We start from the raw sequence: 72,089 nt of genomic DNA on the forward strand, positions 1-72,089 counted from the left end.
GTATTTGACCTTGTTCTAATCTCAATAAACGTATCAGAAGCCTAGAGTTCAGAGTGGTTGAAACAGGCAGTATAAATGGGGCCCAAGAGGGGTTGCCAAGGTGGGAAGGGGTTTTCACAAATTTATATTAGATTTTTTTTTCCAAACCTTGAAAGGCATTTCCATTAAAGCCTCAGAAGTGACAGACTGCCAGAAATGTTTTCTCTGTTGTGGAAGGGAGAGATGGAGAGGATCATCATTGCAATTACTTTAGGGTTCTACTGTTTTCCCTGGAAACGGTGAAGAGACTTCCTCATGTGCTGCAGCCGTAAGCTCTAGGAATTGCATTTGCAGCCAGTGTCCCTTCTCTAGGGACTCATAGAGGCGATGGGCCAATGTTGTGTTTTGGATGTCAAGTAGATTAAAGGTCTTCAGAGAGAAACTGGGAGAGACATGAGAGAGGGAAATTCTGGCAGGAGACTGTGTACAGCAGAAGTGACTGATCAGTTCTGATTTTCTTTGCAGCAGCAGTGGCTCCCGTTTCTCTTCCTACCCCTGGTCACTACCATGTCCTCTAGCGAGGGTGTGGAGAAACGCAGTTGGGCTGGAATGGGGAGACATACTGCCTGGTTGGTGGCTACCGGGCCTACGGGGAGGTTCCTTTGGCCACGCCAGCAAAAGTGGAAGCAGAGAAGCCAGTCCCCAGACGTGCTCCAATAGAAAGCACTCTCCGGAAAAGTCGGACGAAGGCTTGGGTTGCTTCACACCCAAAATCCAGCTATTGCAGCATGGTGCCTGGAGGTGGACCCCACAGAATCTTGCTGGCTGTGTCATTCTGAAAAGAGGGCAATGGTTTAACTGCCTAAGGCAGCGAATGCCTCTTCCTGCAGTGACCCACCCCGTCCCCCCACTGCCCACTGCCGCAGATTAGAACCTGCGTCCTTCTGTTTGAGCCTTCCTCAGCCAGGAGCCTCCTTCCACACTAAATGGCCATAAGCAAGGAGCCTCAGAAACAGGTTTGAAATGAGAGTCTGCCCTGAACATCCCAGGGCTGAAGCTGGCCTGGAAGAAAACGTGACTTTCCTCCGCTCAATCCTCAGGGGCCCCTTTGTGAGCTGAAGAAAGAAAAGTCTGCATTCTGCGAGCTGAGGAGGATGCAGGAGCAGAGACAGGGTGCAGAGAATCCTTAGCAGTCTACCACATGAGCTCCTGCCCTGAGCCATTGTCAGCGGCCACCACAACAAACCAAGGGGGAGCTGGGTTTTTTGAAACTGAAAGCAGCAATCTGTGGCTTCCCAAAGAGCCTCCTGCCTGGGGTCTCAGGAGGCAGGATAGAGAGACCCAGGAAGACCTGCTCCCTGAAGCAAGAACAGGATGGAGAGTCAAGCAGCACGCACCCTGCCCCGAGGTTCACATGCTCCTTTATTCCCAGCCCCCTTACTGCTCAATAAAATGTTTTTCTGTAACAGATTTCTAGGGTCACCAGTGCTCAGACTTAGGTCACTACCCCTGTGCTAGGCACTCCTGCTACCCAGGAAAGGTTCCAAAGGTGGAACAGCTCCAGGGGGTGCCAGGGATCAGAGCAAAAACTTGACAGGCTGGGGATGAGGGAGTTTGGGCACAGTCCCTAAAGCATCTCAGTGGTTGAGCTTCTGTGAGAAGGCACATCCCCTCTATGTGTGTGTGTGTGTGTGTGTGTGTGTGTGTGTGTGTGTGTGTGTGTGTTGGGGGGAGGGGGTCCCCAGAGAAGGCAGCTAGGGGGAGGGCCTGAGGCTGGAAATGGGGAATGGCGTGCGGCCTCTGAGCAAGCACAGGCACTTAGCCCTTGAGGTTTCTGGGAAAGCTAGAGCCACAAGGGCCACGAGATAAGGCAAGTGTAGCAGCAGAACCCAGGTGCCAGGTCTTTCCTCAGAACCTATACTTCTCCACGAGGCTGGGCCTTCCACGCTGAGGTAGGAGGGATCCTGGCCAGAAGGTCAGCCAGCAGCTCTGGGAGGAAGGTTGCTGCGATGGGGGCTCTGCTGCCATGGAAATGATTTCATTTCCTTCCACTCAAATAGCCTACTGACTGGGTTCCTGCTCTGTTGAGTAAAAGGGTCGTTGACTCTCCCCAGAAGGTTGTTCAGTTCACATCCCAAAAGTCCCTCTATTCAGGCCCTGGGGAGGTGTAGCAACTCCTGAGGGCGCTCTTTCCTGAGGCTGGCTGACAGAAGTGGGGGAGGTTCCTGATAGTTCCCAGGTGCTGGTTGAAGTCCCCAGAGAATGGTCATGCAGGTTGGGGAGTCAAGTAGGTGGAGAGAGAAGGTCGGGGGCAGAGAGCTCCTTCCTGAATCCAGAGCTCACAAGGTTACCCCCCCATTTCCAGAAACTCTCTCTTCCCCCACACCAGCCCACATGGTCCAGTACCGGGAAACCGGGAGCCCAGAGCACTTGTGGCCGCAGAGACACTCGCACGCAGCCCTCGGAGTGGGCGGGGCCGGCTGCAGGCAGATGGGGATGAGGTGTGCTCCCGGGAGGCCTCGGGCTGAAGGTGGCCCTCTGAGAGAAGCACTCCAGCTTGGACAGGAAGGTTAGAGGCAGGGGAGAGCAACCTAGGGCGCCCCCTCGGAGCAGTGGGAGTGGGAAGAGGGGCAGGGGCGGATGGAACCCGCGATGGGAGGCGAGTGGGCTCTCAGCAGAGGCCAGCTTAGCCCGCGGGAGCTGCCTCTGAGCAGGGGGCGGGAGGGCAGTGCCGCCCTGTGGCTGCCGGGCTTCGCGGATCGCTGCTCTCCACACACGGGTCACAGGGTCCTGTGACTCTGTATCCCCTCCCTCACCCCGCCCCCCTCGCGAGGCCGCGCCCCTCTCAGACCCGCCTCTGCCCACCTGCCTGGCCCTGCGCAGCTTGCGGCCCGGGGGCCTCGAAGGTCCCCGTGCACTCAGCCAGCGGCCTCTGCTGTGTCTGCTGCTGCGGCCGGTAACCCGCGTCCAGACCATGCCGGGCACCTCCAGCACCCCAAGTCTGCGGGAGCGCACGCGGGCCCTGATGCGGGACTTCCTGCTTGTGGACGGGTGGCTGCAGTGTGTGAGGGCTGGTGGGGGCCGGTGGGGGCCTAACCTGGCCCTGGGCAGGGGAGGAGGTCCAGAGCATGCAGAGCTAGTGGGGAGGCTCCCTCACACCACCCCTGGATGTCCTCTCCATCATCTATGGATGCCATTCCCCTTCTCTGTCATCCCCTCCCTGGTGGGAACCCCTCAGCCCAGGCCTCAGCTGCTCCTAGTATAGTCTGTGTGACACTGTGAGGTGGGGGACCCCCAGGCTGGCCCAGGCCAGGCAATGTGTCCTGCCTGATCCCAAGACCTAAGGAGCCCACCCTTTTGCTTTGACCTCCCTCCAGCCACAACGACATGCCCCTGGTCCTGAGGCAGTTTTACCACAATGGGCTACAGGATGTTAATCTGTGCAATTTCAGCCATGGCCAGACCAGCTTGGACAGGCTGAAAGACGGTCTCGTGGGTGCCCAGGTACCAAAGGGACACACAAGTTGCCACCATGGCTGCTGGGGAATGTGGGGCAGTTTGGGGGCCTCAGAGACCACAGGTTAGTCACATTGGAAGTAAGTTACCATAGTGACCTAGAAAGTGCCATGCCATGGATGCTGGGGGCTACAGGGGTCACAGTGAGCCAACCTGACGGGCATCCAAGTACCACAGAAAAAGCAATGCATTACATGTGACTTCTGGGCACAGTGAGTGCTGTGCCAGCTGAGGAGGCTATGAGAAGCCCAAGGAGTTCCAAAGCCCAAACTAAGCCCTGGCCTTCCCTCAGTTCTGGTCAGCCTACGTCCCATGCCAGACCCATGAACAGGATGCTGTGCGCCTCACCCTGGAGCAAATTGACCTCATCCGCCTCATGTGTGCCTCCTATTCTGAGCTGGAGCTTGTGACCTCAGTTAAAGGTAGATGGGGGGACTTCCCTGGTAGTCCAGAGGTTAAGACTCCACGCTTCCACTGCAGGGGGCTCGGGTTTGATCCCCGGTGGGGGAACTAAGAGCCCTCATGCTGCGCGGCACGGCCAAAAAAAAAAAAAAAGGTAAACAGACTGGTGGTGGTAGGTGTTAGGGACTTCAGTAAGCTACCCCTGCCTCTGAAAATGATCACCTGACCTACCTGCCCCCAGCTTTCAACAATATCCGGAAGTTGGCTTGCCTCATTGGTGTGGAGGGCGGCCACTCACTGGACAGTAGCCTCTCCATCTTGCGTACCTTCTATGCACTGGGTGTGCGCTACGTGACACTCACCCACACCTGCAACACGCCCTGGTGAGTGCAGTGCAGATGGTAAGGGCCCAGTGAGGCAGGGATCTGCCCAAGATCACGCTGGGGCCCAAAGCAAGTTTACCCCTGGGATCCGGCCCTGAACCTGGGGTGGGGAGGGGAATGGAGGTTTGCAGAACAAGACTGAATCCCCAGAAGGGCCCTCCTACTGCCAGGCACAGCCCAGTTTGGGTCCCTCCTCTTGCACCAGGGAGTTGCAGGTGTAGACGGTTCGACAGAATCTCTTTCTAGGCTCTTGTAGCCAAGTCAGGGCCACCAGTCAGACTGCCTCCTGGCCATCCTGCAGGGCACAGAGCTCAGCAAAGGGTATCCACCTCTTCTACAGCAATGTCAGTCGGCTGACCGGCTTTGGAGAGGTAAGGACCCGGGTTCCATACCCTGCCCCACATGAATGTACAACCCGGCCTGTTCCCTACAGATAAATGCACACAAGGTAAACGCAGCCCTGATGTCCTCTCCCCATCCTGTCCCTGCAGAAGGTGGTGGCAGAAATGAACCGCCTGGGCATGATGGTGGACTTGTCCCATGTCTCGATGCTGTGGCACAGTGAGCCCTAGAAGTGTCGCAGGCACCTGTCATCTTCTCCCACTCAGCTGCCCGGGGTGTGTGCAAGAACACTCGGAATGTTCCTGATGATATCCTGCAGCTTCTGGTGAGAGACTGCCCTGGCCCTCAAACCTAAAGCAAGAGGTTCAAACCAGGAGCCCTTGAACCTGAGCCTCTTCTCCCTCAATTTCCTCAAACCCCAGGTTAAATATCTTCTGCCCCCAAAACCCACGATCCACAGCCCTTGAACTCTTGAGCCCTAGGTGGGGGTCTAGGTGGTAAGATACTCCTCCAAACCCGGAAACCCAGGGCCAAGACACCACCCAGACCAGGGCTGCGGCTCCTCCATTCACACAAACCCAGAGAGGAGACGACTCTGACCTCAACACCTTCCTCACAGGGGCCGAGAGAGTGAACAGGCAGGTGGCTGTGCTGGGGGCCAAGCTGACTGTCCAGCAGTCCGCCCCTGCAGAAGAAGAACGGTGGCATCGTGATGGTGTCTTTGTCCGTGCGGGTGCTGCAGTGCAACCCGTTAGCCAACGTGCCTACTGGAGCAGGTGAGCCTCAACCTGAGCTCTCTGAAAACTCTGATTTGGAGCTGAAGCTGGGTCCAAATTTGGGGAGGACTTCAGAAGAGCCCCAGTGGTTTGACCCACCTGTTGTCAATAGGTACAGCTCCCAAAAACTCAATAATGGACGGTACACAGCACCTTGGTGTCATGTGGAACTGGAGCCATGGAATCAAAACTGCGATACTGATGGGTATCAGGGAGGCTGTCAGACACAGAGCCCGGGTGCTGCCCATCTGTGCCTCTGCAGGGGCTCCTAAAGCGCACTGCCCCTACCTCTGGCCAAGGGACTGGACAGCTCCTTAGGTCTCTGAGGTCTTCATCAGTTGTACTCTTGTTCCTCTCTCATCCTCCACACCCGGGGAAAGGAGCCCCCACAGGTTCTCAAGGAGACTGGGAGGCAGGGTGAATCTTGGGTGGGAAATGGCCCAAACAGGGGGCTCTGGGGTCCACTCCAAATCTGAAGTCCAGTCTAGAGCCAGCTGGGATCACTTCAGATCAAACCTCAGGGCCCTCTAGTTGGTACTCTCGGTGCCAGGCCGTGAAGGAACTGGCCTGTTTGGCCTACAGGCTGCAAAAAGGGGAATCAACAGAGGCCAGTCATCACCCCCACCCCTGCCCTGGAAGCCCCACACTGCTGACTTCCCATTCTTCAGATCACTTCGACCACATCAGGGCAGTCATTGGATGCAAGTTCATCGGGATTGGCGGAGATTATGACGGGGCTGGCCGGTGAGTGCTTCCTCGTGGCTTGTCTCGGGCTGGCTGGGCAGCAGTGGGGCTTTCACAGCCACCGTACCCACCACACTGTGGTCCTCATGGCCTTGACCATAGCCTCAGGTGTGCTGGCCCAACTGGTATCTCCCCTCTCCCAGGGTCTGCTTACTGGGCTCTCCTGTCTGTTTGGCCCTACTCTAGGTCATCATATTTGTCTAAAATACCACACAGAGCTCATCTGTCCAGCATCTGCGCCCATCCAGTGCCAGCAGACCCACGGCCTCTGAGCAGACTCTTAGCAAGGTCTGGGCTGGGCTGACCATCTTCTCTGCCTGCAGCTGGGTCTGTGCATGCAGGGGCATCAACCCAGTTCTTAAAAAGCTTTTCTTCTCTTTATAAATGGAGGCAAAAATTGCACTCAGTGAAAGGCATAGATCTTAACAGTACAATTCAATGACTTTTGATGAATAGTCGAGGCGCTTTTGGGGCCTTCCTCTGAAGGATGAAGAGCAGGAGTGAATCATTTACTCTCTCCAAGTCTCCATTTTCCATATCTGACCAGAACTGGGGTTCAGTGGACCCTGGACACATAGGGCTTTGGTTCTGACTCAGGACCAGGGAACAGGTCTGAGGCCCAATAGCTGGCTGGCTGGCAGCCACACAGGTTCCCACAGGGGCTGGAGGACGTGTCCATATACCCGGTACTGATAGAGGAGTTGCTGAGGCGTGGCTGGAGTGAGGAAGAGCTCTGGGGTGTGCTTCGAGGAAACGTGTGGCGGGTCTTCAGACAGGTGGAACAGATATACTGGGCTGGGCAAAAGAGTAGCTCTGAGCAGGTGGTCTGAGCAGGTGTACGTGGGGGTGCTGTGAGAGGTGCTGCCCGCTGACTGCCGCCTCCAGGTACGGGAGGAGAACGAGGGACAGAGTCCCTTGGAGGATGAGTTCCCAGATGAGCAGCTGGGCAGCTCTTGCTGCTCCGTCCTCCCATGTCTGCATCAGAGAGAGGATCTGGCTCCAGACCAGAAACTAACCAGAGCTGCGGTTCGTGGGAATCCCGTTTTGTCACCTAAGTGGTCATTCTCAAAATCTTGCCCCCACATGGGCCCAGGCCTCACAGTTATTGCTGCCTTCCCAGTCCTCATTGTTTGGCTCTGGTGATCCAGTTAATCCTGCCAGATGTCACTTTGGCAGCCACAGATACCCCACAAAGTTTCCTTGCATGCGAGCACAAACATTTCCTATGTATTATTCTTTTCTGATAATTCTTTCAATGTATCCCTTCTGGCTTTGTGCAAAGCGATTCTTTGTTTTGTACACGGGGACCACATCTGGGAAAACATCGCTGCACCCTCATAAGTTACAGGGGGAGACCCGAACTGGCCAAGCCATGACAGGAGTTCGCCGCTGCTGAGCTCTACAGATCCCGCTCCTTCCACACAGTTCGCCAATTCCGCGGCGAGCTCATCTTTTTTGAAGTTCTTCCCTTAGGAGACGAGTAAAATGCAGCAGGATTCTCAACCCGTTCCCCGTGGTCACTTGTGCTAGATGGAGCTTTGCAGTGTTCTGTGCCGGCTGTGGGCCACTGGTGGAACACTGTGTGACAACTGCCTGCACAGGACTTCGGGGATAATGAAATGTCTGTCTTCCCAGCCTGACGCTGCTGAAAACCACGCTTCCCAGAGAAGGAGAGAGATCCAGCTGGTCCACACCTGCATACACATTTGTTGACATGTGCAGATGACAGCAGGCTCTAGCAGGACCCACATCAGCCTAAATTCAAGAACTCGGGTGCCAGCCCTTGACAGCAGCTGAAGGGGGGTTTACAAGAGATGCAACCTCGAACCATACCCTAGGCTGAATCAGAGATGCTGTTGGAAGAAATAGGCCGTTGTGTCACTTTAACGAAGAGTTGCCACAAGAAAAGCCCCCCAGGGCCCAGCACTGTGGGAAAGGCCTCACCCACAGAGCAGGGCAAGTGTCCCAGGCAGGGTGCCCTGCGCCCGGCACCCCGCCAACCCAGCAGGAAGGTGCCCCCCCTATGCCCCAGACAATGGGAGCTCTCCCATCCTGAATAAGTGAGCTTCTCATCCAAAAGAGGTTCTCTTTTCACCCAAACATTAGAGCTTCTAAATATTTCAGGATCCCTGGGTTGTTGAGGGTCACTCGCCATGCCCTTTGGATAAATGAAGCCAACGTCAGCTGCTTCTGGGCTAGCCTTGAACAAAACCATCAAGATGGAAAATCTCTGCTCCTGCCCTTCCTCCCGTCACCCCCCATCAAGCCTTTCCTGCTGCATGCAATGACCCGGCTCTTTTGTGAGCAGGTGAAGAACACCCACTGTGCATGCAGTTCTGTGGTCCCTGCAGAGGTGAGGTGGGTGCGGGGGACCCTCAACCATGCTGGCCTCTGCTGCCATCCCCAGGGCCCTTGATACGGGCTTCAGCACAGCACAGCCAGCCTCAGGAGGCCTGTGGGACCACTGGGGCCCCGGCGGTGATCCCCTGGATGTTCCTGGGAACGCTCCCATGACTCCAAGGCGAGCCCTGCCAGCACCCAACTCCACCAAGCTGGCACTCCTTACCTTTTCCGGATTCCATTCACAGCCCCCTCCTCATACGCATTCTCAAAGTTTCCAAGGGGGGTGACCCCACTTCTCTGTTACAACTCCACCCTGAAGGCAGCCCCCGCCTGACAGCACCACCCGCCCCCGTGGCAGGGCAGCCCTGAGTAGCTGCCCCTCCACGTGGACTGTCCGTTCCCAGGTCCCACGCCAGCCCGCCGAGGGGTGGAGACTCCAGGAGAGCCACTGTCCGCTCACACTGCCCCAGCATCACCACCGCCACTTGCATCCACTCTACATTTTCCTCCTGTGTGCTTCCCGACCCCGGTCCCCTGCGTGGGTCCCCCGCTGCGTGTACACAAGCCTGTGCAGAGACAGAGCACAACCACCAAGTCTGAGCCTCACCGCTGACGTCTGTGCTTGGAGAGGCTGGAGGAAGCTGCTCCCCAGTCGGCTTCACCACAGGGTCTTGGTACCCAGTCTGCCTCCATCAGGGAGGTGATGGGACCCCACGGAAGGATACCCAGAAGCTCTCCCGGCCTGCGGGGTCTGGGGCTGTTAAGCTCTCTAATGCTGGGTCCTTCGGAGATAAAGTCTTCAGTCATCTGCCTGGGCACCCCATCCCCTCTGAAGATACAAACTAAACCTCCTCCAGGCTCTTGGCCTGGAGGGAGGAGCCGCCCAGGGTCAAAGCCCATCCCTCTCTCTTCCCACCTCTAGACCTGTGGGAAGGGCTCAGGCTAAACTCCCGGTGCCTCTTCTCTCAAACCCTCAAATGATAAGAGAAGAGGTATGTCTGTCCACCTTGCAGGGTCCTTACTCCACCTGCCAGTAGGTGACATGGTCCTGGAGTTTCTTCTTAAACTGCCAGTCTCACTGTCTTAGCTTCAGAGTTACACACGCCCAGGAAGGACCCTGGGTACACGGGCATCCCATTACCCCCAACTCTACTCCTGAGCTTCAGGGTTAACTGACAGCAGGGGACAACCCATTTCAGGGATTTCTCATTTCCAAGGGCTCTTGAATGCAGAAAGAGCCCTAAGAGTCAAAAGAATTTAGCTCCAGTGGTGAAGTTACAAGTCATCTGGCAAACACTTACAGCTGGAGGGCCAACTAAGCACCCCCTTAAATCTCACCACACAGACTGCTGATGCGGGCTGACCGGTGTGGTTCTCCTAAGGTTGCTTGTGATATTGATCATCTTGCTGTACCTCTCAGTTAAAGACACAACCTTAGGAAGATGGCTGGACCCAGACCATCAGGCAATCATATTTACCCATTAACCTACCCTCTTCCTCCCTCCTTCCTCCCTCACTTTGGAAGCTTTAGCGAAACATATTTCACTTCCCACTTTAAAATGAAATCATTAGCCTCTAAATAATTAACCTTGCATGGATAGGAGGGCAGGCAGTCTGCACACACACCTGTGCTGGTCGATCTGCCCAGTGAAAGGGAGCCCCAAGGGGCTTTCTCGGAGCTTCTGAGGCTGAAATTTGAGGGTTGACGGGGTGTACACGTTAGAAAGTGAAAGAGAGAGACTCCAGCTGCAGGAGAGGAGGGGAGAGACTCTCAGTGGTCTTCCTAGGTAGTGAGCTGTCGGAGCGAGTGGAATTCCTCCCCACCTCGCCCATGAAACAGTAAACACAGCACATGTCTCTGTGTCCTTTTCCTAACAATAAATTATTTTTTAAAATATTTTAACTTTGTGTGTTGTTGTACAGGAGGGTCACTGAGGGATATATTTGAGACTAGGACCCCTAACTCCATGAATAACAAAGTTAATATCTGATGCAGCCAGGACGTTGCAAAGCCTCTTGGGATCCCAAGTACCCAAGATCGCTGTGCATGGAAGAGCCAGTTGCCCATTCACTGCTCATCCACCTGCAGGCTCCCCTGTCAATTGCTTACGTAGCCTCCTGTCTGTATGTTCCCTGTTGCAGCTCACGGTGCTTGACTAACTGAGCCCGAAGCATTCAGAGCCTCTTCTGCTGGGTGCACAGAGCACTGATCTCAAGAGCTGCACCACCAAAATAGGATTCTAGGGTCGACAAAATGGGAAATCTTGCACAGTTTATCCTCTTTCTAAGGATCCACCATACTTTTTGTTGGTAAAGCCTCTTAGATAACCTTTAAGAAAGACACCTGGGTTTTTTTCCAAACTCACTAAACTTTTCCCATAATGAAATTTTTATTAATATCCTGCAGACTTGTGCTTCACAAAAACACTCAGGAAGTCTTTTCCAGAATCGTATAGGTCGTGTCTGCAACAGTAGTTCTTGTGCAAATGCAGCAGTGAACTTTGCATGACTGTTTCAAGGATGTTTAATTAAAGCCAAGGGCATGGTTCCTAAAATGCAATTCAGTGAAGATAATTATACAAGGAAATAAACTAATATGGTTCAAGTAATTGGCCTTCTGGTAGTCCAGTGAGAGGCATCTGCCTCAGAGTGCCTACAGGGGTGGATGGGGCGGGGGACCTTGGATGGTCACTCCTAAATGGCACTCCTCTCCCAGACTTTGTAAGTACTAAACAGCCAACAATTCGAGGTTAGACTCTCAGAGGGAAATCAAAAGCACTGTTATCTTGCTTTAATAATTGAGGATAGGATCTATATGCTTTGGAGACGAGAAAAGCAAATGGCAGAGATGCCATCCAACTAGGAAACTTGATGAGCTAATCAGTATTCTCCCCTGAATGGAAGTCTCTATCCTCCTCCAGGACTGAGGCAGGGACGGACTTGCCTGAGGTCATATAATGAGTTGGTAAGAGGAGAAAGTCACATCCAGTTCCCTGACTCTGTTCAGTGATTACTCACCCTACCAACAACCCAAGGACCTCAGCTCTTCTTGAATATTTTGAACTGAGTTGTGGGCTTGTAAGGTGCCCAGAAGTTTTTTATGGTTTTGTTTTATTTTTATTAAGTAGCTGGACGTCTGAGACCACGGTTGGTGCAGAACCAGAGGAAAGGGAAGGAAAAGAGGAAAAAGTAGATGAAGTGCGTCCTCCCAAACTCTTGCTATTTTGTTTTCAAACTTCACTTCTCCATACTCTAACCATGAAAATACCGATGGTCATGGTGATGGCAGTGGCTGTGATTTACTGAGCCCCCACTCTGTACTATGTCCCGTCTTAAGCAGGCTCTCTTGATTCTCACGCTGGTTCTGTCTCATTTTTCTGACTTTTAAACCTTGGAATGTCCCACCCACTTCTCTTCTCCGTCCTCTCTCACTCCCTTGATGATCTCATGCAGCCCCAAGATTTTTAATGAACTACACACTGATGATCGTATTCCAGCCCCGGCCTCTCCCGGGGCCCCAGATGCTCACACGCTTCTGTCTACCCATCACCTCCACTTGGGTATCCAACCGACAACTGCTGCTTAATGTGCCTGAAGCCAAATTCTTGGTTCCTGCACCCCACAACCACAGGGTTCTCCTTTCACCCAGTTCTCCGTTTCAATATGTGACAACTCCAGTTTACCCATCGTTCAGGACAAAATCTTTTTTTTTATTGCAAAAGTGTTGTTTCTTTTTTTAAAAATTTTTATTGGAGTAGAGTTGATTTACAATGTTGTGTTAGTTTCAGGCGTACAACAAAGTGAATCAGTTATACATATACATATATCCACTCTTTTTTAGATTCTTTTCCCGTACAGGCCATTACAGAGTATTGAGTAGAGTTCCCTGTGCTATACAGTAGGTCCTTATTAGTTACCTATTTTATACACAGTAGTGTGTATGTGTCAATCCCAATCTCAGGACAAAATCTCGAGGTCTCTCTTTGTGTCTCACTATTCACCCAACCAGCTCATCCTACAGGTTCTACCTACAGAATATTTCCAGATTCTGATGGTCACTTATCACCACGACCACTGCTGAAATCCAAGCTCTCTTCCTCTCTCACCTGGAGATGCAGTCACCTCCGACCTGGTCTTTTGGCTTCTCCACTTACAGTGTTGTGTTTTGTTTTTATTGGAGTATAATTGCTTTACAATGTTGTGTTAGTTTCTGCTGTACAATGAAGTGAATCAGCTATAGGTATACATATATCCCCTCCCTCTTGGACCTCCCTCCTCGCCCCCATCCCACCCTTCTAGGTGGTCACAGAGCACCGAGCTTACAGTCTTAAAATCTACTTTCCACTGAACAACCAGAGTGGTACTTCTAAAACATACATCAGGTCATTTCTCTTCTCCAGGCCACCAGTTGTTTCCCATCTCACTTAGAGTAACCCTGCAAGGCTGCATGATCCAAACAGCCCCTGCACGCACACACACACACACACACACACACACACACACACCCTCTCTGCCTCTTCTCCTTGACCCCCACTTTCCCACCCCTCCAGCCACACAGAGCTTCTTCATGCTCCTTGAACTTGCCAAGCACTCTCCCACTCCAGCATCTTTGACTTTCTCTTTGCCGTACCTGGACATCTATATGGCACCTCATTTTCTTCCAGGTTCTGTTTAAATATCGTCTTATCAAAGATGCCTTCCTTGACTTTTAAGAAAAGTCGTCCCCACATGCATACACTGTCTCCCTTACCCCTCACCCCGGCTTTATTTTTCTTCTAAGTATCATAACCACCTGACACAGATGTCATTGCCGAGTTTTTTGTCTTCCCATGTTAGACTATTAACATCCGAAGAGGAGAGACTGTTCTGTTTACTGCTTGATTTCCAGCACCTAGAATACGCCAGAGTATGAATTTATATGTTTATATTATTTGTTAAATCAATGAGTGCAGGTACCGTGATCCAGTTTTACAGATGAAGAAACAGAGACTCTTAGAAGCTGATAGTAAGCGGTAAGTTCAACCAGTAAGTTCATCAGACACTGGAGTCTTTGCCTTGGTGTCCAGTCCCCTGTGGTGCCTCCACGTCCATCACATTCACAACAATAAGGCATCTCCTTTTCCTGACCTCTCTTCTCCTGCTTCCGGGAAACAAACTGCTCTCAGGAGGTGTGGTGGGGAAATGCACAAACCAGAAGGTGCAACAGGCAAAGAGAAGTACAGGGTGTGTGTGGTTTTATTGGTGTCACACACCCGGCCTCTTCTGTCTCTTGTAATCTAGTTGCTGAAATGTGTACGGCTGGCCCAGATTCCAGGGCACCTACCCCAGAGGAAAAGCGGGGCTTCCAAAGGAGCCTGGAGATGCCCACAGCCACTTTGCTGAGCCTCATCACACGCACTGCTCAGGCTTCTGGATTAATCATGAGATGTGGAAAAGAGCAGGCAAGCTACCTCTGTAACTACAGCTCAGCTGGGTTCCTTAGGACATTTCCTAGCAGGGAGAGTGATCCCCGCTTTGCCAGTACTGCAGGCCCATCATTAAGCCCAAGATCCGCCATCCCCTCCTGGGAACAGAGTGCCTGACTTGCCCTCCCGCCAAGACCTGCCGGGGGAGCCAGTGGACGCCCTTGACCCAGAGCTGCCAACAGATGCCACCGCCCACCTGGCTGCCACAGGATGGGGCCAGGAGGGACAGGGCAGCTGGCCCCAGTCCGGCTTCCTGTTCCCCCTCCCCCTGCCCCTCCCCCCCCAGCGCTGACTCCCCCCAGCTCTCCCCCGGGAGCCGCAGCCCTCATGCTCTGCAGGCTCGGGAGCAGGTCTCTCGGCAGCTCCTGAATCTCAAGCTGTTCCCCTTGTACTCCGCCTCCCAGGTTTTTCCCTCAGGCCAAGGGAAGAAACCTCATCAGAAGAATATCAGTCTATTGATATGGGTCCCGACAGCCTTTCTGAACAGAATACCAACGCCTCAAGCCTGCTCCCTGTCTCCGCTACCTCACACCCTAACTGCAACCTCGGGCTCTCTTCCCGGTTCTGTGGGCCCTGGGCTGGGCTCTGAGGCTTCAGGGTCTTTCCTCAGCCTGAGCTGAGAGGTGCAGGGGGTGGTGGGCAGTGGGGACGGTGGGAGACAGGCAGAAATAAAAACAGAGAACTGGAGCCATGCGGGGACGAAGCCAGCAGCCCTGCTGCTGTTGCTACTTCAGAAACCTCACTTCTCCTCCGGCCTGTGACCCTTCCACATCCCAAGGACATGTCCCAAGGACATGTGGCCTGGGAGTCTTGCTTCGTTCCATTTCACAGATTGATCTGGGAGCCCGAAGACAGGTTGACAGGCTGAGTTCTGCCAACTCGCTGCCGCTTCTGCTGCTGATGATGATGGTGACGATGGTGATGCTGTTACAACATCTCTTCTGGCACCTCCCCTTTCCTCAATCAGCCACTTTCTACTTGTTGACCTACTCACGAGCCCATGAGTTCCACATGAGTCCTTGGGATATTAGAAGTCATCACGTGTGTGGAGAGGAGCAATGAAGGGGCCATGGGGAGTGCAATCACAAAGTAGGGAAAGCCGAGTTCAGGAAAGACAAACAGATTTCTTTATTGCGGGACTTCTCAGAGCCTTTAATTTATGTGTTTAGATTGGGAATCCCCAGGAGGAAAATCAAGTAACAGTATTCTCTAACTTATTTTTTAAGAGAATGCAATTTTCAAGGCACTCAACTTCAGACAAGGGCTTCAGAGACCTATTTTGTGAAACATCCCTGTTGGCATGAAACTTGGCCTGAGGCATGGGGAGGAACTGGGAAGAGCAGACGCTGAGGTGGGACAGAGAGTTCCCCTTTCAGAGAAGCAAGACGCCTCTGTCAGCACCGCTCAGCCCTGGGAGGACTTGCCAAGTGTTTGGAAAGGAAGGACAGGGGGGTGTGTATGAGGGGGGCACCCAGAGAGGATGGGGCGGGGAGACGAGAGAAGGGGAGTCTGGAGCCCTGGTGGAGATGGTCAGCTGCCTCCCGAGATGTGCCTGAGACCCCCGTGGTCTCCCTTCAGGCTTCAGCCTCTCAAGGAGAGGGGAGGGAGGAAATCCAAGGCTGGCTGAGGCTTTGCTCCCAAAGTTTAGGTTCTGTTTTTAATTCTGTAATGTGAGTCAATGGAACTGAAGCATTTCCATGCATTTCGGTTTATTTTAACCAGTATTTATTGAATGCCTAGGATGGGGCCGGCTAAGTCAGGGGCTGTGAGGAATGACAGTGTGAAACCCAGCTGCCACTTTCAAAGAGTTGGTAGCATTACTGGAGTGACAAGACCACACCAGCGAACGATTAGGGAATGAGAGGAGACAATGAAGACCAAAGGGAGAAGCGCCAGCATGGCCAGAAGGGTAGGGCTGTGCACAGGGAGACAGATGGCAGGGAGTCTGGGAGGGTTTCCATCTACAGAGACACGTGGACGGGGGGGCACTCCTGCATGAGGACACTCAGGGAGGCACCCTCAGCAACCCCCCTCCATCCAAAGCAAGATGGCCGGGAGCTTGAGACTCCCGTGGACATGAAAAGGCTGGAGGGATGCTGATGGCTAAGGCCACATCCCCTATTGGGTACCCTTAGGCCTTGTAGAAAGGCAGAGGGGTAGGGACAGTGAGGGCTACTGGCGGCGTATAGGGATGGTTAGAATGTCACCCATGTGATCTTCATCACCTTCCCAACTGCCAAGTGGGGATGTTATGGGCTGAATTGTGTCCTCCTGGCAAAAATTCATATGTTGAAGATCTAACCCCCAGAACCTCAGAATGTAACTATTTTTGGAGAGAGGTCCTATAAAGAGGTAATTAAGTTAAAATAAGGTAATGAGGGGCCCTAATCCAATCTGACTTGTGTTCTTATAAGAAGAGGAAATTTGGACACAGACAGGCACAGAGGGAAGACCACGTGAAGACACAGGGAGACGATGGCCATCTCTAAGCCAAGGAGAGAGGCCCCAGAAGAAATCAGCCCTGTCAACGCTTTGACCTAGGACCTTCAGCCTCCGGTACTGGGAGAAAATATATCTCTGTTAAGCCACTCAGTCTATGGTACTCTGTTATGGGAGCCCCAGCAAACTCATACAGGGACTAATGCCATCTTCCCGGTGTTCTCGGATGGAGCAGAGCCTGTCTTCCTATTTCCTCCATCACTTAGGCTCCCCTTTTCTCCACACTTTCATTGTCAAGATCAAATACCATAATACTGTATGGGAAGAAACTTTGAATGAACTTTCTATAAACATCTGTTAACAGTAATATGGCACCAAGTTGGGCAGTGGAGATTCAAGAATGGGCAATGCAGTGACCCCACTTTCCAGGAGCACCCAATGGCGTGTGGATGACAGTCACACACATGAGTGGCTGGAGTTCTTAACAGGTGGTAACACAGTGGAACCAGTGAAGCACAAAGGAAGATTGTCCAAAGAGTGGGCATTTGAGCTGGGCTTTGAGGGATGAATAGGAGTCTATCTGGGAAAAAGGGCAGAGTATTCTCAATAGAAAAAGGAGCATGTGCAAAATCCAGAGGCAGAGCGCATGATGCGTTCATAGAACAGTGAGTAGTTGGGGTGTCTGCATGGACCACGTGGGAAGGGGTGAGAAGGGGCTGGGAAGTCTGATGGGGGTTGTAGTCCAAGGACCCCTGGGAATGAAGCTGGCCTTTGTCACCAAATAGTGAAGAACCATAGAGGCTGCTAAGATGGACTCCAGTGCAGTGTGGACAGAGCCTGATAGAGTGAGTAGATTAGAAGTCTGCTTTTAGACCCTTTGGGAGCCTGTGGCCCATGCATCTGCCAGGCAGTGACCACATGGATGTAAAGCTTAAGAGAGGGATTGGAGATGCAGTGGAGGAGGTGGGAAGGTGGTGTGGACAGCAAAATGAGAAGGCAGTGGGGATTGGGAACCCACCTGGGCCAAACATTTAACCCTTCTGGCCTCAGTTTACTCATCTGTAAAATGTGGAGAAAAGAGTTCTCACTCCACAGGACCATCATAAGGATGAAATAAACCGAATAAAATAACGTAGAAACTCTCAGCATGGCCTGGCAGGTACACTTAGCGACGTGGGCCCTTGCTGCTGTCCCTGGTCCTGGAGGGACAGGGTGGGGAGCTGGTCACACAAAGTGGAGTCTCATCAAAACAAGGAAAGACATCAAAGCTCATCAACAGCCTGTTTGCCTTGGTGCCACATTTCTCCAACGTGGATTTGCCCTGATCCATTCATCCCTGACTCAGGATGAAACTGGTTCTGAAGCCGGAGGAGAATGTGAAGCAGTGTGGTGAGCCAGGTAAGCTAGGAGGATGGCAGGCTGCCGAGGGCATGTGTAGAGAAAGGGTGGAGGCTTGGGGAGCACAACGCTTGGGCATGGGGAAGAAAGGAGAAGACAAGGATGTCAAAGGAGTTGTCAGGAAAGGAGGGAAACTGAAAAACTCACTTTCATGGAAGCCAAGAGAGGAGACAGTTTCAGTAAGGAATAGGGTCTTCAAATCCTCCAGCGACAACAAAGTGATGGAGAAGCAAACCAAGAAAAGCTAAGGATGCTGCAAGGGGAGCCCCTTGGTGCCTGAGGATGTGGTTTCTGTGGGGTTGGGAGAGAAGAAGCAGCCTCACGGGCTTGGGCAGCCCCTGGCGTTGGAAAAGTGGAGGCTGGGGGCACAGACCACGATTTGAAGGAAGGTGTGTCAGGCTGGAAGCATTTGGGGGCAGCCGAACCAAAGAAGGAGTTACTTCAGGGGAGACTTGAGCTTTTATTTATGTTGGTGGGAGGGAGAAGAGCCAGTGGCTTGTGAGGAAGAGAAGCAAGATGGAAGGCAGGCAGGGTCCCCAGGGAGAAAGAGAGGCATGGAATCTAAGACCACCTCGGGGAGGAGCCCTTCTGTCTCTGCACACGGGAAAAGGGGTTGAGAGCAGAGGGCAAGGAAGGAAACCTGAGGGAGAAGGAAGGAAACAGAAGCAGCCTCCATCTCCCGGGTTCCATCAGACAGGCTGGTCATTGCCTCAGGAGGGCTGGGGTGAGGGCAGGTGGCTGAGACCTGAGGAGAAGGAGAAAGGTTGACAGGGCTGCTACAGGAAAGACAAACTGGATATGAGGAATGAAGTTCAAGTCTGACTTAATAAGGTTTCCCCAATGGCAGATCCTGGGATACTGATGTGGGGGCTAGTCGTGTATTTAGGAGATGACCCCAGGAAGTGTGGCGGGGAGTTGAGAATTGAGGCAATAGAAGGCACATTCATGGGTGAGTAGCTGCTCTAGGAACATGGGCTGCAATCTCTCAGGGTTGCCTTTTGAGACTGGGGAACTCACACCTCAGAATTGTCTCACCAAGGGACCTGGAAGCCAGGGTATTTATCCACCAGCCTTTCCTTCACTGGTTGAGGTTATCCCTTGCATTTAGTGTATCCCCAATGTTCCTGTGGCCAGAGAAATCCCTCAAGCAGAGAGACCCAGAGCTTGAGGTGGGAAATGGTGGTAGTCAGAATTCTAAGGTGGCCCCTAAGAATCCCTCTTCCTGGAGACACATCCTGTCTAATCTCATCTCCTTGCATGTGGTCTGGGCTGCGAATATGACAGGATATCACTCCTGTGATTTATGTTACATTATGTGGCAAAAGAGATGCTGCATATGTATTTAAGGTCCCTAATCCTTTGACTCTAAGCACCATCATTAAGTGATACTGAACTAATCAGGTGAGCCCTTGAAAAAGACAAGAAGCAGTAGTGCATGCTCTCCCCTCCCATTGGCTTGAAAAAGCAAAATACCATTTTGAGGTCCGGAGGGTAGTCTCCAGGAGTTGAGAGTGACCCCAGCCAACAACCAGCAAAAAAATGGGGACCTCAGCCCTATAACCACAACCACGAGGAACTGGATATTGCCAACAACCGGTAAGTTTAGAAGAGGATCCCAGCTTCAGATGAGATCACAATCCCAGCTGACACCTGGATAGCAGCTTGTAAGATGCCAAGCAGAGGACCCAGCTGAGCTGAGCCAACTCCTGACCCACGGGGACTGTGAGAGAAGAGATGTGTGTTGTCTTAAGCTGCTACCTCTGTGATGGTTCTCTGTGCAGCAATGGGAGACTGAGGCAGAAGCCATCAGCGCATGCAAGCCCTGTCTACCAAGCTGCAGGTGACCTTCAGGATGGGATGAGGGGAGATGGACCAAGCATCTTCAATCTCCTCCCTCATCCAGAGGCTCAAATCCAATGTCAAGCCCAGGAAGAGGTGGGGTGAGTCTCCCCCCTCCAGGCGCTGCAAGGATCAGCTGATCTGCTTGCAAATACTAACACGGGGTGCTGAGCTCCTGAGCTTTGTGGTCTGGAGGCTGGAGCAGGCACAGACTCAGAGCTGGTGGCCCCACCAGGCTTGTTGAAGGAGGTGTTCTGGGGCTGCCGTGGTTGCCGGGCACAGGCAGGTGATTTGCTTCTCTCTCTTTCCTTGAGTTTTGCCATCACTCTTTGGGCCTCGGGCACCGTGATAAGAAGCCCTGGGTTCCTTTTCCTCTTTGCACTGGAGGCACTGCGTTTCCCTCTGTTGGATGTCAGATGCTCTCTTTGTAAGTTTGGATACTTATCTCTCTCCTTCCCTGCTACTCAGCTGAGTGGAAATTAAAGCCAACAGAGGCAATTTTTACAAGGCAGACCAAGAAAAGGTACTTGAAATTACACACAACTCCACATTGAAAAGTCTGGGATCCCCTCCATGGCTAGACTCTGCGCTTAATCATTTTGAAGTGTGGCACTGAACGTATTACCGCAGAATTTCCTTGTCTAATTGAGGCTCTTGCATCTAATGCCAAAGTTTTATGAAAGATTGACACTCAGAAGGTTAACTGGGAACATGATTCTGTATTAGGCTGTGCTTTCTGTGTGTTTTTTTGTGGTAGGATTACCAAGGGTCATGGTGTGTCTGGGTCTCAATTTTACAGATTAATAAATTAGATTTTATTGGTTCATCTAAGGATGAACACGTATTTGGGAATGAATGCATAATCATCAAATTCACAAAGGGCTGATGGGTAATCCTCGTAATAGGAGCAGCAAGTCCTGTAGAATCATCCGTTCAGGTCATGGCCCGGGTTTAAATTTTGGTGGGTAGGATCACCCCCAAAATAAAATTTAAAATCTTACTCAACAAATATCTTCTGAGTCCTTCTTATGTGCCAGGCACCAAGCCAGACACGTGGTGGGTGCAGCAGTTAACTGTACTTCAGTCGTGCCCTCGAGAAGCTTCCTTACACATAAATGTGATACTGATGAGAAGGTGATACTATTTTTTAAAAAAGAAAATCTGCTAGGGGAATGCGGGGTGGGGGAGAACTCCTTCCAGCAGGGGATGGAGGGAGTGGGGAGGAAATCAGAACCAAGGGAGACAGCGTTCGGGCTGCGTCTTGAAGGAAGTGTGAAGGTTTGTACCCAAGGGGTTGGGGATGGCTATTCCAGGGAGAACAGTCGGTGAGCAAAGACACAGAGGATGGGAAATGAGTAATGTGTCTGATGTGGTAGAGGGGAGGTGCTAAAAAGACAAGGAGGTACCAGATTATGCCTCGTAGTCTCAGAATTCATGGGATGTGTCAATCAAGCAAGGAAAGCTTGATGAAGTCACATTTTCCGGGGTATGGAGCCTTCTGTTTACATAATCAGTATCGGCTGCTTGAAACTGCCTCTTCCCCCAATTGGGGGAGACCTGCTGACATGCTTCAATTGGCTCTGCTTAGGCCCCTAATTCTTCCTCAGTCATTAAGATCTTCTGCCATCGTGACATGACTCCCGACGGCATCTCACAGCTCACAAGACTGTAGCTTATTGTGCATTAGTTACTCTGTGCGCTGATGTCTTCCTGCCAGCCTTCTAGAACACGCCTGCGCTCTGTGGTGAGAGCTACTAACCTCTGCTCTCACCAGCCACGCGGAGACCCACTTCTCCAGAGGGCGCTTCCTTTCTCCATCTTTGGCAGAACTTAATCTGCTCCCGTGACAGAGGGAGACACTGCCTGACTTTGTCTCCATCTTCAGGGTCCACAAGCCTCCCTGACTGCCACAGGACTGGAGATGGAAATGACCTTGGGTGGGTTGAACATGGCAATCTGACCCTGGGGTGGCAGTTCGACAAGATCTTGTGAGTTTCTGCTGCAGAGAACCAGACGTAAGAATTGGCGGGGGATATGTCCATGTTACCTGACTGTCCAGAGCTCCAAAAAAGGCCTGGACCTTGCATTTGGTGAGATGTATTATGGCTGGGAAGGCAAGTTCTTGTCAAACAGAACCAGCTCTGCTACTTACCAACTGTATCACCTTGGGCACATTATTTAATCCAAGCCTCGGTTTCTGTGTGTAAAGTGGGGGTCAAAATCACGCTTACCTCCTAGGGTGGCTGTGAGACTGACCGAGATGAGGTCTACATTGCAGCTAGCACAGTGCTTGACCCGTAATGGAGCTGGGTAGGTGGTAGCTGTCATCAACAGACTCAGAGGGCTGGCAGGGATATCAGAAACCTTTCAACCAGTGGGAGGCACTGCCAACTACACCCCTGGTAGACAGGGAGAGCTGCACCAGTTGCCAGCCATCCCATCCCTCAGTCTCTGGGGCAACTGCAGGGATTCCTACCAGCCCCTCCCTCCTTCCTGCATCTGATTCTGATGCCATCAGCAGTCAGTGAGCCCAGAGGGATTCTCCAAAGCTCCCCTGAGTTTCCAGTTTCTAATTTCTACCATGATAACCTACCGTGGGTCCAGAGAAAGGCAAACTCTTGGCCACCTGAGGGACAGGGAGGCAAGATACCCAGTCTCGCTGTGGCTGATGGTAGAAAGTATGATGGCAACTCAGGTTTCTAAGCTTCCAAAGACAGTGGGACCAGGCATGTGCCTACCAGCTTGGGTGAGTCTATTGCTACATCTTGGGGAACTGTGTTAGCCGCCTGGCATCCTGTTGGTGACATGACCTGGGTCACAGTGAGAGTGTTAACACACAGAAATCAGCAGACGTTGCCAGTCAATGTGCCTCTCCTACCCCTAACCCCAAGAGCTGGTGAACGTTTATCAGCCCACCACCCAGCAAGACTGTTCTCGCTCCCCACCCCTGCCTTGGTTGCTTGTAACTATTCCCCTCACACTACACACCCATCTCAAGTGTTCCTGAAATAAACTGCCAGAGACAGGTGATGAGAAGTCACTGGGGATGTGGACAGGGTGGCTGATCCCCTGAGCTAGCATTAAGGCTCCACCTCTCTCCTTTTACTGTCTGTGCTCCTTCTCGGAAGAAAGTTCACCAGCAGGTATTTGGATACAAAGACTCATCACCAAGACATTTGCACCAGTGCTCCGAGGTGCATGTGGAGCAAAGAGGAAACCAGAAAAATGACTCAGAGCCCTGGAACTCTGAACTCTAGGGGACCACCTAGGGTCACAGAGACTTGTGGACTCCATCCAGACCCCATGGAGAGGCCTAATGAGGAAGAGCTTGTGGGGCTGGTGGAAAAGGAGGGCTATCCAGTGTCAGCCAGGATCAGCGAGCTCAGCAGAGACCTCAGCTTCTCTGGGGTCACATCTGCATCTCCCCTTGAGGAAGCTGAAAGGAATCCAGAGCAGCAGCCTTGAGGCTGAGGGAGATGGAGCATCTCTGCCCCCATGGCCTTCACCAAATGGACACTGGCCGTTCTGTTCCATCAGGGGCATCGCTGAGCAGCAGCAGCTTCTCCAAGGACCCGGGAACCCCAGATACTGGGAGTGGCACCACGGAACCCCCGATGGGCATCCCACTCCCTCCCCCTCTCTCCCACATGGAACCCTTTCCCTCCGCAGCAGTAGGTTTCTCCCTGAACTTTATCCTTAAGGGAATCTGGTGCATTCTCTCCTACAATATTTATGACCCACATCAATTTTTCATTCATCCCATCACTCAGCTTCTCAGGCGAGTTTGGAAACTTTCCCTCTGAGTTCTCCTTCTGCTGAGGGTGAGATGGGGACCAGAGTAAAGCCCCAGGGACCTGCTGCACCATCTGCCCTGCCATCCTCCTGCCTGGAGAGCCAGTGTCTGCCACGTTAACTGCCAGCCCCTCCGCCCCTCTTTCTAAGCTGCTCACAATCTGATTACACCTCAACGTCCAACCTTACACCCCACCTCTGCTGCCCCTGCCCCCCCCCTTCTCACTGTGATCTGCAAACACATAGCTTCCCCTCTCTCTCTGGGTGGGGGAAAGGGGTTCCTATTACTTCTGACCCTGTCCTTCCTTTGGTGCATCTGGCCCTGCCTCATCCTCCAAGCCCAGACCAATTCCACATCTTCCCCCAAGCCACATTTCCCCTCATCTAACCCCCATACCATCTCATTGCTCATCCCTGTTTTACTTCAGCCAGTAATTAATGACTCAGTATTTAGCTGTTCTTTAACTATTCTCTCTGGCTGAAACGTAAGCTCTCTAAAGACAGAGTCTGCACTTTCACATTTCTGTGGTCTGGTTCCCATGGGGCTTACAGTATAAAGCACCAGCTACGTAGTAGGTGCTTCATAAATAACTAGATACATAAATAAATAGCAAAGAATAAAATAACATACAAAAATGATAAATAATAAAATAATTATAAATAAACGATTTAATACGTAACGTGGTGGAAATCATTTGGACTTTTCTCTATAATAATTGGGTCTTGTTCTTATCTGGTCTAATCTCAGATGTAATGATGATAATACAGAGATGTTCTTATCTCTGAGAAATATGATAGTATGTTAATTATATTAATAATAATAACAATTGCTCCAATTTATTGAGCCCTTACTCTGTGCTGGAAGCAGCAAAGTGTTTTACAGGCACTATCTAGCTGACCTTTCAGGTAAGTGTTGTTATTACCCCCATTTCACAGGTGAAACACAGAGAGGATGTGACTTGTCCAAGGACACACAGCTAATATGAGTTAGAGCAAATGCTCAACTGCTGTAGCCCGGACCAGGGCTCATGCTTAAACGTCGCCTCGTTCCTGCCACAGCTAGTATCCCTGCATCCCTACATCCCTGCGCACAGTCTCCAGGAGGGCAGCCTGAGGTGTGGACAATGCAGTAGCCACCAACGGCTGGTGCAACCAGCCCAGCAAAAGAGGAGAACCTTCAGGTAAATATGGGGAATGAGCATAAACACTTATATCTGCTCCTGCCTGAAATACCAGAAATGTTATGTAAAGGAATAACAAAAGGGTCGCTCCCCAAAGACAGGGAGAGCAGGAGAAGCCACAGCATCAACACGATTCTGGAAGTCAGAGGGTGGGGAGAGGGTGGACCATTAGCGTGCAGGGCTGATGAAGGACCCGCAGTCTCAGGGTGGAGGCGTTGCGTTCTGGGGAAGATAGGCAAGGACAGAGGCTGAAAACAGAACTGTCTGGACACTTTCTACAGAATAATCAAGCCCCCAGGGACCCTTCTCGTACCCTGCACAGGCAAAGAACAACTCCTTTTCCTATTCAGCTCAGGCTGCTATCACAAAATACCCTAGACTGGTCGGCTTCAATGGCAAACATTTATCTCTCAGTTCTGGAGGCTGGGAAGCCCAAGATCAAGGTGTGGCCACTTCATGGTCCTGTTGCAGATGGCTACCTTCTTGCTCTATCCTCACATGCCAGGAGGGAGGGAGGCTTTCTGATCTTATAAGGTCACTAATCCCATCATGGGGGTCCACCCTCATCGCCTCATCTAATACTAATCAACTCCCAAAGGCCCCACCTCCAAATACCGTCACACTGGTATCAGGCTTCAGCCTATGAGTCTGGTGGGGACACAAACGTTCAGTCTGTAGCACCCCTCCCACCCTGCAGGATGGATTTCAGAAAAAGGCACTTGAGGTACATTGGCAGGCGTGGCTGAGCTATGAGGCTAAGGAAAGAAAATGAATGATGTCTGTCTACAGAGCAAAGAAAACTTCACCCCTCCTCACTCCCCATCACCCCCTTCCAGTCCCAGACTCCAAATGCCAACAACCAGATAGATATATATCCCAAGGCAGGAGGTCAGACAATATTCTCTCAAGAAACAAAATTCACTGTTAACAAGCAGATAGCCCAGAGTAAATGGAGAGTCTCCCCATGAAAAAGCCCATGACCACCCCCATCCTCTAATAGCACAGCCTGGGAGGCATTGCCCCGCCACAGTCAGAGAGCTTCACATCAGCTTAAGTCCTCTATTCTGAAATATTGACAGACAGCAAAGTATCAATAGGTTTTTAAAGAAAACATTCAATATAAAGATCAAAACAAAACAAAAAAATATTTTTTTAAAATCAGGAAATAGACAAAATATGGAGAACAGAAGAAAATTTCCAGAGACCATCAGTATCTTTAGAGACATAGAACGATACTATTCTCATGAAACAAGAACACAATGCTCTAATACCAAGATGGGGCAATTAGAGAATAAGAAAGCTCTTTAAGAAACAAAATTAAAATAATGAATGTTAAAATGTTAAAAAATTAGTGGAAGATTCAATTAAATCAAGTAAATATCCCAGAAAGTACTTGTAAAAAGCAACAGGAAGAGAAGAAACAAACAAATGAGCTATAGATAAGCTGATAGGTGAATTCAATGAGCAGTTCAGGGCGTCCAATGCTTAACTAGTAGAAGAATTTCCATAAAAAGAAAACAGGGAAAAAAATGGATGGGAAGATAATAACAAAGACATAAAGGAAATAGTATAGGAAAATTTCAATCTGGACAGATTAACAGGGCCCATTTAATAACCAATGCAATGTACAAAAAAAAGGCCCAAAGCAGGAAACCCTAATTATGAAATTTCACAATCAGGATAAAAATGATAGTTGAAAGAAAGGGAGAGAGAGAGAGAAAGAAAAAGAATGAGGAGGAAGAAGAGGAGGAAGGAGAGGGAGGGAGAAAGGAAGGTTATATATGATGAAATGAGGATACGAATGTCATTGGATTTCTCAAGAACAATACCAGATGTTCGAAGGCCTTGGAAGTTCTGGGGGAAAATATGATTTTCAATTGCCAATCAAAATTAAACACTTAACCATCAACCAAGTTTGAGACATTTTCAGGCATGAGAGTAAGTGTTCTATCTCCCATGCATTATTTCCTAGGAGGTACCAGAAGAGGAGTTTCAGGAATAAAGCATATGTGCACACATACACACATATAAATACACACACATGCATACATGCATACAAACACACACATGCATACATGCACACACACATGCATACATACACACACAAACACACATGCATACATGCGTACACACATGCACACACATATATACGTGCATACAAATACACACACATGCATACACACAAGCATACATGCATACACACAATATGTGCACACACGTGCATATGTGCATACACACATGAATAGTGCATACACACATGCATAGTGCATACACATGTGCATACATGCATACACACATACAAACACACACATACATGCATACATACACACACACACACACACACACACACACACACATACATATATACATAAAACAAACTCAGGGGAAGAGGGAGGCAGGGAGTAAACCAAGAAAGAAGACCAGATCCAGGAAACCAGTGAGACATCAGAGAAACTGAAAAAAAGCCCCAAGACAACAGTCAAGTGCCATGCGCAAAGAAGGGAGCAGAAAAACAGAAAGCTTCTGGAGAAAGAGATCCAGGAGTAAAAGTAGAACAACAACAAAAAAACTGTTACAGTTCAGGGAGTCCCCTGGTGGCCTAGTGGTTAGTATTCTGGGCCTTCACTGCCATGGTGAAAAAAACAAAAAACAAAACCGTTGGTTTGCTTTTCTGAGCAAATCCTGATCAATACTAAATAAAGTAAATGAAAAGAATTTCTAACTCTAGGAAAAACAAAACAAAAGGATGTATAAGAGCAAAAATATAACCAGAGTACAGCATGTGGCTTAGCAGTGAACAATATTTGCATGAACTTAATAAGGTAACCAACTACTAGTTTATCTAGAATGTGTGATGTAACACATTCTAGACAATTTAATATTGAGAAGATTGAAGGGGACGTGTACATGTGCAGGTGGGAGGGGTAGGAGAGCTAAATCCTCATCTAAGTTTATTCCTACCTCTGGGCTCTTGCACTGGCATTTCCCTCTGCCTAGAACACTGTTCCCCAAACAAAGCATGGCAGCCCACTCCCTTATTTTACTCAAGTCTCTGCTTAAATGTCACTTCTTTTGCCCAAGATATCTAAAATAATGCTCCCCCGACCTACAGCACCCTTATCATCTTACTCTGCTTTATTTGCCTTTATAACATTTCCTAATCACATATAATATAAACCTTACAGAATAGTGCGTGCCACACAGTAGATACCTAATTGATTGAATAAAACAATGAATGAATTACCATGTTGTGAAATCCATAGTCCATGTCTGACTCAGCTTGAGTTTCCCCAGAAGCAGACCCTCAGGTAAGAGTTAGTCCAAAAGCTTACTTGAAGTGGTTACCCGGGGTTTAGGGGGCAGGGGGTAATAAGGAGTTAGTGTTTAATGGGCACAGAATTTCAGTTTGGGATGATGAAAAATTCTGGAGATGGATAGTGGTGATGATTACACAGCAACATGAATATACTGAATGCTGCTGACTTGTACACTTAAAACTGGTTAAAGTGATAAGGTTTATGTTATGTATATTTTACCACAATAAAAATGGTATATATGTGTTTTTCTTTTTTTTTAAGAAAAAAAAACCTTACTTGGGAGAAACAGAAAACACCATAGAGAAATAAGTAGAACAATGAGGCCACTGATAAAGGTGTATGATCAGGGCTTCCCTGGTGGTCCAGTGGTTAACACTCCGCGCTTCCACTGCAGGGGGCACAGGTTCCATCCCTGGTCGGGGTGTGGACGGAAAAAAAAAAAACAAAAAAACAACGGTGTGTGATCAACCAGAGTCCACCAGAGCAACTAGATCTTTTTATTTTTTTAAATTTTTAAAAATTAATTAATTTATTAATTTATTTATTTATTTTTGGCTGTGTTGGGTCTTCGCTGCTGTGCACAGGCTTTCTCTAGTTGCAGCGAGTGGGGGCTACTCTTCCTTGCAGTGCGCGGGCTTCTCTTGCAGTGGCTTCTCTTGTTGCAGAGCACAGGGGCTAGGTGCACAGGCTTCAGTAGTTGTGGCGCACGGGCTTCGTTGCTCCGTGGCATGTGGGATCTTCCTGGACCAGTGCTCGAACCCATGTCCCCTGCATTGGCAGGCAGATTCTTAACCACTGCACCATCAGGGAAGTCCCAGAGCAATTAGATCTTAATCCCACAGAGAAGCTCTGGGGGTGGCTAGTGCATGCCCCAGAGTCAGGTCCACCAGCAGCGAGGGAGTGAGGGCATTTATACACCAAGTCCCATCAGGTTGGGGGCTACTTCTGGGGGATTCCTCAGCACTTCTGGCCTGTCCTATGCACAGGCAGGGTGGTCTTTGAAGCAAGTCTCCAGGCAAAGAGATGACACATCAGCAACTAGAAGCAGACCAGCTGCCCTGAAGGACTAAGGCCCAAGGGACATGGGTGAGGCACTGACAGGTATGTGACAATGTCTAAAATTGATAATACACGCGGGTACTTAGAATCATGGGGTTAAACACCTCAAGCCACAGCCAGAAGTGTTAAGAGAGGTTGCATCTGGGGAGCAGGACTGAGAAATGGGAAGGAGATTGCTCTTTTTGTCATAAATTCTGATTTTTAAAAGTATTATTTCACTTTTAAACTATGTCCATGTATAATTTTGAAAAGGAAAAAAAAAAGACGAATTTTAAATGAGTATGAATATCACCAGAAAGTCATCCCACACTGATTTGGTTCTAAGTTTTCACAAGAAAATGTCACAAAATGATTAACCAGCCCCATGGAAAAGGAACTCAGTGAATGTTAATTGAAGAGAACTGTAGCTGAACACACTAGAAACCGGTAATGAGTTGTAGGCAATTCCGAACACTTTTTGTTAAGCTCCTACTAGGTGCCAGAATCCATGCCTCATGTTAGCAAGATGAAGAGGTGAGACCCTAATCCTGGGGTGAAAGGTCTCCCTGAAAAATTCATGTCCACCCAGAACTTCAAAACATGTTCTTATTTGGCTGTAAGTTCTTTGCAGATATAATTAGTTGAGAGGAGGTCATACCAGATCAGGGTGTGCCCTAAATCCAATGACTGGTGTCTTTATAAGAAGGCATGTCAAGACAGAGACACGGGGACTTCCCTGGTGGTCCGGTGGTTAAGACTTTGCCTTCCAATGCAGGGGGTGTGGGTTCAATCCCTGGTTGGGGAGCTAAGATCCCACATGCCTTGCAGCCAAAAAAACCAAAACATAACACAGAAGCAATATTGTAACAAATTCAATAAGGACTTTAAAAATGGTCCACATCAAAAAAAATCTTAAAAAAAAAAAAAAGACACAGACACAGAGAGGAGAAGACCTTGTGAAGATGGAGGTGGAGAAGGGTGGGACGCATCTACAAGCCAAGGTCACAAAGGAGCGCTAGCAGCCACCAGAGGCCAGGAGAGGGCCACGGATCAGGTCCTTCCCTAGAGCCTTCAGAGGGAACGTGGACCTGTCCACACCTTGATTTCAGACTTCCAGCTTCCAGAACTGTGAGAGGATAAATTTCTGCTTTAAGTTTGTGGCCCTTTGTTACAGCAGCCCTGGGGAGCTAATACAGCCCTGTTCCCAGAAGTCTGTGCTCTGGGGAGGTGACCTTAGCCTACGGAGGTGTGTCCTTCACCCTCCTTTTCCTCCTCCCTGTGGTTGGAATGTAAGCCCAATGGGCTGAGCTGGAAGAGCCACGTGGGACCGTGAATGGAAGCTGAATATGTGAAGGGAGATGAGTCATCCAGGTAGAAGCCCCTGGCAGCCACGCCGGCCCGGGACTGCTGAGTCACGTGTGACTTGGAAATGAACACCTACATTGTTTATGCCACTGTCATTTGGGGGTTCCTATCTCTTCCTGCTCAACCTAACTCGAATTCATCCTGGGAGACAGATTTGCAAATGAAAAGATGCAATTCAGCATGGTAAATAAATATCTCAGAGACAAGCCATGGGAGGGGCACCAAGGAATGAGTGATTAACCACCCTGGAGAGATCAGGGAAGGCATCACACAAAAAGTAACGGCAGCTGGATTCGAGAACACGCGAAGGAGTTTGCCTGGCAGCCAGGACGTGGGGTGGCAGGTGGGCATTTCAGAGGGACATCCATGGTGGAGTAAAAGAACAGTTCCTTGGATGCACCTGAAGTTCTGCACGGATGAAGCAGGGGACAAGGCAGACAAGGACGAGACTGAAGGGGGCATAGAGGCAAGGTGACGAAACCCTTAGAAAGCCACTCTTGGTGCTTGTCACGAAGAAGAGCCATCCACGAAGGTGTAACAGTGGAGCAATATTATCAGATTAACACGGTAGAAAGACCACCCCACTAAGGTGTGGGTGGCTTGGAGGGAACAAGGGAGGAATCAGAGATACCTGGTTGAAGGTTCTTGCAGGGGCTGCTGAGGTTGATGATGACAGGCTTAACATGAGTGGAGAGACATTGGGGACAAAAAGGAAGGGACAACTTCAAAATACAATTTAAGAGGCTGAATTGATTGACTGTGGGACATGAGAGGACCCTGCTTGGCCGGTTTGGAGCATGAACAGGTGACCCTTACCTGAGACCAGGAGCTCAGGGGGAGGGGCAGGTGTGGAGGTGAATGATGGAATATTAATGACCCATTCAGCTCCGGATCATCCTTCTGAATTCTGGAGACCTGATTGCTCCATTTCCAGAGGATTCCCTGTTTTCCAGCCACAGGAGGAGGGAAGAGGCTCCCCTCGTGTCTGGCTGGCTTCCCACCAGGCTGCCCACCAAGGATGCTTTTCCACCCTCCAGAACCAGCCTGATGTGTCCCTTCAGAAATCCCAGCACCAGCCGATCAGCATCCCTCCTCAGAGCCTCTGAGATCTGTTACCCTGACCTCTTCCCGTCCTCACCTGCCTTTAGCGGTGGGAGCTGCTTCTAACCTTGGACCCTCTCTGCGTCTTGTCCTCTAAAGTTTCTTAACCAATTTCCTATGTTAAACTCACTCTAATAAATACTGCTTCCTGACTGATACAGCTATTGGTACCCAGGGTGGTCTCGGGGAATAGACCCCCAAAGACAAGACTCGGCTTGTTTGGGTGGCTTCCCTGGGTCTCCTGAGATGCACCAGGTGGAGTCACTGGGAAGCGGTGATTAGCCTGGAGTCAAGAAGGGCATCTTTGTGCATCCTCAGTGTTGTGATTCATCTTTTGGGGAGCAGAGAAGAGAAAGGGCTGAGGACGGAACCCCGAGGAGACCCAAAGTTTAAGAGGCAGAAGGAGAAACACTGGGGGTAGAGGCAGAGTTAGACACAGTGATCTGAAAATTAGGAGAAAAATTGGGAAAGGGCAATGTTTTCCTCCCAAGAGAGGAAGGTTCTGGGAGGGAAGTGGCCCTCATACAGTAGCTAAGACAGTGGCGAAAAGCAAATGGTGGCCTCGGGAGCAGCCACTCATGACCTTGCGGAGGGTCCCTCCAGTGGAGTGAGTGGGGCGCACAGAGGGCAGTGGCGAAGCTTGGGGAGCTGATGGAAGATGAGAAAAGGCAGACGGGATATTAGCTAGAGAGCCAGAGGAGAGCATTTCTATTTTTACCTGAGGCAGACTTGAGCTCCTTTAGAAGCCCTGGGAAGGTACCAACAGAGAGGAAGCAGGGGGAGAAGGAGAAGAACGAGGCAAGCTGGGAGACAAGCCCACAGCAGCCACTGCATCGTTTTCTCTGAGGCCATGCGTCCACCAGCAAAGGCTTCAGTGTCCAAGGTGGGTCAGGCACTGTTCTAGATGCTGGGGATGGCAGGAAATAAAAGAGAGAAAAATCAGAGGCTGGAAACAGGTGGCTAAAATGGGCTCAGAGTGCGTAGTCTAAAAGCAAATGCTTCCCAGGTCTCTGGGAGAGGGGGCAGCAGGTTTAGAAAGCTGACTCTGGCTCTATTCTCCCCTGAAGTCGTTGGGAGGTTATCATCTGAGGGTCTTAGGGAGACCACCCCTACCTCACGACTGATGGCTGCACTCCAAGTAAGGATGTTTAGTTCACCCTGGGGTCCCCTGTCTTAGAAAGAGAGGCACAGAGAGTAACTTGCCCCAAATCTCCTTGATACGACCTTGCGCTGCACAGCCCACGGGGATAGTTCTGACCATTCTTTTGACCTTAGATGCCCAGCAGGGCTGTTCCTCCCTAGATATTGTCACTGCGATCATAACGTGTTACTGTGATTACAAAGAAGGCTCCAGACTTGCCTTAAAGGCAGCAGCAACTAAAGCTTAAAGCATGGATCCAGAGCTGGGAGGGCTTCAGACCGTCTCAGGCAGCCCCGTGCTGCCCAGAGAGTGAGGCTGGATTGATAGGACAACCCCTCACTGTCTCCACGGTCCCATCCCCTCTCCCTTCCAATCCAGTTGCCAAATACGCCATTTCCCACTTACAACTCTTGGCGTCCGAAGACCTGAGCCTCACCCACCTGTAGCAGCCTTCCACATGGACACCCTCTGACCCTCTGATTCAGCTACATGGAATGCGCTGCCCTCCGCGAACCATGCTGCCTCGCCAGTGTGCTGACCTTTCTTTCTCACTGTTCTTTGGCCAACTTCTACTCCACCTTTCAACTAAACCCAAACGTCACCTGCCCTAGCACCCATCACTGACTGCTCCCCATGCTGGCTACCCTGCAGGCATTCTCTTTAATACGGACAATGACCTTGCAAGACAGATGTTGAAGCAGGACCCAATGAAATTTTATCCCTTGTCAACCCCTCAGGAAAAAATCCAGCAAATAAAACACATCACTTGAGGACTTATTAAAATGTAGATTCTTGGACCCCACACATATCGACAAATTCACTGATTAATTTGGGCATGGGCCCGCTATTATTTGTCAATTCAGGAGGTTAGGAAATTTAACTCAGGGCTAGAAGAGAAGTGAGTGATCTCAGCATTATAAAGCCAATATTATTTGTTCATAAGAAATAAAATCAGAGATATGATTTTAGCGATCATAAGTATCAATCCCCAAACTTGTGTGTAAGAAATACCCATTTCTTCATTCTCTTTAAATCTGATTTTAAACAGATGGCAAGAAAGTGCCTCACTATGACATCCAGCATCACTTCCGAGAGCTCAGCTTCACGGGATGCCCAGAAACTGTGCAAGGCCATCAGTTCTGACTCAGCCATGGTCAGTGCTGGCATTCACAGAGTCCACAGCTGCAGTGGACTCTTGGAGATCAGAGGTTTGCCTCTTGCATGCTGTCTTTGGGGCATGGGAATCTTTGTTGAGGTCGAGAAGTCCCCGGTCCTCTGAGATGACAGCCCCTCTCCAGCAAGCTGCCGCAGTTGGGGGTGCCTGTTTCCCACTGCTTGCCGGGTCCTGAGACCATGTGACCTTCCCCAGCCCTTGGAAATCTCTTCCTTCTCTCTCCCCTCCATCAAAAGCTCTCCTGTCTCTCTCCATGTCTGTAATTCATGACAACTAATAAATCTGTGCAGTGATCTCAAGCCTTGGAGAAAACAAAAGCCTGGAACAAAAATCATATGGGCAGCATGCCAGGTGCAGAGTTCACCCTGCCCTCCCCCGCTGGAGACCTGTCGGTCCCTGAGACCAGAGGCCACTGTAGTGCAGCAGCTGATAGGTACAGGGAAAATGTGGACTGCCTACAATACCAGCAGGCATAAGAAGCGACTGAAAACAAATAACCTCCTGAAATGTATAGTTTCTATCGTGAAGCGTGACAGATCCCAGGATAAAAGAAGAGGGGGAGAAAATTAAAGATAAATGGTTTTAGAAAGAGAAAAATGGAGGAATCCATATTATACAAAGAATGCCTACAGACCAAAAAGAGAGCGGGGTCGGTGGGGGGAGACAATCAAGAAAAAACTGGACAAAACACAAATACCTGATGGAAGAAGAAAGACAAATAGCCAATAAAGATAGGGAAAGATGCTGGACAGGGCATTGCAAATTAAAACCACAGTGAGGTTTGGTGCATAGCCACCCTATTAAAATGTGGTCATAACAACTGTGGTGAGAACACAGAGAAATGAGAATCCTCGGTAGGAGTGAAACTATTACAATCACTTTGGAAAACAACTTGACATTGCCTAGGAAATGTGAAGCTGTGAATACCCGTCTAACGCAGCCATTTCACTACCAAGTACGTACTGTAGAGCCCTGGCACTGAGCATATAGTCCCCAAACTCCCAAGGCTCCCCGAGACTCTTACAGGGGTCCTGCAAGGTCAAAAAAAGAAAATATCATTCTAATACTTAGAAGTAATTTGCTTTTTTCACTGTGTATGCTTTATTATCATGTACTTACAGTTAAAAAAAAAAAAAACTTTGCCTTCATTAAGAATGTCCTTAATGCAGTGAAAGGCATTAATTTTATTAAATCTCAACTTTTGACAAACATCTTTTTAATATTTTATGTGATGAAATGAGAAATACACCTGAAACATTTCAGCTGCATATTGAAGAGTGAAATTTGTCTTGAGGAAAAGTCCTGATGTGATTGTTAGAACTGTGAACTGAACTGACCATGTTTTCTGTGAAACACTGTTTTTATTTGAAACAAATACTAACAGACAAACCTGGTTGCTCAGACTTGAATATTTGAAAGATATTTTCACAAAAATGAATGAAGTGACCCTTTCACTCTCAGAAAAACTAATATTATTTGCTGCCAGTGGTAAAATTCCACCTTTCAGACTCCATATTGCAACTAATACTTAAGAAATAGTCACTTGGCAAGTTTTGGTATAAAATCAGGGAAGAATACTCATAATTACATGAAAAGGCCATTAAAATATTACCATCTTTTTCAAGTCCATATCTGAGCGAGGCCAAGTTTTCTCCACATACTTCAACCAAAACAACAACTACTAATAGGTTGTAGAAACAGACATGAATACCCAGCCATTAAAGAGTTTTTTAATGTAGAAAAATGCCTCTCTTCATTAATTTTTTTAAAGAAAATAGTCATTTTTCATAAAGATATGTTGTTTATATCAATATACAATCTTTTTTGGTAAGACTTCACTTGTAGAGCAGTTTTTAGTTCACAGCAAAATTGGGAGAAAGGTACAGAGATTTTCCCATATACCCCCTGACCCCAGACATGCACAGCCTCCCGCATTATCAACATCCCCACCAGCTGGTACATGCACTTGTTACAATTAGTGAACCTACACTGACACATCATAAACACCCAAAGTCCATAGTCTGCACTACAGTTCACTCTTGGTGTCCATTCTGTGGGTTTGGACAAACGTATAATGGTATGCATCTATCATTATGGTATCACCCAGAGCATTTTCACTGCCCTAATATTATTGTTATTTTAAATGAATTAATACACATCTTTAAACGGTCTAGATTTTAATTCCTAATACAATAAATATAAATAGATACATCCCGTATAATCAATAGCTCTTTAAAGTCCTCAAAAATGTTTAGAAGTGAAAACGGTCCTGAAGACATGCAGTTTAAGAAGTTCTATTGCAGAGAAGTACTCACTCATGAACAGAGGAGAAACATACAAGGGTGTTTATAGCAGCACTGGCAGTGTTACCTAAACATTGGAGACAACGCACTCAACATTAGAATGAATGATAAGTGAAATAGAGTATGTTCATACAATGCAACAGGAGTGAATATTACAGACAATTTCACACTCGTGAAAAATGCTCTAGAACAACAGAGATTAATTTCACTAATGTTAAGGAGAAAAAAGTAAGTGAAAGGAGAATACAGTCAGTATAATTCCATTGATGTATAATTAAGGAGTAATCCAAGCTAAAAACAAAGGATTGAAATCAAAACAATCCATATTTCATTATGCACACTACCAGGACGAGCAATGGAATGATAAACGCAGAATTCCAGAGAAAGCTTCCCTTGTAAGGTAGGTCCGCAGGAATGGATTGTGGAACAGTGTTTTGGAATGTTCACAGATAATGTTTCATTTTATCAACTAGGAGTAAGTACATTGCTGTTTGTTGTATTTTTATTCTTCATACAGTACACACACTTTATAAAGATTTTGTATCTATCCAGTTTTATCAAAACAATAAAAATTATATAGACAAAAAAAGAAACCTCACGTTAAGTTAAGTCAACTTTGAAAATGAAGAATAAAGTGGAAAGACCTGCTCTCTAAATACACTATCAATCCACAGTAATAGAAACAGGGCAGCACATGTGAGAACAAACACAGTTCATTGGAAGGAAAAAAAAAGCGAAGACAGAGCTCTGTGGATATTCGGGAATGGTACAGCCCCACAAATTAAACTGGAACAGACTATTAGTATAAGGTGTTGGGAAAGTTGGCTCACTAGATTAAGAAAAATAGAACTGGATCTTTATCTAACCCAACATTTCAAGATAGACTCCAGAAGGACTAAATATCTACAATCGACAGATAAAACTGTAATGTAAATAGATAATGACAGAAGCCAATAGGTGTATGATCTAGGGCTAGAAAGGAACTTCATAAACAAAATCTAAAAGGCATAGGGTAAAAAAAAATTAATGGATTTGAAAACGTCAAAATTAAGGATTTTTCTACAATGAAAGTTAAATAGTAAAATGAAAAGGGGTATTTACAGCGTTTAAAATTGACAAGAGACTAATATCGAAAAATCTTCAAGGAACTCCCACAAATCAAAAAATCAACAAGATAAAGTCAGAAACCCCCAAAGAAAATGATCGATAACCATGAACAGTCAACTCACAAAAGGGAAATCCTGGAGGCACAAGCACATGGAGAGAGGCTCACATGGATTAATAATTAGAGAAATGCAAATTAAGCAATAAGGCTCCATCACTTAACAACTACTAACTTAGCAAAAATTAGAAAACTGGATAAAGCCAGTGGGTTTTGAGGATGTGGAGATGTGGGAGACCCTGGATAGTGTTGGTGAGCAGTGTAGAGGGTGCAGCCATTCTGGGGACCATTCTCGAAGTGCTTAGATTAAGCACTCAAATACTCCATGGCCCAGCAAGTCTGCTCCTGGGTGTAGATCACAGAGAAACTCTCAAAGGTGCCCATGTGAGGCCAGTTATTGAGCACTGATTGTGTGGGGAGTGTCCATTTATGGGGAAAGGATGGAATAAATATGACGGACACACATGATGGAACACTCTGCAGCAGTTAGAAGCAACAGACCAGAAGTACACAGACCAACAGGAAGATACAAACACATTGCTGCATTTAAAAAAAAAAAAAAAAAAGAAGAAGAAGAAGAAGGAAACAACCCAATTCTATTTATATACATTAAAATACTTGCATACTATATGATACATAATCTGCTATAACACAAATCAAAATGAAAGAATATGTAACAAGTACATTAGAAAGATTTCTTAAGAGAGGGAAGGAAAAGGGAATGAGAATAAAAAGGAATAAATAATAGATCGTAGCAACAAGAGATGGGCTATTAGATAGATAGATAGATAGATAGATAGATAGATAGATAGATAGATAGATAGATAGATAGATAGATAGATAGATAGAAGATAGAATGGGGCAGGGTAGAGAGGTATTTCATCTGTATGTAGAGAGACAAAGAGATGCATTCCAGGAATTGGCTTATACTCTCGTTGGGGCTGGCAAAGTTTGAAATCCGTAGGGCAGGCCAGCAGGCTGCAAACTCTCAGGCAGGAGTTGAGGCTGCTGTTACGTCTTTCTCAGGTAAGCCTTGGTTTTGCCTTTAAGACCTTCCAACTGATTGCATGAGGCCTACCTACATTATCAAGAATAATCTCCTTTACTTAAAGTCAGCTGATTGTAGATATCAACGACATCTACAAAATCCCCTTACAACAACTCCTAAGCTAGTGTTGGATTGAATAACCAGACACTATAGACCAGCCAATTTAACACATAAAACTAATCATCACAGGTGGTAACCAGATCACATGAGAATAGCCTTTGGCAACAGATTCATTACAGACAATTGTGCATCCAGGGATATCTACTCACAAATACCATCCTGTTACCAAACTCAGATTTGCCTGCTCACTGCTCGAAAGCCAATAATCAAAGAGAAAGTGTCAATAGAAAGGAAGGGGAGAAGGTGGACTCATGTCCAGAGACCAACTCCAAAGATTCTTCTCAGTCATGACAATTTTTAAAGGGCAAAAGGGGAAATGATCTCAGTTGATCATTAAGGTAGGAGGTCAGATTCTTCACCATTTTTCCATTGTGTGCAGACTGCTGGCTTCTCTTGATCTTCCTTTGGATGCTGTCTTGCCTGTGTGGTCCACCTGCAAATTTGCTAAGGGGGAAACTCGGGGTAGAGAGTCAGCCATTCGTTAACTGCTTAATTCTTCATTCTTACTCCTTTTAATCCAGGGAAGGAATCCACAGGTTAAGCGAGGCATTGTGTACATTCAGTAAAGCAAAGATCAGGAGTGAGGTTAAATGTTACCTAGTGATCTCATTTTTAGGATTAAGGCTTAAGGGGAACAGAAATAGACAAACAGGAAAGGGGCAAAAGAGGGGCTTACAATCCAGGCAGAACAAGGATGGCACCTCCTCTCCCTTCCTTTCTGCATCTCCCCTCCTCACTCCCAGCACAGCTAGAGCTCTGCCCTAGCAAGAAGGTTGTAGTATCATCTTCATTTCACAAATGAGGAAGCATGCTCAGGGTGGTAATTGATGTAACTTGCTCTAGGCCACTTGCTAGAGCTGCTCTGTCATCTCAAGTCAGGCTGAGTCCTTCCACAACAGTAACACTGCTTTCAACATAGCACAGCGTCCTAAGCTTCTTCCTCTGGTCCTGTTAGCAGTCTCTCCCTTGAGCTCTCAGAATAGCCCATAAGAACCTCAGGTATAGCTCTTGCCTCTCCAAATTGTGTCTATTCAATCACCTGTCTTCCCCACCAAAATCCAAATTCCTGGCTCCCCCTGTGTTCCTGGCCTCATCTGATTCTGGCACATACCTGGTATAAGAAAAAAGAGTGCCCAGTGGTCGTCTTTTCCAGAAAAGACTGAGATACAAAGAGGTGGGGGACCTCAGTGTTCATGCTTCTGTGACGACCCTGCCTCTCTGGCAGGGTGTTCCCCAGACCGAAGCTGGGACAGTTTCCTCATCTCACGGATGTCTGAAACCCACACCAATAGAAGGCCCGGTAGTGACTATGAAGAGGGTCCTAGTAATGGCAGGATCCTAGTAAGATCCTGCTGCTGGGACATCCAAAGCTGCCTCCACCTCCTCCAGCCTTAGTTGTTCCACATCTCTCTCGATTCACAGTCCTGAATTCATGAGGGTCAAGGTGAAACGGCTAAAACGCAGAGCCCCAAACACAAGCGCTCCAGCCAAGCATAAGCTCATTCCTTGTAAAGGGACAGTACAGCTCACTGCCAGCCGCCCTGTCATCCTCAGCTCCACGAGTGTCCCAAAGTCACTGCAGTAAGGCTACTCCACCCAGAGAAGGAGGGAGAGATGTGAAGGATGTGCCTGCAAGGTCTTGGGGCGCAGCCTAGCGGCAGCACATGAAACCCCCACTCAAACTCTGGTCGCCCCAGCTGTAAGGCTGGGGCTGCGAATGTGGGCCCCGCTGGAGGGTCCCCTCCTGCTTTAACACCATTACTACGGAGGAGGAAAGAACAGCCTTGCTGGACACCGGCAATCTCCAGCTGATAGCTTCTGTTGACTCTTCCCTCCTTGCTCCCAGAGAAGTCAGAGTCTCTTTCTCTTGCTTAAAATCAAAAGAAACTGAGTGGAGCCAGTAGGTGCCCTAGGTGAGAGAAGGGTTCGTTGGTGGGTCCTTTAGAATATCCCCCGGGAGTGGGGTCCTGGGGGAGATGAGCACAGACTACACCTGATGCATCCAGGGTCAGAGGACAGAGGTCAGAGGTCTCATGCAATCAAAGCCTGGGCCTCAGGGCTTGGGGAGAGTCTGAACTACAAGGAGGGGCTGCTCTTGGGGACCCAGACCCAGAAGGGGATGCAGTGCCTTTGATAAGGATGGGGCCTTATCAAACCAGCCCAGTCCTGTGTATAAGGCGGGCAGAGTGAGGGACCAGGAGCTCGTGCCGAGGGTCCACTGCTTACACACAGACCCACAGAAGTGACCAGAGGTAGCTAAGGACTTGGTTTCCTGGCCATCACCTCAGAAGAGTCCAGAAGGGTTTGAGAGGGTGGCCCAGGGCCCAAACAACTGTGAACATGGCCCCTCCCCCAGGCCAGCCCTCCATCCTACAGAAACAGAGGTCCCCCAAAGGCTTTCAAAGTAGAGGTCTTCATGATCATTGGATGAGCTATTAGGCTGCTTCCATTTCCCAAATACAACTGAGCCCTCCCGGGTCCGGAAGGACCCAGAACTGAATGGATCAGATTCAAGGACAAAGCCACACACCCAGGAGGGCTGCGGCCACTGCGTCCCTCGGGAGCCTCCCCCTGCCCCTCGCCATCCCCCTCTTGGGGAAGCACCTGTTGACTCCTGTCTGTAACCAAGGGAGATACTCATCCCTCACATATTACCGGCAGGGGCGTTTCCTTAAGTCACACACAAGAAAATGAGAAGGAAAAGGTCCACATAGCTAAAGGGGGTGACCCTGTGCATAGGTGAAAGGACATTGCAAGCTGTTTTATAGGACTCTTACAGGTGTGCATTTCACTTACTCATTTATCTGTGCTTTTACATACATGATCTCATTGGATTCTCAAAGCAACCCATTGTCCGAATAAGAAAACCAAGGACTTCTTATATATATTTTTTGTATTTCTTATGTTGGTTTCTTACTTCTAAGTCTGGTGACCTTAGCTTCAGAAATAAGAATAATAACAGTTAACATCTGTGAGCACTTAGTACATACCAGGCATTCTACCATCATGTATACTATCTTATGTAAGTCCCAGAGCACATAAACAACGCGACGACAGAGGCACTTGTATTATTCTCATTTGACGTATGAGAAAGCAGGCTCAGAACTTGTGATATAAAATCTGAACTTCACAGCATCACAATATCTTAAGGCTGGGTGGTTTCTAGAGCTGACCTAATTCTTTCATCTTCCTCCATCCAGAAAATAAACAGTTGCAGAGATTCAAGGAGGTAATTTCACCACCTCCTCTGGCTACTTGCACAAGGCTCTAAATGTTAATTGCAGGAACCTTTCTTTTTGACGCAGACACAACTATTTTAAAAAAATTTATATTGGAGTATATTTGATTTAAAATGTTGTGTTAGTTTCAGGCGTACAGCAAGGTGATTTAGTTAGACATATACATATATCTATTCTTTTTCAGATTCTTTTCCCATATAGGTTATTACAGAGTACTGAGTAGAGTTCCCTGTGCCATACAGTAGGTCCTTGTTGATTATTTACTTTATATATAGTAGTGTGTATATGTTAATCCCAACCTACTAATTTATCCCTCCCCACCTTTTGCCTTTGGTAACCATAAGTTTGTTTTCTATGTCTGTGAGTCTATTTCTGTTTTGTAAATAAGTTCATTTGTATCATTTTTAAAGATTCCACATATAAGTGATGTCATATGATATTTGTCTTTCTCTGTCTGACTTACTTCACGTAGTATAATGATCTCTTAAGTCCATCCATGTTGCTACAAATGGCATTATTTCATTCTTTTTTATGGCTGAATAATATTCCATTACACATAGCTACCATATCTTCTTTATCCATTCCTCTGTTGGTGGACAATTAGGTTGCTTCCATGTCTTGGCTATTGTGAATAGTGCTGCAATAAACACTGGGGTGCATGTATTTTATCGAAGAATGGTTTTTCTCTGGGTATATGCCCAGTAGTGGGATTGCTGGGTCATATGGTAGCTCTATTTTTAGTTTTTTAAGGAGCTTCCATACTGTTCTCCATAGTGGCTGCACCAATTTACTTTCCCACCAACAGCAGACACAATTATTAAGGCATGGAAAATCCCCCCCAAATTAAGCTATAACAAGAGACTCCTGATTGGCCCTGAACCACCTTCTCCCCACTTTATACTCTGCAATTGAGAGGCACCGTGCACGTTTTACATTGCAAAGAATTCTGCAGCTCTAAAGTAACTTAAAGTAAGAAGAAGCTTGGAGTAATAACTTTCCTCCTGGGAGGCTCGCTCCTGTCTATAAGCGATCTTGCTAGGCCCTGCTTGTGCCTCAGCGATGGTGTGGTTGTCCAATTCCAGATGGATTTTCTGGGTTTCAGGCCGCATGTCCAGGACTCTAAAAGCTGTGGGTGAATTAAAGCAAACATCACTGTAACGCACATTCACTTTCACGTAAAAGGAATCCAAGTCCCAAAAGCAGACAATCCCTTAGGAGCATCTCTTTAAAAGAAATCCACAGTCTCAATGGACATTAGCCTAGGTGGGATCATTGTCAAGCACCCAAACCAGGAAAGCACTTTTGTTAGCAAACAAAACTTGGGTCTGCTCACGTGCGGGCAGTAAAACCAATCTACTGACATTGGGTCGTGATGAAGGAAAGTGCAGTGTTTATTGCAGGGCACGAAGCAAGGAGTCCAAGCAGCTAGTGCTTAAAAGGCTCGAACTCCCTGATGTATTTCAGGGGAAGGTTTTTAAAGATAGGGCTATGGAGAGGGTAGCGGAGTGCGTGATCAGCTTGTGGGCATTCTTCTGATTGGTTGTTGGTGAGCTAATCAGGAGTCAACATCTTCAACCTTCTGGGTCCAACCGGTCTGCAGTCTATGTGGTGGTGGGCAGCATGCAGCCAACTTCTCCCACCTGGAGGGGGTTTCGGTATCTGCAAAACAGCTCAAAGGACACGGCTCAGAATATTATCTACAGCCCTTGAGGAGGAACAAAAGGTCTTTGACTTTGTTTAATGGCGAAATTATTATTCTTTTGTCATGCTTGACTGTTTCCCTTTGTTTCTGCATTTTCTCACTTCTCTGATTAAATTTGTTCTTAGGAATTAGGGGAAGGCCTAGGAGGCTAAAGTTTTTCTGCAAATAAGAAGCAGGCAGACTTGCATAGGGTCCTGCTCAGTTACGCTTTCTGTCTTGGACAGGGAATAAGAAATCTCCCAAGGATTGTCAGATCTGCCTAGGAAGCTGTGTGTTTACTTGGTCCTGACAATTGTTAGTTTCATTTGTCAGTTTTCAATTAGACTCTGTCCCGCACGCTCCCCTCCACGCTGTCCCCACCCCAGACAACTTGGGTTTGTTTTGCATGGATGACAAAGATCCCGGATTGGATCTGCACTTTCTCACCTCTGCCAGCCTGCTGGAATCCTCACTCAAACGCACTGTAAACTCTAATTGCTCTTTGTCAAACGTCTGTATTGCTTTTCCGTGTGACTTGTTAATAGTGCTCAGAGAATTTGAGTGGCAAAACCGCTCATTTTTAAAATGCTATTAGCAGGGATTGTGACTCTGTCAACATTTGCTGGTAACGATGCTCCAGCCACCTTCTGCCTTTTCAGTTTGGGTGTTTGACCAACATAGAAAAGATGCAGTTTTGGTGGAGAGCCCAGGACAGCAGATTGTGTCAAACTCACTCATTCTCTGTCCCCTGAATAGCCATGGTGAGGACGGCAAATGTGTCCTGTAGGGAAGAGAGGAGCAGCTGGATAATTTGCTTGAGAAACGTTGCTGAAGAGTTTAGTGCAATGGAGAGGCGCGTCTCAGGTTTGCCAGGGTTCAAGGCACGGCAGTCCTCACAGGCTAGAGCTTAGCGTTTATGCAGAGGTCACATAAGATAAACTTGCAAAGATGATCCCCATTTCTTGACAATCAGCTGAACAATCCACTTTTGATGATAACAAACACACGGGCCCCATGTAGCAATTTCATTGTTTCCTTTAGAATCTGCAACAGAAAAATAAAAGCTTTAGTCTTAGGGACAGGACTGACCGTCAACTTGATTTAATACGGGGCCTGGGTTTTCTTCCCATTTCATCCACTCGTCACCTGCGGGAAAGCAGGCAAGTTGCTTGTCCACATCTCAGGGAACAGTGGGACGGGACGCAGAGGAGGACGGCAGGGCAGAGGGGCAAGTAACTGGAAATACAGCATGTATTCAGTTTCTTGTAAAATAGCTGACCTCACAGACACTAGGGGACCTTGCAGTTTAATGGAAATCTGTAAATGTTTTTTAAAGAGAAGAAATCTCTTTGCATTATTATGAATTACTTTGAAAATAATTAAGAACCAAAGTACTGAGTTTTATCTGATTGGGTTACCGGTGGGCATCTTTTGCTTGTACCATATTGATAAGGAAGCCTGGACACCAGGCAAGGGGGTTCGGCTAAGGTCAGAAGGTCTGCATTCAAGTCCCAGCTCTGCCCCTCATGATCTATGGGATCTTGAAGGAATCCCTGTCCTCCTTTTGGCCTCGTTTTCCCTGCAGTAGATAGCAAGGCAAGGCTGTGGTGTGTAAGGTCTGTGGTTTGTTTGTTTGTTTGTTGTTTTTTAAGTTTTTTGTTTGTTTGTTTTGTTTTATTTATTTATTTATTTATTTATTTTTGGCTGTGTTGGGTCTTCGTTTCTGTGCGAGGGCTTTCTCCAGTTGTGGCAAGTGGGGGCCACTCTTCATCGCGGTGTGCATGCCTCTCTTGTTTCAGAGCACGAGCTCCAGACACGCAGGCTCAATAGCTGTGGCTCACGGGCCCAGTTGCTCCGCGGCATGTGGGATCTTCCCAGACCAGGGCTCGAACCCGTGTCCCCTGCATTGGTAGGCAGATTCTCAACCACTGCGCCACCAGGGAAGCCCAGGTCTGTGGCTTTTAGTGATGTTAGGTTCGGGGCACATGCTGCAGTAGATGGGACTTGTAGTCCACCCGGACCCACTGAACCCCCTTCTGTGTGTGCACCCACCTCCCCACCTCTGCAGGCTTCGTGTCTAAGACCTGCACCTGGACTGCTTCTCAGGTCTGCCCCGGGCTCCCAGAGTCAGCTGGGCTCAGAGAACTGAGGCGACTGGGAGTTTACACTCCCCTCCCCCTTAGGCAAGAGCGGATTTGGGTGTGAAAACCCAGCAACTGGGCTGAGCAGATGAACAGAGGAGTGACTGCGGCTCCAGGGCGGCCCCCTCCCTTGGCCTCTTCCCTCCCCCGTCTGCTCTCCCGCACCCTTCCCACTTTCTCCTAGAAGATTTCCTTGGTCTGCTTCTGCAGAACCTGACTTAAAATGCACATCTGATAGGCACAGCAAAATTAATAGTAATCATAAAAGAGCCGTCTGCATCTGAGGTGTGACCTTACTGATAATTAAAGAGATCTGCACCTGAAACAAATAGGCACCTAGAACTGCAGCACATACCCTGAGTCTCCAGGACTGGAGGCTGAGGGGATGTTCTTATGAGGGATCACATCCTGTTTAAAACTCTTCTGCCTCCAAGTGGTCCTGAGGAAGCACCTATGCACCCTGAATTTGTGAGTCCGACAAATCGGGGTAGTGGTGAGAGGCGATGATGAAGCTTAGAGGTAGAGTGAGGACAGAAACGCTGAGGAAGAAACTTGCTAAGAGCCTATGTTCAGTGCAGTTGAGTGAACCAAGGATGGAGCCAGGGAGCAGAGTGCCATCCCACTTCTCCCCCAGACGCCCAGATCCAGAGGAGTATTCAATGGCCCTTCCCTCCTCTATGGCCACCTTGCCCTTCTCCACCTTCCCCTCATCCTAGGTCCTTCCTTCCCACCCTGATGAGCGTGGAATGCCATGTGTCCCACACCCAGTGAAGCCCTGTGGATCTGAAGAAGAACCCATCCCATCACGGTGTCTGTGATCCAGGCAGGACCAGAAGGAGGTGCAGTGGGCATGGTCAGGGGTGTTTTCAAGGGTGTGGAGGGAGAAGTCTGATGGTCATGTCTAGCGGTTAGAAATGTCCTCCTGGAGGTGAGCGTTGAACAATGGCAGCAGGAGGAGCGAGACGGGCATTCCAGAAGCATGAAACAGCAGGGCTGCCCAGAGACGATGTCCTGTGGCCACAGTGTGTGTGGTCGGGGAGAGGGGGCAAGAGAAGAGACCAGGTAGCTGGGAGAGGGAAGCTACAGAGGAACCAGCCCAAAGCACCTTCAGTCCACAAAAAGGGGCTTGAACTTCATCCTGTGGGCAGTGAGCGGCAATTGATGGGACTGACCTTCAAGTACCTCCAAGGTCACTCAGAGGCGTCTGAGTCCCTCTGCCTCGAAATCCAGGGAAACTGATTCCTTTTCCCAGGACTCCCTATTCTGGCCCCAGTACTAAAGCCAGAGGCTGCTAATTTCAACTCCCATTAAGCTCTGCTGCAGGACCCCGAAGTCACTTAATGAATAGGAACATGATAACCTGTTGTGCACAAAAGGAGGAATTAAGAACTCATTTATATCAGTGACAGGGTGGAAGGAGAACAGCAATCTCGCTCCAGCCAGATCTCAGAGATACCAGCCCCAGCTTTATGGAGGCTTAATTAGATCTCCTCGGTCCTCTTGTTTTCGCTTCGTGTTTGCCTTTTTTAAAACAAAGGAAGAATACCCATCACTTCACACCACCGGAATGCACATTTTATGGAGAGAATACAGACGACGACGTTCTGCTTTCTAACGACTCACAGGGGGTTGAGGGGTGAGAGGAAGGCAGTTTGTTCTGCATGAGGTAGGTGAATAATTACTTCTCCTAATGAACCCTCACTCAAGCAGCACCACCAGCTACCTGCGGAGGATGCTTTACCTGCCGCCCAAGGTGGTTTCCTGGCTGGGATGGGGGATAGGTTAGAGCAGGAGGAAGTTGGAACACAGTCAGTGGTTGTGGTGAAGAGGCTTCCTGTGTGTCTTTTTCATGGTGTTGGCATTTTCTGAGCTACCATACGACCCAGCAATCCCACTCCTGGACATACACCCAGAGAAAACCATAATTCAAAAAGACACATGCACCCCAATGTTCACTGCAGCACTATTTACAATAGCCAGGTCATGGAAGCAACCTAAATGCCCATCGACAGACGAATGGATAAAGAAGATGTTACTCAGCCGTAAAAAGGAACGAAATTGGGTCATTTGTAGACACGGATGGACCTAGAGACTACCATACAGAGTGAAGTAGGTCAGAAAGAAAAACAAATATCATATATTAATGCGTATATGTGGAATCTAGAAAAATGGTACCGATGAACTTATTTGCAAAGCAGAAATAGAGACACAGATGTAGAGAAAAAGACATATGGATACCAAGGGGGGGAAGGGGGCGCGGGAGGAATGGGGAGATTGGGATTGACATATACACACTACTGATACCGTGTATAAAATAGATAACTGATGAGAACCTACTGTATAGCACAGGGAACTCTACTCAGTGCTCTGTGGTGACCTAAATGAGAGGGAAATCCAAAAAAGAGGGGAATATATGTATACATATAGCTGATTCACTTTGCTGTACAGCAGAAACTAACACAACATGGTAAAGCAACTATACTCCAATAAAATAAAATAAAATAAAATGTTACCAAATCAAAAAAAAAAAAAAAGAAAAGAAAAGAAAATGTGAATGACTCAGGAAATTCACGAGAAAGGCATCAAGAAGGGAGTACAAGTGGGGAGTATGTGCAAGACAAAGACAGATGCCAGAGCCAGGAGACCTGGGCTCACAGCTGTGTGATGCTGGGTGAGTTATTCATCTCTCTGAATTTTGGTTGACTCGTCAGTAAAACATAGTGAAATTAGATCCAGTGACCTCCAGGGCACCATCCAATTCCTATAGGCTTCATGCCCGTGAAGAAAGGGTGACACCCCAGAGGTCAAGCTAGAGGTGGGGAGACAAAGTGACCGCAGGACGACAGAAGGACAGGCATGTCCTCTGAGGGCCTCCACTGGTTTCAGATGACATCCAAAAAAAGCCAAAAGATATTTCACCCCAGACTCTCAAAGCCATATAAGCCAGCCTGGACCAGAGTCCCCAAATGTCTCCCTCAACCCCCAACTCTCTGAGGTTGGTTTTGTGCCAGAGAGACTCTGAATTGGAGCCTCAGCTGAGCTTGGAGAACCAGGCTGGCTGAATTATCTTCCTCACCATCCGTCGCAGAGATGGGCACTCGCAGTTTTCCTTCTTGAGCAATTCTGCTCTGTCCTCTGGCATCGCTGTCTCCATGTGTGTAGTTACGGTGGGGCAGTCGGAGCTGGAGTCCAGCCCAAATAGGAGACATAGCCAGTGGGTGCAGCTGGGAGACCAAGCTCATGTCAGAAATACAGAAGTCATGATCAGCAAAGAGATTCAACACAAAGAAAAGAAGGTCAGGAACACAAGAGACCAAAATCAAGGCATCAAGTCAGAGTCATAAGCTTAGAGAAGGGATAGCAAACTACAGCCCGGGGGCCAAATCCAGTATATTGCCTGCTGTGTAAGTAACATTTCACTGGAGCACAGCTACACCCAAGCACTTACATGTGGTCTAGTGTTGCTTTTGCATTAAAACAGCAGAGCTGAGTGGTTGCAAAAGGGACCGTTGCCCACAAAGTCAGAACTACTCACTATGTGGGACTTTACAGAAAAGGCTGGACGTTGCCCGCTGTGAGTGTGGACTCAGGTTGCTCCCCTATTTCTGCACGAAGACTTGACACTCCAAGCCTCCCACCTGACCTCTAAGCAGAGCTTCTTTCGGGAGCCAGGCTGCTCGGGGCAAGTCCCATGGAAGCAGCAGCCCCGGGTCCACCTCCTCCACCCTTGGGAAGGGAGAGGACAGCCCTGCTCTCTCCCAGCTTCACCCACATACTCGGCCATGCTCCTGAGTGCTCCCACACCCCAGAGAGGGCATGTCAGCCCCTCATCTTTTCTGATCAACACAGGAATCTAATTGTGCAGGAGGTCACTCTGATCCACCCACTAGCTGAGTTGCTACTGGGCACCCACTCTGGGCTGGCGCAGCACTCAGCTCCTGGGAGGGAGCCTGCTGCCCACAGCCTGCTGTCGGCAGCTTTCAGCAGTGGGCGTGCAGAAATCCCTTCTCCCAGATCAGACAATTACTTATGATTCATAAATGGCAACTAGCCAATTCGCAAAAGACGTAAAAGTGGAGAAAGAGTAGGGCTGTGAAGAAAGAACTCACACTGCTACTTCGCCCAGGGTCCCTCCTGGCTCCCCCATCACTCCTTGAGCAGCTCCAGCTTCACTTCCCGGCCTCCCCCAGATGGTGGCAGTGGCGCCCCCCTCCGCCCTAGAGCTGCCTCTGTGCAGGTCTCCATCCCACATGCAAATAACCCCCTCCCATCCAGCATCCTCCCCCCAGACCCTTAGTGCCTCCAGGGCAGGGCTGTGTTCTATCCATCTTCCCATCTCCAACTGGGATATTACACAGTAAGAAGTAAAAGGTTTAGAAACCAGCAGGCAAATGCCTGGTGCATCTGCTGTAAGAGGGCGGGGATCCTGACAGGGGAGGTCTCCTGAAGAGCAGCACAACTGAGAGACCCCCAGAGAAGGAAGTCCCAGGAGGATGTCCCGTCCCAAGCAGGCAGGCTGTTGTCAAGGGAATTACTGTTCCCTGGGAATCCGTGGTCCGTCCCCTGGTCCTCTCCTGCTGCTCCAGACCTCTGTTCCCTTAGCCCCCTCCACACCCACTGCCAGCTCACTCATCCCCAGCTGCTACACCAAGAATCCCAGCAGCAGTTCTAAGTCACAAAATCACCACCTGTCAGAGGCTGAGGGCCTTCGGGATCCCAGGCTGGGGCTTCACAGATATCCCGCAGAGCCCCGGGGTGGGATGGAGACGCCCCAGGAGCCACCTAAACACACACAGTCTGGGGGGACATTCTGTTTGGCAGGGCTCTGGGCCCCCCGAACCCTCCCCTTCTCAATCAGAGCAGATGTCCTTTTGAGTTGACCTGTAATAATCATAAGTTTGGCTTCCACAAGAAATGTCTTTTTTTTTTAACATCTTTATTGGAGTATAATTGCTTTACAATGGTGTGTTAGTTTCTGCTGTATAACAAAGTGAATCAGCTATACATATACATATATCCCCCATCCCCTCCCTCTTGCGTCTCCCTCCCACCCTCCCTATCCCACCTCTCTAGGTGGTCACAAAGCACTGAGCTGATCTCCCTGTGCTATGCAGCTGCTTCCCACTAGCTATCTATTTTACATTTGGTAGTACATATAAGTCCATTATGCCACTCTCTCACTTCGTCCCAGCTTACCCTTCCCCCTCCCCGTGTCCTCAAGTCCATTCTCTACGTCTGCCTCTTTATTCCTGTCCTGCCCCTAGGTTCTTCAGAATTTTTTTTTTTTTTTTAGATTCCATATATATGTGTTAGCATACAGTATTTGTTTTTCTCTTTATGACTTACTTCGCTCTGTATGACAGTCTCTAAGTCCATCCACCTCACTACAAATAACTCAATTTCGTTTCTTTTTATGGCTGAGTAATGTTCCATTGTATATATGTACCACATCTTCTTTATCCATTCATCTGTCGATGGACACTTAGGTTGCTTCCATGTCCAGGCTATTGTAAATAGAGCTGCATTGAGCATTGTGGTACATGACTCTTTTTGAATTACAGTTTTCTCAGAGCATATGCCCAGTAGTGGGATTGCTAGGTCATATGGTAGTTCTATCTTTAGTTTTTTAAGGAACCTCCATACTGTTCTCCTTTTTGACCCACCTCGTAGAGAAATGGAAATAAAAACAAAAATAAATAAATGGGACCTAATGAAACTTAAAGGCTTTTGCACAGCAATGGAAAACATAAACAAGATGAAAAGACAACCCTCAGAATGGGAGAAAATATTTGCAAATGAAGCAACTGACAAAAGATTAATCTCCAAAATGTACAAGCAGCTCATGCAGCTCAATATGAAAAAAACAAACAACCCAATCCAAAAATGGGCAGAAGACCTAAATAGACATTTCTCCAAAGAAGATATACAGGTTGTCAACAAACACATGAAAGGATGCTCAACATCACTAATCATTAGAGAAAGAAATGTCTTTTTAAAATAATGACTCTGCCAGTAAGACAAGATGGAAAACCTTGAAGACTGAAAAAGGAAGCTCAGGTGTCCAAGGTCACAAGATCAGGAAATGACAGATCATGGTCCAAAATTGGGCTTTTCCACTCCCTGCCCCTCCTCCTCCCTCCATCACCAGCCTCTGTTGGCAGCAATAAGCCAGTTCCAAACCCATTGGCACTTCAGGGCTCTGGCCTAAGCTCATCCTTTTTTTAAAAATTTATTTATTTTTTGTTGAAGTATAGTTGCTTTACAATTTTGTGTCAATATCTGCTGTACAGCAAAGTGATTCAGTTATACATCTATTTTATTCAATGATGTATTTCAAGTGCCTCAAACAGTGCCTGGCTCATAGTAGGCCCCCCACAAATACTTGTTGTTGAATGAATGATGGGTGGATGGATGGATTGGTGGATGGATGGATGTATGGATGGATGGATGGGTGGATGGGTGGATGGGTGGATGGGTGGATGGATGGATGGATGGATGGATGGATGGATGAACACAAGCTGGTCTGTATATTAACACTCAGTCCCTACCAGGAGGTGGTGGCCACATGACATCTCTTGGCTACTGGGCAGCCCACAGCCTCTATCTTCCTTAGCCTCCCTGGTTTGTGAGGCTGTCCTACAGGTGGCACCCCTCACTGGGTGAGAGTTCAGGCTGGGTGGTCCAGCCTGCACGTCTGCCCTCAGCAGTTGATCGGGATAGGGAGTTGGTGCAGAGCCTCAGGTCTGGTGGGTGACAGGAGCCTGAAAACAGGAAAATGAGTCCGGAGGGTGGTCCAGAGTGCAGGAAGATTCACGGAGGCGTACATGTAGGGAGAAAAATGAGGTCACGATGTGTGATTAGGGACTGAGTCTGTGATGACGTGGGTCACTGCTGGGGTCCGTTCTGTGAGGGTGTTGCTGGCATCAGCACAAGACAGGCTTTCAGACTTTTCTCCGTGAACGCATAGACCCTGGCAGACGTGCTCACCACCGGACGGCCCGTTTCTAGAACAGTGCCTGGCACTAGAGGGTGGAAGATGGGATGACTGGATGTCTGTAGAAAGGGGCTCTACAGTAGGATGAGAGAGTCCTCAGTCCGGTAGCTATTACAGGTCCCCAGATCTAAATTCTTATCTAGTAGCCTGAAACCAGCCTCCCACACCTGTGATCAGAATGATTCCTTTGTGCAATGGATGCTTATACTGCAGCCGTTCTGTGGTCTGTTCTGTGGGCTCCAGAGGCAAATCACCTGGGTTTGAACACATCTGTGTGGCCCTACACAACCAGGACTTCCCAATCCCCAGCCAGGGTGAAACACTCTACATATATGTCGAACACCACTGGATTCATCTAAATCTCTAGGGGCTCTGTGTTCAAGTGTAAGATGATCTGCAGGGTCATCCGTAACATGATTAGGACTGCCGCCAGGTAATGCTGCAAATATTGGACAAATCACTTCTGTTGATGTTTCTGCATGTTCAGAAGTAACATGTTCTTGAAGAGATGTCTCCGTATAGCCAATGTTTCCACAATAGGGACAAGTAAAATCTTGTGGCTCCTCTACAGAGAAAGCTTAGGAACCATAGTACAAAGCAACATCTACCCTTGTTAATATGCAGTGCGTTGGGTGGTCAGTTGTATGCCTTGTTGTTGCTGCACCACTTTGATAACAAGACGCCCAAAGATGGAAACCGTTGCAAATTCAACACTTATATCTGTGACCTCGAAAATTTCCCTTTAAACATGCCTCACAGCTGACACTGTCATGTCGGGACATCCTCTTTCAGAGGGTGGCGGCGCGGCCCCTCCCGAGCTCAGGCTGCAGTGTCCCCCGCGGTGTCCTGGCCCTGCACTCGCGGGACGGCCTTCTTCCACTGGAATCCCGGGCTCGGCCGCGGGGACGGGGTGGGCAGCAGAGCGCTACGGCGCCGGCGGCAGCGAGGCGGCCGTGGCGGGGAGGAAACGCGGGGTGGGAATGAGGCCGGGCCTGGACGGGGCCGAGCTCCTCCAGGAGGCGGGTCCGACGACGCCGCGGTTCCGCTGGCGCCTGCCTTGACTCGGTCACTCTCGGGCCCGCCGGCTCCAGGTTGTGGCGCCGCGCTCCGTAAATCCCTCTCCTCCCTTCACCCGGCCCACCAACAGCCACTCTCCCCGGGCTCCAACTTCCGCCTTCTCCTCCTCTTCTTCCTCCTCCTCCACATCCTTCCACCGCCCGCACTGCAGCCGCGCCTCTCGCTGCCCGCGCCGGGCCCCGCCGCCCAGAGCCCCAGGGCGGAGGGAGCTGTGGGAGTGGGGCGGCCTCAGTGGCTCGGGGCACGTCGTCTGCGCGCACCCACAGGCAGGCAGCTGTCGGGCGCCTGGCGTCGGAGACCACCCGAAACCACCGTTGGCCTGGCGGCCGCCCCCTCACTACCACCTCTGTACTGTTTATCAGGCTGGGCCTAGAGTCGACCTTCCCACCATGCTACAGTGATGACTGGGATGAGTTCCCAGGATGTACTTTAGTCACAGGGATTGTTTCCGTGGAGTTTAGAGGTCCTCACAAATGGAGAGCCACATTCAACACAAGACTGGCTAGAACTGTGTCCCCGGGACTGGTTTAAGCTGTAGAAAGGTAGCTATGCAAGCAAGAAAGTCATTAATTGCCCTTCCCTCTGCGTACAAACAGTTCATCCCAAAGTCTGTTTCGCGTTATGTTGCTTGGAAGACACACAGGGGACCCACAGGACACACGTTCTCCCTCGGAAGTGAATTCATATGCCACTGTCATAAGCCTCCAAAAAGGCATAGAGGACTTAAAGCACTCGATCTACTCAGGGATCATGGAGACAGCTGTACACCAAACTTTGCTGATGGGAAAACACTGGGGTTTATCTTGAGGCTAGGGGTCATGTTTACTTCGCAGTATAGGTAAGCTGCACCTTAGCATGAGCTCCTAGCAAGCAGTGGATATTTCCGGCTTCCTATGAGAAAACTCATTTTTCCTCACAGACTCATTCCTAGAAGTGCAAAAAAGATAGGCAACATCATGCAGCCTTGGGGCCGCCAATATCTAGTTTTCAAACGAGGAAACCACTGCCCTTCCAATTCTTCCCAATTACAAAATGCATCCCAAAACACATTTATCTGTCTTTTCTAACTAGCTAAAATGACCCTTGGGACACACTTCGCCCTGCTACGATGCACGTTTTGGATTTGGAGTGTTTTGCGTGTGGTGCATTGCATAATCCTCTGAATACCCTCGGTCGGCTTAGATGTCTTTGGAGGTTCCAAGGGCATAGCAATGCTCAGCGTGTATCTCTGCTTACTTGGGGGTGGCAGCTGCAACCAAGTTTCTGCTTCAATTACTGAGACGTCGGGCATGAGCTCCCCAAATGAAGGGAAGCCCGCTGGTTTTCTGCAGTGTGGCTCAGGTAGACTCAATCTGCCAGACCCGCATCGAAAGAAAGCCTCAGTGCCAACGACTTCCTGAGCTAGTATGAAAGCTGCAGAATGCTAGCCATCCAAAGGAGTAACCCGATCCTGGCTCTTCCAGCTGCCCACAAAGGCTTGTACCCAGAGGTGCTTTTCCCTTCATGGTGCTCACAAGGCTTTTGGGGGGGGGGGATACAGTGTACCACCACAAAGAAGGGCACACGCGAGACTTCGGGGCAACCAGAGGCATACTAGAGCTAAAGCAGTCCTGTGACTTAGCTTTCCAGCACACGGAGGCACCCCTGTCTCTGGTGATGGGGAAAAGTCCACCTTCCTTCGAAACAAGAGGTCACTTTTGATGGTATTGTAGCTACAGATGGCAGTGGGATGAGCCCACAGGAATGAGTGGCAAGCACCTGGTTTCTGTTGGGAGAACTAAATGTTCCTGATAGAGGCTTTTGTGGGATGAAGAAACATGGGCAATGCGTTTTCCAGGCAGCTGGAGCAGCAACCAAGTCCCTTTCCTAAAGGGGAAAAGCACGTTTTCCGGACATTTTCGAGTTACCAACTTGAGCCCACAGCGCCTTTACCAGCACTCTCTCACTGACGTACTGGGGGCTTTGGGGACACACTGGGCCCTTCCATGATGGCACATTGGACTCCCGAGTTCTGCATGCGAGGCATCGCCTTTCCCACTGGATGACAGAGTCAGGCTTAGGTGACCTCGGAACGTCCAAAGGTCTCCAATTCTACGCGGTAGCTGGGTTCTTTCTTCCAGCTGGGCCGAACGGCTCCCTTCCCTTCACGGTTGAGACACCAAAGGTATGAACACCCAGGATGTACCTAGTTCCCTGGCATTATTCCAGTGCAACACAGGTGGCGTCACAAAGGGGTGCCACGTGAACGCACGACTGGCTGCAACTGCGTCCCTGGGGCGGTTTTAAAGCTGTGGAAAGCAAGCTGTGCCAGCAAGAAACCAGTTCATTGCCCTTCCACCTGCATAGAAGGAGGGGATACCGAGAGTCTGGCTCCCGTTCTGTTCCTTGCAAGCCACACAAGGGAGTCACAGGACAGACGTTCTCTCTCGGAAATGATTTCATACACGACTGACTTGAGCCTGTGAAAAGCATGCAGGAGATAGTCACAGCACTCGATCGACTCAGTGTTTCTTGAGCAGGCTGCACACCACATTTGCTGATGAGCAAATCTGGGGCTGCCCCTGTGGCTTGTGCTCACCTTTTCTTCGCACTCTAAGTAGGGAGGCTCGTCGGAGGAGCCCCCAGCAAGCACCGGAGACCTCAAGGCTTCTTCCCGGAAACCTCACTCTTCCTCACTGAGGCACCCCTGGAAGGGAATAAAAGCCGTGCAACATGAGTGTTTTTCAAGCAGCCTGGGCACCTCCACTATCTACTTTGGGAATGGGTAGTACTGCCTTTCCCAGGCTTCCCTTGTGCCTAGTGCATCACAGTGCACCTTTACATCCCTTCGCTGACCAGCCACTGGAGACGCTTAGAACACACTTCACCGTTCCACGACGACCCGTTTGGACTCGCGTGCGCTCAGTGGGGCGCATTGCATAATCATCTAAATGCCCACCTTAGGCCTAGGTGTGTTGGATGTTCCACGGCCTAGCCTGGCTCAGGGTATATCCCTGCTTACTTTTGTGTGGGACCCGTAGCCAAGGTTCCGCTTCCACCAGGGAGATGTCGGGCCTGAGCTTCGCGGATGGATTGGAAGCCCGGTGGCTTTTGGCCGTGCAGCTAAGCTATCCGCACTTGAAAGGAAGCCCTCCTAGACCCGTCTTCCTGAGGTTGTAGGAAAGGTGAGGAACGCTACCCATCCAAAGTAGAAAGCCGCTCCTGGCTCTTCAAACTGCAAAGAGAGGGCTGTTCCCTGAGCTCTTTTTCCCTCGATGGTGCTCAGCAGGCTTCTGGTGTACAGCGTATTCCAAGGCAAGGCGTGATCTACGCACGGTCCTAAGCCATGTGAGGCACACTAGACCTAAAGCAGTCCATTGACTAAGGCTTCCAGGACACTGCTGCACCCCCAATTTCGGAGTTGGGAAGAAGTGCACCTTACCTCGAGACCAGAGGTTTACGTACTCTTGGCCCTCTACCTACTGAATGCTGTGGGATGAGCTCGCAGTCAAGAATGGCAGGCACCTGGTTTCGTTCCGGAAAACTCACTGTCCCTCACAGAGGCATTTGTGGAGTGAAGCCGAATGGGCAGCGTGTTTTTCAGGCAGCTTGGAAGCAGCAACCAAGTCACTTTCTGAAAGGGGAAAAGAGGCTTTTCCCGATATTTCTCTAATTACCAACATGACCCCACAGCGCATTTACGGGCACACTCTGACTGGTTACTGGAGACTGTGGGAACACACTGGGCCCTTCCATAATGACCCATTGGACACCTGGATATGCATGCGGTTCAGAGCCTTATGCCTGGAATCACCTAGTCAGGTCTAGGGGACTTAGGAACGCCCAATGCTTCCCAATGTTACCAGTATTTCTGTACGTTTTCTTACGCTGGGCCAAACGTCTGCCTTCCCTTCCTTGTGGAGACTAAACAGGTATGAGTACCCAGGATGCATCTTAGTCTCAGGGACTGTGTCAGTGCAACTCCTTGGCCTTTACAAAGGCAGAGCCGTGCTGAACGGAAGACGGGCTACAGCTGTGTCCCCTGGGCTGCGGTAAAGCTGTAGGAAAAGAGCTACGCCAAGAAAGAACACCCTTCCTCTCCCTTCCCTCTGCATAGAAAGAGTGGATCCCTACTTGCTCTTTCACTCTGTGTTACTTAATAGACACACTAAGAACTCACGGGACACACGTCCGCTCTCGGAAATGAAATCCAGCGCGACTGTCTCCAGCCTGCAGAAACCATATAGCACTGGCAGCACAGGATCGACTCAGTGTTTACTGAGGCGGCTCACACCGAACCTTGCTGACGGGGAATCTCTGGGGCTTCAGTTGAGGCTTGGGGTCACGTTCTCTTCCCACTCGAGGTAGGGGTGGGGGGTCGGATGAACTCCTAGCATGCAATGGCGACCTCAGGGCCTCTTACGAGCAAGCTCACTTTTCTTCACGGAGGCATTCCTAGGAGTGACTTCAAGATGTGCAAGATGAGTGTATTTTCAGGCAGCCCAAAGGACTCCACTCTCGAGATTTGAAATGGGGACATAGAGCCTTTCGCAGTCTTACCGTTTGCCTAGTGGACCACACTGCTCCTTTTCCTATCTTTACTGAGCAGCTTCAGCAGCCGCTTTGAACACACTTCACCCTTCCACGATGACCCTTTTGGCCGTGGCGTGTTCTGCGTGTGGTGCGTTGCATGATCGTCTGAATGCCCTCGGTCGGCTTAGATGTCTTTGGAGGTTCCAAGGGCATAGCAATGCTCAGCGTGTATCTCTGCTTACTTGTGGGTGGCAGCTGCAACCAAGTTTCTGCTTCAATTACTGAGACGTCGGGCGTGAGCTCCCCAAATGAAGGGAAGCCCGCTGGTTTTCTGCAGTGTGGCTCAGGTAGCCTCACTCTGCCAGACCCGCATGGAAAGAAAGCCTCCCTGCCAACGACTTCCTGAGCTTGTATGAAAGCTGCAGAATGCTAGCCATCCAAAGGAGTAACCCGATCCTGGCTCTTCCAGCTGCCCACAAAGGCTTGTACCCAGAGGTGCTTTTCCCTTCATGGTGCTCACAAGGCTTTTGGGATACAGTGTACCACCACAAAGAAGGGCACCCGCGAGACTTCGGGGCCACGAGAGGCATGCGAGAGCTAAAGCAGTCCTGTGACTTAGCTTTCCAGCACACGGAGGCACCCCTGTCTCTGGTGATGGGGAAAAGTCCACCTTCCTTCGAAACAAGAGGTCACTTTTGATGGTATTGTAGCTGCAGATGGCAGTGGGATGAGCCCACAGGAATGAGTGGCAAGCACCTGGTTTCTTTTGGGAGAACTAAGTGTTCCTGATAGAGGCTTTTGTGGGATGAAGGAACGTGGGCAACGCGTTTTCCAGGCAGCTGGTGCAGCAACCAAGTCCCTTTCCTAAAGGGGAAAAGCACGTTTTCCCGACATGTTCGACTTCCAACTTGAGCCCACGGCGCCTTTACCAGCACTCTCTCACTGACGTACTGGGGGCTTTGGGGACACACTGGGCCCTTCCATGATGGCACATTGGACGCCCGAGTTCTGCATGCGAGCCATCGCCTTTCCCCCTGGATGACAGAGTCAGGCTTAGGTGACTTCGGAGCGTCCAAATGTCTCCAATTCTTCCCGGTAGCTGGGTTCTTTCTTCCAGCTGGGCCGAAAGACTCCCTTCCCTTCACGGTTGAGACACCAAAGGTATGAACACCCAGGATGTACCTAGTTCCCTGGCAGTATTCCAGTGCAACACAGGTGGCGTCACAAAGGGGTGCCACGTGAACGCACGACTGGCTGCAACTGCGTCCCTGGGGCGGTTTTAAAGCTGTGGAAAGCAAGCTGTGCCAGCAAGAAACCAGTTCATTGCCCTTCCACCTGCATAGAAGGAGGGGATACCGAGGGTCTGGCTCCCGTTCTGTTCCTTGCAAGCCACACAAGGGAGTCACAGGACAAACGTTCTCTCTCGGAAATGATTTCATACACGACTGACTTGAGCCTGTGAAAAGCATGCAGGAGTTAGTTGCAGCACTCGATCGACTCAGTGTTTCTTGGGCAGGCTGCACACCACATTTGCTGATGAGCACCTCTGGGGCTGCCCCTGTGGCTTGTGCTCACCTTTTCTTCGCACTCTAAGTAGGGAGGCTCGTGGGAGGAGCCCCCAGCAAGCACCGGAGACCTCAAGGCTTCTTCCCGGAAACCTCACTCTTCTTCACTGAGGCACCCCTGGAAGGGAATAAAAGCCATGCAACATGAGTGTTTTCCAAGCAGCCTGGGCGCCTCCACTATCTACCTTGGGAATGGGTAGTACTGCCTTTCCCAGGCTTCCCTTGTGCCTAGTGGATCCCAGTGCACCTTTACATCCCTTTTCTGACCAGCGACTGGAGACGCTTAGAACACACTTCACCCTTCCACGATGACCCTTTTGGACTCGCGTGCTCTCAGTGGGGCGCATTGCATAATCTTCTAGACGCCCACCTTAGGCCCTGGTGTGTTGGATGTTCCACGGCCTAGCCTGGCTCAGGGTATATCCCTGCTTACTTTTGTGTGGGACCCGTAGCCAAGGTTCCGCTTCCACCACGGAGATGTCGGGCCTGAGCTTCGCGGATGGATTGGAAGCCCGGTGGCTTTTGGCCGTGCAGCTCAGCTATCCGCACTTGAAAGGAAGCCCTCCTAGACCCGTCTTCCTGAGGTTGTAGGAAAGGTGAGGAACGCTACCCATCCAAAGTAGAAAGCCGCTCCTGGCTCTTCAAACTGCAAAGAGAGGGCTGTTCCCCGAGCTCTTTTTCCCTCGATGGTGCTCAGCAGGCTTCTGGTGTACAGCGTATTCCAAGGCGAGGCGTGATCTACGCACGGTCCTAAGCCATGTGAGGCACACTAGACCTAAAGCAGTCCATTGACTAAGGCTTCCAGGACACTGCTGCACCCCCAATTTGGGAGTTGGGAAGAAGTGCACCTCACCTCGAGACCAGAGGTTTACGTACTCTTGGCCCTCTACCTACTGAATGCTGTGGGATGAGCTCGCGGTCAAGAATGGCAGGCACCTGGTCTCGTTCCGGAAAACTCACTGTCCCTCACAGAGGCATTTGTGGAGTGAAGCCGAATGGGCAGCGTGTTTTTCAGGCAGCTTGGAAGCAGCAACCAAGTCACTTTCTGAAAGGGGAAAAGCGGCTTTTCCCGACATTTTCTCTAATTGCCAACATGACCCCACAGCGCCTTTACCGGCACTCTCTGACTGATTACTGGAGACTGTGGGAACACACTGGGCCCTTCCATGATGACCCATTGGACACCTGGGTACTGCAGGCGGTGCAGAGCCTTACGCCTGGAATCACCTAGTCAGGTCTAGGGGACTTAGGAACGCCCAATGCTTCCCATTGTTACCGGTATTTCTGTACGTTTTCTTACGCTGGGCCAAACGTCTGCCTTCCCTTCCTGGTGGGGATTAAACAGGTATGAGTACCCAGGATGCATCTTAGTCTCAGGGACTGTGTCAGTGCAACTCCTTGGCCTTTACAAAGGCAGAGCCGTGCTGAACGGAAGACGGGCTACAGCTGTGTCCCCTGGGCTGCGGTAAAGCTGTAGGAAAAGAGCTACGCCAAGAAAGAACACCCTTCCTCTCCCTTCCCTCTGCATAGAAAGAGTGGATCCCTACTTGCTCTTTCACTCTTTGTTACTTAAAAGACACACTAGGAACTCACGGGACACACATCCGCTCTCGGAAATGAAATCCAGCGCGACTGTCTCCAGCCTGCAGAAACCATATAGGACTGGCAGCACAGGATCGACTCAGTGTTTACTGAGGCGGCTCACACCAAACTTTGCTGACGGGGAAGCTCTGGGGCTTCAGTTGAGGCTTGGGGTCACGTTCTCTTCCCACTCGAGGTGGGGGCGGGGCGGGGGGTCGGATGAACTCCTAGCATGCAATGGCGGCCTCAGGGCCTCTTACGAGCAAGCTCACTTTTCTTCACGGAGGCATTCCTAGGCGTGACTTCCAGATGTGCACGATGAGTGTTTTTTCAGGCAGCCCAGAGGCCTCCACTCTCCAGATTTGAAATGGGGACATAGAGCCTTTCGCAGTCTTACCGTTGGCCTAGTGGACCACACTGCTCCTTTTCCTCTCTTTACTGAGCAGCTTCAGCAGCCGCTTTGAACACACTTCACCCTTCCACGAAGACCCTTTTGGCCGTGGCGTCTTCTGCGTGTGGTGCGTTGCATGATCGTCTGAATGCCCTCGGTCGGCTTAGATGTCTCTGGAGGTTCCAAGGGCATAGCAATGCCCAGCGTGTATCTCTGCTTACTTGTGGGTGGGAGCTGCAACCAAGTTTCTGCTTCCGTTACTGAGACGTCGGGCGTGAGCTCCCCAAATGAAGGGAAGCCCGCTGGTTTTCTGCAGTGTGGCTCAGGTAGCCTCACTCTGCCAGACCCGCATGGAAAGAAAGCCTCCCTGCCAACGACTTCCTGAGCTTGTATGAAAGCTGCAGAATGCTAGCCATCCAAAGGAGTAACCCGATCCTGGCTCTTGCAGCTGCACACAAAGGCTTGTACCCAGAGGTGCTTTTCCCTTCATGGTGCTCACAAGGCTTTTGGGATACAGTGTACCACCACAAAGAAGGGCACCCGCGAGACTTCGGGGCCACGAGAGGCATGCGAGAGCTAAAGCAGTCCTGTGACTTAGCTTTCCAGCACACGGAGGCACCCCTGTCTCTGGTGATGGGGAAAAGTCCACCTTCCTTCGAAACAAGAGGTCACTTTTGATGGTATTGTAGCTGCAGATGGCAGTGGGATGAGCCCACAGGAATGAGTGGCAAGCACCTGGTTTCTGTTGGGAGAACTAAATGTTCCTGATAGAGGCTTTTGTGGGATGAAGAAACATGGGCAATGCGTTTTCCAGGCAGCTGGAGCAGCAACCCAGTCCCTTTCCTAAAGGGGAAAAGCACGTTTTCCGGACATTTTCGAGTTACCAACTTGAGCCCACAGCGCCTTTACCAGCACTCTCTCACTGACGTACTGGGGGCTTTGGGGACACACTGGGCCCTTCCATGATGGCACATTGGACTCCCGAGTTCTGCATGCGAGGCATCGCCTTTCCCACTGGATGACAGAGTCAGGCTTAGGTGACCTCGGAACGTCCAAAGGTCTCCAATTCTACGCGGTAGCTGGGTTCTTTCTTCCAGCTGGGCCGAACGGCTCCCTTCCCTTCACGGTTGAGACACCAAAGGTATGAACACCCAGGATGTACCTAGTTCCCTGGCATTATTCCAGTGCAACACAGGTGGCGTCACAAAGGGGTGCCACGTGAACGCACGACTGGCTGCAACTGCGTCCCTGGGGCGGTTTTAAAGCTGTGGAAAGCAAGCTGTGCCAGCAAGAAACCAGTTCATTGCCCTTCCACCTGCATAGAAGGAGGGGATACCGAGGATCTGGCTCCCGTTCTGTTCCTTGCAAGCCACACAAGGGAGTCACAGGACAGACGTTCTCTCTCGGAAATGATTTCATACACGACTGACTTGAGCCTGTGAAAAGCATGCAGGAGATAGTCACAGCACTCGATCGACTCAGTGTTTCTTGAGCAGGCTGCACACCACATTTGCTGATGAGCAAATCTGGGGCTGCCCCTGTGGCTTGTGCTCACCTTTTCTTCGCACTCTAAGTAGGGAGGCTCGTCGGAGGAGCCCCCAGCAAGCACTGGAGACCTCAAGGCTTCTTCCCGGAAACCTCACTCTTCTTCACTGAGGCACCCCTGGAAGGGAATAAAAGCCGTGCAACATGAGTGTTTTTCAAGCAGCCTGGGAACCTCCACTATCTACTTTGGGAATGGGTAGTACTGCCTTTCCCAGGCTTCCCTTGTGCCTAGTGCATCACAGTGCACCTTTACATCCCTTCGCTGACCAGCCACTGGAGACGCTTAGAACACACTTCACCGTTTCACGACGACCCTTTTGGACTCGCGTGCGCTCAGTGGGGCGCATTGCATAATCATCTAAATGCCCACCTTAGGCCTAGGTGTGTTGGATGTTCCACGGCCTAGCCTGGCTCAGGGTATATCCCTGCTTACTTTTGTGTGGGACCCGTAGCCAAGGTTCCGCTTCCACCAGGGAGATGTCGGGCCTGAGCTTCGCGGATGGATTGGAAGCCCGGTGGCTTTTGGCCGTGCAGCTAAGCTATCCGCACTTGAAAGGAAGCCCTCCTAGACCCGTCTTCCTGAGGTTGTAGGAAAGGTGAGGAACGCTACCCATCCAAAGTAGAAAGCCGCTCCTGGCTCTTCAAACTGCAAAGAGAGGGCTGTTCCCTGAGCTCTTTTTCCCTCGATGGTGCTCAGCAGGCTTCTGGTGTACAGCGTATTCCAAGGCAAGGCGTGATCTACGCACGGTCCTAAGCCATGTGAGGCACACTAGACCTAAAGCAGTCCATTGACTAAGGCTTCCAGGACACTGCTGCACCCCCAGTTTCGGAGTTGGGAAGAAGTGCACCTTACCTCGAGACCAGAGGTTTACGTACTCTTGGCCCTCTACCTACTGAATGCTGTGGGATGAGCTCGCAGTCAAGAATGGCAGGCACCTGGTTTCGTTCCGGAAAACTCACTGTCCCTCACAGAGGCATTTGTGGAGTGAAGCCGAATGGGCAGCGTGTTTTTCAGGCAGCTTGGAAGCAGCAACCAAGTCACTTTCTGAAAGGGGAAAAGAGGCTTTTCCCGATATTTCTCTAATTACCAACATGACCCCACAGCGCATTTACGGGCACACTCTGACTGGTTACGGGAGACTGTGGGAACACACTGGGCCCTTCCATAATGACCCATTGGACACCTGGATATGCATGCGGTTCAGAGCCTTATGCCTGGAATCACCTAGTCAGGTCTAGGGGACTTAGGAACGCCCAATGCTTCCCAATGTTACCAGTATTTCTGTACGTTTTCTTACGCTGGGCCAAACGTCTGCCTTCCCTTCCTTGTGGAGACTAAACAGGTATGAGTACCCAGGATGCATCTTAGTCTCAGGGACTGTGTCAGTGCAACTCCTTGGCCTTTACAAAGGCAGAGCCGTGCTGAACGGAAGACGGGCTACAGCTGTGTCCCCTGGGCTGCGGTAAAGCTGTAGGAAAAGAGCTACGCCAAGAAAGAACACCCTTCCTCTCCCTTCCCTCTGCATAGAAAGAGTGGATCCCTACTTGCTCTTTCACTCTGTGTTACTTAATAGACACACTAAGAACTCACGGGACACACGTCCGCTCTCGGAAATGAAATCCAGCGCGACTGTCTCCAGCCTGCAGAAACCATATAGCACTGGCAGCACAGGATCGACTCAGTGTTTACTGAGGCGGCTCACACCGAACCTTGCTGACGGGGAATCTCTGGGGCTTCAGTTGAGGCTTGGGGTCACGTTCTCTTCCCACTCGAGGTAGGGGTGGGGGGTCGGATGAACTCCTAGCATGCAATGGCGACCTCAGGGCCTCTTACGAGCAAGCTCACTTTTCTTCACGGAGGCATTCCTAGGAGTGACTTCAAGATGTGCAAGATGAGTGTATTTTCAGGCAGCCCAAAGGACTCCACTCTCGAGATTTGAAATGGGGACATAGAGCCTTTCGCAGTCTTACCGTTTGCCTAGTGGACCACACTGCTCCTTTTCCTATCTTTACTGAGCAGCTTCAGCAGCCGCTTTGAACACACTTCACCCTTCCACGATGACCCTTTTGGCCGTGGCGTGTTCTGCGTGTGGTGCGTTGCATGATCGTCTGAATGCCCTCGGTCGGCTTAGATGTCTTTGGAGGTTCCAAGGGCATAGCAATGCTCAGCGTGTATCTCTGCTTACTTGTGGGTGGCAGCTGCAACCAAGTTTCTGCTTCAATTACTGAGACGTCGGGCGTGAGCTCCCCAAATGAAGGGAAGCCCGCTGGTTTTCTGCAGTGTGGCTCAGGTAGCCTCACTCTGCCAGACCCGCATGGAAAGAAAGCCTCCCTGCCAACGACTTCCTGAGCTTGTATGAAAGCTGCAGAATGCTAGCCATCCAAAGGAGTAACCCGATCCTGGCTCTTCCAGCTGCCCACAAAGGCTTGTACCCAGAGGTGCTTTTCCCTTCATGGTGCTCACAAGGCTTTTGGGATACAGTGTACCACCACAAAGAAGGGCACCCGCGAGACTTCGGGGCCACGAGAGGCATGCGAGAGCTAAAGCAGTCCTGTGACTTAGCTTTCCAGCACACGGAGGCACCCCTGTCTCTGGTGATGGGGAAAAGTCCACCTTCCTTCGAAACAAGAGGTCACTTTTGATGGTATTGTAGCTGCAGATGGCAGTGGGATGAGCCCACAGGAATGAGTGGCAAGCACCTGGTTTCTTTTGGGAGAACTAAGTGTTCCTGATAGAGGCTTTTGTGGGATGAAGGAACGTGGGCAACGCGTTTTCCAGGCAGCTGGTGCAGCAACCAAGTCCCTTTCCTAAAGGGGAAAAGCACGTTTTCCCGACATGTTCGACTTCCAACTTGAGCCCACGGCGCCTTTACCAGCACTCTCTCACTGACGTACTGGGGGCTTTGGGGACACACTGGGCCCTTCCATGATGGCACATTGGACGCCCGAGTTCTGCATGCGAGCCATCGCCTTTCCCCCTGGATGACAGAGTCAGGCTTAGGTGACTTCGGAGCGTCCAAATGTCTCCAATTCTTCCCGGTAGCTGGGTTCTTTCTTCCAGCTGGGCCGAAAGACTCCCTTCCCTTCACGGTTGAGACACCAAAGGTATGAACACCCAGGATGTACCTAGTTCCCTGGCAGTATTCCAGTGCAACACAGGTGGCGTCACAAAGGGGTGCCACGTGAACGCACGACTGGCTGCAACTGCGTCCCTGGGGCGGTTTTAAAGCTGTGGAAAGCAAGCTGTGCCAGCAAGAAACCAGTTCATTGCCCTTCCACCTGCATAGAAGGAGGGGATACCGAGGGTCTGGCTCCCGTTCTGTTCCTTGCAAGCCACACAAGGGAGTCACAGGACAGACGTTCTCTCTCGGAAATGATTTCATACACGACTGACTTGAGCCTGTGAAAAGCATGCAGGAGTTAGTTGCAGCACTCGATCGACTCAGTGTTTCTTGGGCAGGCTGCACACCACATTTGCTGATGAGCACCTCTGGGGCTGCCCCTGTGGCTTGTGCTCACCTTTTCTTCGCACTCTAAGTAGGGAGGCTCGTGGGAGGAGCCCCCAGCAAGCACCGGAGACCTCAAGGCTTCTTCCCGGAAACCTCACTCTTCTTCACTGAGGCACCCCTGGAAGGGAATAAAAGCCATGCAACATGAGTGTTTTCCAAGCAGCCTGGGCGCCTCCACTATCTACCTTGGGAATGGGTAGTACTGCCTTTCCCAGGCTTCCCTTGTGCCTAGTGGATCCCAGTGCACCTTTACATCCCTTTTCTGACCAGCGACTGGAGACGCTTAGAACACACTTCACCCTTCCACGATGACCCTTTTGGACTCGCGTGCTCTCAGTGGGGCGCATTGCATAATCTTCTAGACGCCCACCTTAGGCCCTGGTGTGTTGGATGTTCCACGGCCTAGCCTGGCTCAGGGTATATCCCTGCTTACTTTTGTGTGGGACCCGTAGCCAAGGTTCCGCTTCCACCAGGGAGATGTCGGGCCTGAGCTTCGCGGATGGATTGGAAGCCCGGTGGCTTTTGGCCGTGCAGCTCAGCTATCCGCACTTGAAAGGAAGCCCTCCTAGACCCGTCTTCCTGAGGTTGTAGGAAAGGTGAGGAACGCTACCCATCCAAAGTAGAAAGCCGCTCCTGGCTCTTCAAACTGCAAAGAGAGGGCTGTTCCCCGAGCTCTTTTTCCCTCGATGGTGCTCAGCAGGCTTCTGGTGTACAGCGTATTCCAAGGCGAGGCGTGATCTACGCACGGTCCTAAGCCATGTGAGGCACACTAGACCTAAAGCAGTCCATTGACTAAGGCTTCCAGGACACTGCTGCACCCCCAATTTGGGAGTTGGGAAGAAGTGCACCTCACCTCGAGACCAGAGGTTTACGTACTCTTGGCCCTCTACCTACTGAATGCTGTGGGATGAGCTCGCGGTCAAGAATGGCAGGCACCTGGTCTCGTTCCGGAAAACTCACTGTCCCTCACAGAGGCATTTGTGGAGTGAAGCCGAATGGGCAGCGTGTTTTTCAGGCAGCTTGGAAGCAGCAACCAAGTCACTTTCTGAAAGGGGAAAAGCGGCTTTTCCCGACATTTTCTCTAATTGCCAACATGACCCCACAGCGCCTTTACCGGCACTCTCTGACTGATTACTAGAGACTGTGGGAACACACTGGGCCCTTCCATGATGACCCATTGGACACCTGGGTACTGCAGGCGGTGCAGAGCCTTACGCCTGGAATCACCTAGTCAGGTCTAGGGGACTTAGGAACGCCCAATGCTTCCCATTGTTACCGGTATTTCTGTACGTTTTCTTACGCTGGGCCAAACGTCTGCCTTCCCTTCCTGGTGGGGATTAAACAGGTATGAGTACCCAGGATGCATCTTAGTCTCAGGGACTGTGTCAGTGCAACTCCTTGGCCTTTACAAAGGCAGAGCCGTGCTGAACGGAAGACGGGCTACAGCTGTGTCCCCTGGGCTGCGGTAAAGCTGTAGGAAAAGAGCTACGCCAAGAAAGAACACCCTTCCTCTCCCTTCCCTCTGCATAGAAAGAGTGGATCCCTACTTGCTCTTTCACTCTTTGTTACTTAAAAGACACACTAGGAACTCACGGGACACACATCCGCTCTCGGAAATGAAATCCAGCGCGACTGTCTCCAGCCTGCAGAAACCATATAGGACTGGCAGCACAGGATCGACTCAGTGTTTACTGAGGCGGCTCACACCAAACTTTGCTGACGGGGAAGCTCTGGGGCTTCAGTTGAGGCTTGGGGTCACGTTCTCTTCCCACTCGAGGTGGGGGCGGGGCGGGGGGTCGGATGAACTCCTAGCATGCAATGGCGGCCTCAGGGCCTCTTACGAGCAAGCTCACTTTTCTTCACGGAGGCATTCCTAGGCGTGACTTCCAGATGTGCACGATGAGTGTTTTTTCAGGCAGCCCAGAGGCCTCCACTCTCCAGATTTGAAATGGGGACATAGAGCCTTTCGCAGTCTTACCGTTGGCCTAGTGGACCACACTGCTCCTTTTCCTCTCTTTACTGAGCAGCTTCAGCAGCCGCTTTGAACACACTTCACCCTTCCACGAAGACCCTTTTGGCCGTGGCGTCTTCTGCGTGTGGTGCGTTGCATGATCGTCTGAATGCCCTCGGTCGGCTTAGATGTCTCTGGAGGTTCCAAGGGCATAGCAATGCCCAGCGTGTATCTCTGCTTACTTGTGGGTGGGAGCTGCAACCAAGTTTCTGCTTCCGTTACTGAGACGTCGGGCGTGAGCTCCCCAAATGAAGGGAAGCCCGCTGGTTTTCTGCAGTGTGGCTCAGGTAGCCTCACTCTGCCAGACCCGCATGGAAAGAAAGCCTCCCTGCCAACGACTTCCTGAGCTTGTATGAAAGCTGCAGAATGCTAGCCATCCAAAGGAGTAACCCGATCCTGGCTCTTGCAGCTGCACACAAAGGCTTGTACCCAGAGGTGCTTTTCCCTTCATGGTGCTCACAAGGCTTTTGGGATACAGTGTACCACCACAAAGAAGGGCACCCGCGAGACTTCGGGGCCACGAGAGGCATGCGAGAGCTAAAGCAGTCCTGTGACTTAGCTTTCCAGCACACGGAGGCACCCCTGTCTCTGGTGATGGGGAAAAGTCCACCTTCCTTCGAAACAAGAGGTCACTTTTGATGGTATTGTAGCTGCAGATGGCAGTGGGATGAGCCCACAGGAATGAGTGGCAAGCACCTGGTTTCTTTTGGGAGAACTAAGTGTTCCTGATAGAGGCTTTTGTGGGATGAAGGAACGTGGGCAACGCGTTTTCCAGGCAGCTGGTGCAGCAACCAAGTCCCTTTCCTAAAGGGGAAAAGCACGTTTTCCCGACATGTTCGACTTACCAACTTGAGCCCACGGCGCCTTTACCAGCACTCTCTCACTGACGTACTGGGGGCTTTGGGGACACACTGGGCCCTTCCATGATGGCACATTGGACGCCCGAGTTCTGCATGCGAGCCATCGCCTTTCCCCCTGGATGACAGAGTCAGGCTTAGGTGACTTCGGAGCGTCCAAATGTCTCCAATTCTTCCCGGTAGCTGGGTTCTTTCTTCCAGCTGGGCCGAAAGACTCCCTTCCCTTCACGGTTGAGACACCAAAGGTATGAACACCCAGGATGTACCTAGTTCCCTGGCAGTATTCCAGTGCAACACAGGTGGCGTCACAAAGGGGTGCCACGTGAACGCACGACTGGCTGCAACTGCGTCCCTGGGGCGGTTTTAAAGCTGTGGAAAGCAAGCTGTGCCAGCAAGAAACCAGTTCATTGCCCTTCCACCTGCATAGAAGGAGGGGATCCCGAGGGTCTGGCTCCCGTTCTGTTCCTTGCAAGCCACACAAGGGAGTCACAGGACAGACGTTCTCTCTCGGAAATGATTTCATACACGACTGACTTGAGCCTGTGAAAAGCATGCAGGAGTTAGTTGCAGCACTCGATCGACTCAGTGTTTCTTGGGCAGGCTGCACACCACATTTGCTGATGAGCACCTCTGGGGCTGCCCCTGTGGCTTGTGCTCACCTTTTCTTCGCACTCTAAGTAGGGAGGCTCGTGGGAGGAGCCCCCAGCAAGCACCGGAGACCTCAAGGCTTCTTCCCGGAAACCTCACTCTTCTTCACTGAGGCACCCCTGGAAGGGAATAAAAGCCGCGCAACATGAGTGTTTTCCAAGCAGCCTGGGCGCCTCCACTATCGACCTTGGGAATGGGTAGTACTGCCTTTCCCAGGCTTCCCTTGTGCCTAGTGGATCCCAGTGCACCTTTACATCCCTTTTCTGACCAGCGACTGGAGACGCTTAGAACACACTTCACCCTTCCACGATGACCCTTTTGGACTCGCGTGCTCTCAGTGGGGCGCATTGCATAATCTTCTAGACGCCCACCTTAGGCCCTGGTGTGTTGGATGTTCCACGGCCTAGCCTGGCTCAGGGTATATCCCTGCTTACTTTTGTGTGGGACCCGTAGCCAAGGTTCCGCTTCCACCACGGAGATGTCGGGCCTGAGCTTCGCGGATGGATTGGAAGCCCGGTGGCTTTTGGCCGTGCAGCTCAGCTATCCGCACTTGAAAGGAAGCCCTCCTAGACCCGTCTTCCTGAGGTTGTAGGAAAGGTGAGGAACGCTACCCATCCAAAGTAGAAAGCCGCTCCTGGCTCTTCAAACTGCAAAGAGAGGGCTGTTCCCCGAGCTCTTTTTCCCTCGATGGTGCTCAGCAGGCTTCTGGTGTACAGCGTATTCCAAGGCGAGGCGTGATCTACGCACGGTCCTAAGCCATGTGAGGCACACTAGACCTAAAGCAGTCCATTGACTAAGGCTTCCAGGACACTGCTGCACCCCCAATTTGGGAGTTGGGAAGAAGTGCACCTCACCTCGAGACCAGAGGTTTACGTACTCTTGGCCCTCTACCTACTGAATGCTGTGGGATGAGCTCGCGGTCAAGAATGGCAGGCACCTGGTCTCGTTCCGGAAAACTCACTGTCCCTCACAGAGGCATTTGTGGAGTGAAGCCGAATGGGCAGCGTGTTTTTCAGGCAGCTTGGAAGCAGCAACCAAGTCACTTTCTGAAAGGGGAAAAGCGGCTTTTCCCGACATTTTCTCTAATTGCCAACATGACCCCACAGCGCCTTTACCGGCACTCTCTGACTGATTACTAGAGACTGTGGGAACACACTGGGCCCTTCCATGATGACCCATTGGACACCTGGGTACTGCAGGCGGTGCAGAGCCTTACGCCTGGAATCACCTAGTCAGGTCTAGGGGACTTAGGAACGCCCAATGCTTCCCATTGTTACCGGTATTTCTGTACGTTTTCTTACGCTGGGCCAAACGTCTGCCTTCCCTTCCTGGTGGGGATTAAACAGGTATGAGTACCCAGGATGCATCTTAGTCTCAGGGACTGTGTCAGTGCAACTCCTTGGCCTTTACAAAGGCAGAGCCGTGCTGAACGGAAGACGGGCTACAGCTGTGTCCCCTGGGCTGCGGTAAAGCTGTAGGAAAAGAGCTACGCCAAGAAAGAACACCCTTCCTCTCCCTTCCCTCTGCATAGAAAGAGTGGATCCCTACTTGCTCTTTCACTCTTTGTTACTTAAAAGACACACTAGGAACTCACGGGACACACATCCGCTCTCGGAAATGAAATCCAGCGCGACTGTCTCCAGCCTGCAGAAACCATATAGGACTGGCAGCACAGGATCGACTCAGTGTTTACTGAGGCGGCTCACACCAAACTTTGCTGACGGGGAAGCTCTGGGGCTTCAGTTGAGGCTTGGGGTCACGTTCTCTTCCCACTCGAGGTGGGGGCGGGGCGGGGGGTCGGATGAACTCCTAGCATGCAATGGCGGCCTCAGGGCCTCTTACGAGCAAGCTCACTTTTCTTCACGGAGGCATTCCTAGGCGTGACTTCCAGATGTGCACGATGAGTGTTTTTTCAGGCAGCCCAGAGGCCTCCACTCTCCAGATTTGAAATGGGGACATAGAGCCTTTCG

The 72,089-nt window shown here is 50.0% G+C and overlaps 1 pseudogene; it reads left to right on the top strand.

The window, feature by feature from the left end:
• The first annotated feature begins 2,631 nt into the window (after positions 1–2,631).
• Positions 2,632–53,484, top strand: LOC133101711 (dipeptidase 2-like; annotated as a pseudogene).
• Positions 53,485–72,089: the final 18,605 nt, after the last annotated feature.

This window comes from Eubalaena glacialis, chromosome 11, assembly GCF_028564815.1.
Source record: "Eubalaena glacialis isolate mEubGla1 chromosome 11, mEubGla1.1.hap2.+ XY, whole genome shotgun sequence".
Taxonomy (NCBI): domain Eukaryota; kingdom Metazoa; phylum Chordata; class Mammalia; order Artiodactyla; family Balaenidae; genus Eubalaena; species Eubalaena glacialis.